This window comes from Triticum aestivum, chromosome 5B (assembly GCF_018294505.1).
Source record: "Triticum aestivum cultivar Chinese Spring chromosome 5B, IWGSC CS RefSeq v2.1, whole genome shotgun sequence".
Classification (NCBI taxonomy): domain Eukaryota; kingdom Viridiplantae; phylum Streptophyta; class Magnoliopsida; order Poales; family Poaceae; genus Triticum; species Triticum aestivum.
This window is the reverse complement of record NC_057807.1, coordinates 27,017,905-27,089,993: the sequence shown is the minus strand read 5'-3', so window position 1 is coordinate 27,089,993 and position 72,089 is coordinate 27,017,905. Positions and strand designations below refer to the sequence as shown.

Genomic DNA, 72,089 nt, shown 5'->3' with positions numbered 1-72,089 from the left:
GTCCACGTTGATGCTGCAGTACGAGCTGGCAGAGGAGGTTCAGCCTCCACGGTGTGCCGCGATCATTTGGGCAACTACTTGGGAAGTTCATCGCTGGTTATGGCAGGCTTGGAGGATCCTTTGATACTGGAAACTATAGCATGCAGAGAAGCTCTCAATCTGCAGAATTTGATGATTGCATCTGACTCAAAACAGACTATCTCTGATATTGGCAGAAGAAGCATGGGGAAGAATGGAGCAGTTGTACACGAAATAAACCATAGATCAGCTCTCTTTAATTATATTTTTACTTTTGAAGGTCGTGCATCCAATATAAAAGCACATAAATTAGCCAAGTTTTCTCTGAGTAGAGGGCCGGGGCGCCATGTTTGGTTGGGCCAATTCCATAACCCTGCTTGTATCCCACACACTGTGGTTTTTGCTGAATAAATCGGTTTTACCCCCTCAAATTTTATTTTTTCTGGCTACAAGTACAGTGTCGCTCTCTTACTCGTAGTAAACCACGCGAGAGCGACAGGGCTTTTATCAGCGACCCATCCGGCTGTTGGCACTTGTCTGTGCTAGCTTTATTGAATGGGTTTTTTCTTTGAGAATTATTGAATGGGCCAGCAACTTCCAGCGTAGCTGCCTTCCCTCGTTCGATCCCATCTTCTTCTTCCCGGGGCACCCTGCTGTCGCTACCACCCAAGTCCCAGCTTCCCTCTATATATACTAGTACTATCACTGTATACACGTACTGCGCCAACTTGATTATCCTTTGAACATCGTGAGAGCAACTAATGGTATCGTTGCTTAAGAGTTGTGAAAGCTAATGAAAAATTGGCAAGTTGGATGCAATATTTCTACTGCCGCATATTTTAAGCCCAAAGTCAGCTCACACCACAGTTATGAGTGTACGTTGGCTAGAGTAAAATAATACTGACCGTGACTTGTACTCCCTCCGTTCCTAAATATTCGTCTTTTAGAGATTTCAAATGGACTACCACATATGGATGTATATAAACATATTTTAGAGTGTAGATTCACTCATTTTATTCCGTATGTAGTCACTTGTTGAAATCTCTAGAAAGACAAATATTTAGGAACGGAGGGGGTAGTAGGAAGCAACGGCGCTGCATCTTGCGTCGAGGATGTGAGAGTGCACATCAGCATCCGTCACATGCATGCTTGCGTGAGGCACGGTGAGGCTGGCTGGCTTTCCACCCCGTCCAGAAACTGTCAACGCCCACGAGAGGCCGAACTTCTATTCCTCGGGGTTGCTTGCCAGCAAACGGTTCTTTACTAATAAGGTTCTCGGGCATCTTCATAATTTTCTAACGCACACTTGCAATCCGATGTTCCCACCACGTTCATTACAGGAGATGCGACTTTAGGTCACGAAGGTGGTTGGTTGCTTGTTTGTCGTTTTGCATGGGAAAAACTTTCGATCTATTAATGAACTTGGTAGTACAAAGAACACTAAAAGCAAAAATTACATTCAAATTTGTCGACCACCTAGCGACGACTATAAGCATTGAAGCGAGTCGAAGGTGTGCCGCCGTCATCGTTCCTCTCTTATCGGAGCCGGGCAAACCTTGTAGTAGTAAATAACTGGAAAGTCGTCGTACTAGGACCTTACAGGCCAAGCACACCAGAACAACAACCGTCACCGATGAAGAGAAGCGTAGATTGGAAGGATCCGACCAATAGACTCATGGCCACTGACGAATGAAGACTGGATCCAAGTGGATCCACCAAAAACAAGCACCAACCGAATCTTGCAAGATCCATTGGAGACAAACCTCCACGTCGCTCCAACGATGCAAGAAGCACCGCTAGAACGAGGGCTAGGAGGGGAGAGTCTTATTCCATCTATAGAGAGTCGTCGCCGCCGCCTCGTCTATCTAAATAAGACACAAACCCTAACAAAATTTAGAAAATTAGAAAACGAAGCTCTCTTATTGGCAAAGGCCATGATCCACCATGCCTCCATGGTCCTAATGCCACAGAGGGCGAGGCAGACTAACGGCGGCACTGACAGAAGGCACAGGAAACCTAGCGCTGGTGGTGGCTAGGAACGTTCCAAGCTGCGCCTAAGAGCAGCAACCATAGCATTGCAAGGTGGTTAGTTGCTACTCACCATAAAGTTGGTTACTCTTCCCTCGGTCCCGAATTACTTGTCAAGTAATTCCGGATGTAGGGAGTATTAATCTACTGTTACCAACAATAGTTGATTACTTCACGGTGATATGCTTTTCTTGCGAGAAAATTTTCAATCTATTCATTTTCACCATTGCAGTACAATTAACATCAGAAATAATAAAAATTGCATCCAGATCTGTAGACCACCTATTGACGACTACGAGCACTGAAGCGAGCCGAAGGCGCGCCGCCATCATCGCCTCTCCCTCGCCGAAGCCGGGCAAAACTTACTGTAGTAGACAGTCGAAAGTCGTCATGATAAGACCCCATGGATCAGCGCAGCAGAACGAAAATCGTCACCGATGAAGAGTAGCATAGATTGGAAGATTCAACTGAAGACACACGGACGCAGAAGAACTACGACTAGATCAAGCAAATCCACTGGAGACACACCTTGACACGCCCATCGACGATACTAGACACACCATCAGGACGGGGCTAGGCGGGGAGAATCTTATTTCATCTTCAGAGAGCCGCCACCGCCTCGTCTGCCTGAGCATGACACAAACCCTAACAAAATCAAAAAAACATCTAAAAATAGAGCCTTCCCGCCGGCAAGGACCGGGATCCACCGTATGGCCTAACGTTTCATGGTGACATGCTTGATTGGAGAGATATTCTTAAAACACAACAGTGGGCAATTCTTGGTTATGATGTCTGCCAATTGCAGCATGGTGGGAACATGTAAATATAAATTTTTCTGAGGGTGGCCTTTTTGCGAACGAAGTGGATGTCAAACTCGATGTGCTTCTATTGGCACGACGGGGATGAAAAATATTATGCGACATGTACACAACGGAAACATTGTCATAGTAGACCATGGTGGCACGAGGAATGCCGCCGTACAGGTCACGAAACAACCGGTGAAGTCAATAGTACATACTGCCGGCGTTGGCGACAACACAGTACATGTCATGGTAAATTTGCGACAATACACATTTGAGGGCAAACGTGTGAGAGACTAAGATGGCACACGAGGACAATTTACCTACGTTCAGGCCCTTGGATCAAGGCAATGCTCTATTTCCTACTCCCTCCGTCCGGAAATACTCATCGGATGAATGGATGTATCTAAATGTATTTTAGTTCTAGATACATTCGTTTTTATGCATTTTTTCGACAAGTATTTCCGGACGGAAGGAGTATTTGTCTGTATTGCTGAGCTAGTCTCGTATGAGAGCAAGGGTTTGTGTTACAAGGAGGTTGATTGTTAGATCGTCTAGGGCTGAAGCCTCAGACCGTCAGACGTCTTGCTATAATATTATGTGTATTGGGGGTACGTACCGGGCCTTATATAGGTGACCGACGCAGGGTTACAGGCCCCGAGTTGGTTGAAGTGTTGTCCTCCGTAGCGAGCCATGGTACGTAGGTTATTACATGCCTAATACATGACGATCCTTAGCCTAATTTGGCGACAATGCTACATGTACAAACAGTTTACAGGCTTTTACAGAGTGGGTTAGTCTTCATTGGCCAACATGTGAGCGGGACGGCCCATCCCCCTGAAAATAAAGGGGGGGGGGGGGGAGGTTTGTGATTGGTTGTTAGATGAAAAGAGTATGTAAAAGCATGTAAATCTTTGTATGTCTAGCATTTTTGCTAATTTGACGAGGAGTCTTCGTCTTGTCCCTCGGGCTGGTCGTTGGACATTGAGCAGCGGACTTGGGCTGCCCTACTATTGTTGGGCCTCTTCTATCCTCCGTAGCTATACCCGGCGGGGGTGGGGCACCTACACCATCAGTAGCACCCAAGTAGTTGGACATGACGATCCTTACTGCGGAGTTGGGAACTAGACCGTCACAAATTTGGCGTGTGCTATTCTGGAAGGGAGGGATTTGCTCAAGCAAGGCATTATACGGCAGGTTGGCAATGGGCAAGCAATGGATATTTGGGCTGATAATTGGATACCAAAGGAGATAACACCACGTCCGATCATGTCGCTAGTGGCCGACCCTCCAAGGTATGTGTCGGAGCTTCTAACCCTGACAACAGCATCATGAAACGAGGCTCTAGTCCGCACTGTTTTTCTCCCAATTGATGCCAACGCCATTTTAAAGATTCCTGTTTGCATTCTCAACATTCCAGACTTCTGGGCTTGGCATCCAAATAAGAAGGGTAATTCCAGTGTTAGTTCGGCATATAAATTCCTCCTGAAAACCAAGTTGCTCGGACTGCCAAGAAGTGGTTAATGATATTAACAGGGCGGGGACAGGAGGCCCCAACGCTGCTCTAGTACATGAAAAAATGAATCGTTGTAATAGTTTTAGTTCCTACTCTTTTATTCACGAACGTAGGAACCATAATTTCGAGGCTCATAATCTCGTCAAGTTTGCTTGTAACTTAGGCCTAGGTAGACATGTTTGGTTGGGCTATTCTCATGACCCAAACCTTGTACTTATGTCATTTGCTTTGAATGAATAAAGATGGCGAGATTTCTCAAAAAAAAAGTCAGTAGCACCCAAGCTCTTAAAGGTCTTGGATGGTGATATTCCTTTTACGTCTTTTTTACGGAAACACTAACGCCCACACGTGTGGGTGTTTGCATCTTGCCCATACGTGTGGATCCGCGTCCGTTTGTGGGTGCACAAATCTTGGCATGTTTGCAGTGCCACGTAGGACTGAGATGGTGTGTGGGCATTCACCCGGTCGCCCACACGCCCGTTTCATCACACAGAGGGGCTGGTGTGTGGGCATTCACCCGGTCGCCCACACGCCCGTTTCATCACACAGAGGGGCTGGTGTGTGGGCGTTTAGCAGTTTGCCCACATGCCAGTTTTCACTCACGCACAAGAGCTGGTGTGTGGGCATTTTCCATCTCGTTCACACGCCCGTCTCCTCGCCCACACCCAAGCTGCTAGTTGCCATGTGTTTTACAGTGTACATGGCAACTGCTCTAGTGTGCTTGTAAGCATATGACAATTTTTTTTACCCGAACATGTCAGTTGCCATGTGTTTTGCAGGGTACACAACAACTGCCTAGTGTGCACGTAAGCAGATGGCAACTCTCTTTTACCCGAGTTGCCATGTGTTTTTGCATGGTACATGGCAACTGCCCTAGCGTGCACGTAAGCAGATGACAATTCTTCCTTTTACATGGCAACTGCCCTAGCGTGTTTGTGAGCACATGACAACTCTCTCAACTGTCTGGTGTTAGTAGGTGGCAACTCGTAAAGTTTTGAAATCATTGCAACTGCAGTAGACCAGACCATACATGGCAACTGCGGGGACGCTGGTGACTGTCACGCGGGGCGTGCGGGACCATAAGGTAGGAGGCCTGACGTACGGCGTGTGGGCGTTATCTATTTTGCCCACACGCAGGCATGTGAGAGGAACCGCGAGGAAAAAAAGAGGCGTGTGGGCATTACTTGTTTTACCCGCACGTAGGCGTGTGGGCTGATCCTCTTAAACACCACACAAAATGTGTGAGCAGACCCCTTAATGCCCACACATGTGGGCGTTATCGGCGTCCCTTTTTTATATACGAAGTTCTGTTTTTGGGGGAGTACCTAGAACTCATTTAGATGAGATATAATTTGGTCTCATTCACTTTAGAAAAACAGATACAACCCGCATCAACACACACGCATCTTATAGCATCACATCCAATGGCTATAAAAGGTGAATGAGACCAAACTATATCTTATCTAGATGAGTTCTAGCAAAACTGCTTTTTGTGTGAATAAAATACTTTCATTATTTAAAAGGAGACCTCACAGTCAAGTTTACAAATTTCAACCACCTCCTCTGGTGCACACCGTATCCAAACAACAGTTTTTGGGAGCGTACGACCCATCTGAGCAAGTACATGGCTCGCTTTGTTCTGGTCACGTTTGATGGATGTGATTTTATGCTGCCTGCTAGCCAGTAGATGCCTGCCTTCATTCACCATTGCTGCCATCGGTAATCTGTCCAGAGAGGAACCACTAACCATATGCGCTGCAACAGCACAGTCCGTTTCCACGATGATACTCTCATAGCTCCGTTCAATAGCCAGGGAAACCCCTTCCGTGAGCGCTGCACCTTCTGCTTCGAGACCGCTTCTGCATCTCTGAATAAAGCGACATGAGGTAAAGATAATGGCACCTCTGAGGTAAAGATAATGATGACTGGATTAAGCTAGCGTGCCCAGTCAATTCGGTAGGTACGCTTGCCTTGGTAAGCTCAGAAGTACCTAAAATAAGATAGTCAGACATCATTGCATGAAAAAACCTCTGGTCTGCGTGGAAGACGATCTCAAAATTGTTCCGTTGTTTAACCTATAATTTCTGATGCCCTGGTCATGTGGGATTTTAACATGACGACTTTCTGACTGTCTACTACAAAGAGGTTTGCCCGGCGTTCGGCTTGCTCTAGTTTTGTAATTGTCGTTCGGTTGTCCATGTATTTGGTGGATCGCAACTTTTCTTACCTAATGTTTTCTGCTATTTTTGTTACCCTAGTCAGTACTGGAGTACAAATACAATGTATAAACGCAAAGCGGTGAGGAATCCAAACAGCCAGCCGCGAGTCTGATCAAAGTGAAATTTCCTTTGTTTGTCGCCACTTGATGCCAGACTGGCAATGATTTGTTAAGTTTGATCTGATCTGTTCAGAGCGCTGAAAGCATATGCGCCTTGGATGCTGAAGTTGACTACGGCAATTACTTAAACTAGCTGGTCGAACGCATCCGTTGTGAGCACATTCCATCCCCATCCTTTCGAAGGACCAAAGAGAGCGCACTCCATCACCATCCTTTGGGAAAACCAAGAGAGGCAGAACCCATGGAGAGCGGGGCACAGACCATTTTAATCAATGTTGGGCAGCTGGTCGGCCAGGAGTTCTGGCAACTCCGCGCCGTCGGCGGCGAGATAGCAGAGCTGAAGGAGGAGCTGGCCACCATGAACACCCTCCTACGCATGCAGTCTGAAACCAATGAAAGTGGCCTGTGCCACTTCGTCCGGGAGTGGATGAAGCAACTCCGGGAGCTCGCGTACGACGCCGAGGACTGCGTCGACCTCTACCTGTTTCGCATCAGGTGCCGGCAGGGCGACGGCTTCCTCGTCTGGTCCAAGCGCCTGCTTGCAACGCTTTTCCCTCGCCATCGCCTCGCCGGCGAGATCACGGCCCTCCGCCTCCGTGCTGTTTCCATCAGCGAGCGCCATGCTCGTTACGTCGTCAGCCTCGACTTGCTGGGCGGCGCTGCTTCTTCTGCCCCTGCCCCTTTGGAGGCAGTGGCAGCGTCAGCAAGTGCGCTCCACCTTAACAACAAGGACCCCAACCAGTTGGTCGGCATCAAGGCCCAGGCTGAGCAACTGGCCAACAAGGTGAAGGCCGGCGAAGGTGAGAGGCTCAAGGTGTTCTCCATCGTTGGGTTCGGAGGGCTCGGGAAGACCACCCTGGCCATGGAGGTGTGCCGGCTGCTGGAGACGGAGTTCCCACGCCAGGCCAAAGTGTCCGCGTCGCAGACATTTGGCAGTGGCAGCCAAGACATCGAAGGATTACTGAAGCGCCTGCTTCGGCAGATTATGCAGTTTCAGTCTGAGCCCGTTGCTAGCCAGCAATCCGAGCAAGCCTCGGAGGGCGCGCGCCTGCAGTGCGAGGAAACAACGGAACCGGATAAACTTAAGCGCGCGGCCGAGGCAGCCGCCAAGCTAGTGGAGCTTCTTGGTAAAATTGACCGCATGAATTTAGGCGAGCTACAAGGCATGCTCGAAAAGAGTCTCCGGAATAACAGGTACTGACAACACACCCGCGCACACACAATAATTATTACTCTGTCTGTAGTGATCTAAAACATCTTACTCGAAAGTATATCTTTTTATATAGAAAGTATTGTTTAATTCACGCGATCTAGTCAATTTATTCAAAAGTCCAACTTGATGAAGAAAGGCAGACAATACATTTCAATATTTCCTCCTCGTGCTTATACTTTTTTAGACTTTAGACGTGAGATCAATGTATGCAGCAAATTACTTTTTTATACGCGCGCGCGCACACACACTCTATTATTTCTAGCTAAATACTGATATGTGCTTACTCGAAAAAAATACATATATGTGCTATGGAATAAAATTGTCAAATAAAATAAATCAATCATGTTTAGCAAAACTCATGGCTTGGTCACGTATAGATGAGTTTATTTAAGTATTGTCCAAAACATTCATGATTTGTGACCATATTACAACATACAAGTTGTTGCTCCTGCTTACTCTAGCCACCAGGGAAAGTATTTGGTGCACCGGTGTTTGTGGTGCTACCGGTGCACCGGACGTCGTAGCGTGTTAAACAATGTTTCGAAAAATCTGAAAAGAAATAAAGCACATTGGCACAACATTGGTCTATGTTGTCGCAAAATTTCAAATCAAAATTCAAAACACTGGACGAGATAAAAAAACTGACAATTTTAGCATCAATCTGATAATGGGCCAAATTTAAAGCCCAACTTCTGTTGTGTACTATTTAATGTAGATTTTGTGATTTTTGTACCTTGAGAAATATTTCAAATTTTGAGTTGAATTTTTGCGACAACATAGACGGATGTTGTGTGAATGTGCTATATTTTCTTCCAAAAAATTTCGAACATTCGTGAATATGCTACGGGCATCCGGTGCACCGCTAGCACCACAAGCACCGGTGCACCATATACTTTCCCCTAGCCACCACTATGCACCCCTCTAGCTCTCTTTCAAAGGAAACGAACTATTCAAACAAGTCATATTTACTCAACCTTTTTACAAATAATATTTACTTAATTTATATACTTAAGTATTCGCTTTGATAGTTCCATTGTAAAACATGTCTCGAAGGAATGGATATTTGATAAAGAGATAAGTTTAATAGATTTATTTAAGAGTCATAATAAAATGATTATGTACTCCTGCGAGTCCATACTCCCACTCCTCATGTAACACATAGATGAGTCCATTATACATCCTTATCTTTTTTAATAGACTTCCCGAATAATTACTAGATTTTGTAAGTGAGTTCATGAAAAAAAAACATTCGAGTTCATGTATTTCATATTATTTGCCCATAAGCAGTTTTTCTGTAAATAAAAATATTAGATTGCATAAACTAAGGCTCCAGTGATATTTTTGGGAAAAATTTCTATCTATCCACCATCAATCATGGCAGTACAGAGTACAACGAAAGTAAAAAAAAATACATCTAAGTCTATAGATAGTAGATAGTAGTGAAATGCATGTCCACCATAACGTAATAAGTTGAAAAGTTAGATGTAGATCTAAATGATACTTTTAATGTGGCATGGAACGGAGGCACTACGAAGAAATTACGTGAGTTACGAAAGAAGCTTCAGACTCATATTGTTCATGGGTTGAGAGCGGGAGTTGAACTCTAGGAGTTCGAATACCCCCTTGTTCCTCAATAGCTCAGTTAACTGACAGGAAATTTAATGTAAGAATCCTACTTGGGGAGATTTTATTCATTCTTTAATGTAAGGATTTTAATGTAAGAAGAAAGAATTACCAGTCCAGTCCCACCCAGCCCCTACCCAACACGAATACATGAAAATTCCATTCGAAAAAATTGTTATGACTTGTATGGCTTAGAACATGTTGCCACTAATATGGCTGACACATCACCAATTTACGTTAAGTTGCTTAAACTTACTCAATATTTTTGGAAATTCCAATAATTCAAAAAAGAAGACAGAAAATGCATAATATTTTCAATATGATTTAAAAAAATAAATATTAGTAACTCATAACACTCTGGAAAACTGAAATTCTATATTTATTTTATTTTTCTGTTTTTTTTCTTTGTTGGTAAACAATCCAGGTTTCTTTTTTTATTGTCTTTACTTATGAAAAATCCAACTCATTTCTTCAAAATTTCCATTTTGCCTATGTATTTGTATTTTTATCAAGTTTTGATTGCTTGCCACATGTATGTGGTCTATATATTTGTATGATATCTGATACTTCCTGGTTCTCAATTAATTATAGAATTTAAATCTGTTGTAAAATTTGCCGCTTAGTATAAACATGACAATGACATGGCATACACATTCATGCCAAATTGGTCAACCAGTTCGAATGGTCAGTGCCCCTTCGAGGAACTAAATGTACTACACAATTGTCAAGGGCTAACTGACAAAAGTAACTTGGTCTGATAGTGAAGAGACCAAGTTTGAATATATGTTTTTTGTGGATAATGGACAGGCTTCGTTGTGTTGAAAGATGCATAGAGCTAACGTCTCTTATTTTTCATGAAGTTGAGAATATAGCAGAGAGCACACCCAATGATATGTCGCCTTACGTGATACTCCCTCCATCCCACAAGTATAAAGTTGAGTCACTTCTTTTGGGATCGAAGGAGTATGACGCAAACCACACCATTTCAAGCTGGTGGACATTTAGTTATCACTTGGTGACACAAAATTTAGGATGGATGCCACGCTGTGTATACAAAACTGGCTAACAGATGTCCACGCCACTAATAATACACCTAGTACACAATTTTCTCCTTTTGTAAAGTATATTACAACTGTTTCAGTACAACTTTTTTAGACGTACACTTAGGTTACCATGTAAAGGACTGTAACTGTTTCAAGAATTTTTTAATTGAATAAATGACTTAACTCAAATGGTATTACTCCCTCCGTACCATATTAATTGTTGTTGAAACGGATGTATCTAGACACATTTCAAAACTGGATAGATTTGTTTGAGAGACAATTAATAGAGACATAGGGAGTGGATAAAAAATGTTATATGCTAGCGAAATAAAACCAGATATAAATTAAAATTTTCTTGTAGACGGTGCTGAACAATGTTCAAAAGGAGAACAAAAGTCTTATAAAAATTCTATACATTTAATGCAATGAATTGCTATTTTATGTGGACAACACTTTCTAATCTTCCATATCTACGAGTGTAGATACCTCCTTTTGATTGATGATGTATGGAGCAAAGTAGCTTGGAATGCAATCTGGTCCATGTTACCAAGCAACGGTTTTAGCAGTAGAATCATTGTGACCACTCGGATAGATAGTGTGGCGAAAGCTTGCAGTACTACTGGTGATGATTACATCCATCATATGAAGGCCCTAGAAGAGAAAGAGTCCAATCAATTGTTCCTGAGCAAAGCATTTGGCTCAACAAATGAAGACTCTTGCCCGAATGATTTGAAAAATGCAATGAAAAAAATCTTAAAAAAATGTGGCGGCCTACCATTAGCCATTGTTAGCATTGCAAAGCTATTGGCAAGCTATACACATCCAGAAGGAAAGAAGATGTGGGAAATAGTTGGAAGATCAATTGGTTCACAGATGGAAAGCGACCCAACCCTCAAGGGGATGAGGCAGATACTCACACTTAGCTATGACCACCTACCCTATCACCTCAAGGGTTGCATGATGTACCTTAGCATTTTCCCAGAGGATTATGTGATATCCAAGGATCGGTTGTTGAAGAGATGGATCGCTGAAGGAATGATTCCTAAGAAGCGAGGGATGACCCAAATGGAGGTTGCAGAAGACTACTTCAATGAGCTACTAAGTAGAAGCATGATTGACCGAGGCACCGATATAGTCACCATGTACCATTGGAGGGAAGAGACGTGCCGAGTGCATGACATAATACTTGAGGTCCTTGTGTCTAAATCCCTAGAGTTCAACTTTGTTAGCTTAATAGGTGGGCAATATGAAGGGATGTTGTATGGTAGGATTCGCCGTCTCACCGTACATGGCGGAGAGGCACCCCAAGACTCTTCACCAAATAGAATGGCAGTGTACCCTGGTACAAGGAACGACATCAAGGAGATGACTCTGCAGCATGTCCGGTCACTGAGCATATTTGATCCAGAAGCGCACAGGCTGCTTGCTCGGCTAGGAGATTTTACCTTGCTAAGGGTACTTGATCTGGAAGACTGCAAAGGCCTAGAAGAAAAACATATGAGGCATATCTGCCAGATGTATCTTCTAAGGTTCTTGAGCTTGAAGGGTACAGCTATCAAAGTGATGCCATCGAGAATTGGTGATCTCGAGCATTTGCAGACCCTTGATGTACGTCAAACACAGCTGAAGTGTCTGCCTGCAAGAATTGGTGATCTCAAACATTTGCAGACCCTTGATGTACGTCAAACACAACTGGAGAGTCTGCCAGAAACAGTCACAAAGCTAGAGAAGCTGGAGTACCTGCTATTCTCCACCAAAGGCAATAATTGGTCTGGGTGGATGCTGCCCAAAGGGATCAGGAAAATGAAGGCACTACGCCATGTGAATAAAGCGGTTGTGATACACGACCCAAATGTTGCCAAGGAGATTGGTGAATTAGATCAATTGGAAGAGTTATGTATCTATGTTGATACAAGAGAGAATATCCACGAGGATGTTCCCATAGAGCTTGCCTGCTCCCTGAGCAAGATATACTCCCTCCAGTGGCTCGAGATTGGAAATTTTGCTTGCTATAAATGGCCTTTCCAACAGGCATTGCAATTTCTCCATGACGTACAGCAGCCACCACAGCTGCTCCGTTACCTTAGGATCTGCGGCTGCATTGAGAAATTGCCAGACTGGGTGGGGTCACTCATTAACCTTATTGAGTTGGACATATCATGGTCATACCTTCATGGTAAGCAATTATTCAGCGTCCTGTGTAAGTTGCCCAACCTACAGAGGCTGACCCTGGGGTCATACTTCATAAGAAAGAATCAAGATATGGTTGCATGCAATAGCCAGTCCTTTCCGGAGCTCAAGGAACTTACCCTGGGCTATTCTCCTGAAGTCCCCCCAAATTATATATTTGAGGAAGGGTGCATGCCAAAGCTGGAGACGCTTGTGCTGAATTTTGGTGACCAGGGGAAGACAATTGTTGGCATTGAGCACTTGACGAACCTTAGAGAGGTGCAGATCGATAATTGCATCAAAGATTCACTGGCTACTTCACTAGAAATTTTCAAGGTGGAGAATGAGAAGCGATCACATGTTCCTGGGTCTGAACAGATCAGAGTTATAGTGAGGTAGGAGTTATCACTCTGATTGAAGCATGTTCAACATAAGCTTGCAATAGAGGAGCTAAAGCTGGACTCCCATCCAACTCAGGTTAACTTGGTCCCTACATTGTTGGTGTGGTTGGTTCTTGTGGTGTAAGTCATGTAAAGCTAGTTTCGCTAGCTGTTTAATTCATGTTTATTATTTGTTCAAGCATTCGATTCCAATAAAGATGTACCAATTGGATTGCGATTGTGGTTCCTTGAAATTTCTCTGTAATTTCCAGATTCAATTCCTCTCCGGGCTCCAACCAAGTTTTTGATGTTTAATTCACATGGGAGGTTGCTTTAGTTGGTTCACAAATATTTGCAGGTAACTTTAGTTTGTATATATATGAAAATAGGTTGGTACTCCTAGGAGTACGTACTCCCATGCCATGTGTTGCTCCTAGCTTCCATGCATCATGTTTGTTGGCACGTTTAGCTGTTATAATAATTAACTAAAAATATAATAACCAGATAATATCCGCATGGGAAGACTGTTTGTTTGAAATTTTGTTAGCCCGTCCATGTTAATTAATAGGGATTCTCGCAACTCCCTTTAATTTTCTAGCATACAAATCAATTGTCGCACGTATTAGGGAAAGTTGAAGCTCTGGACAAGGCGATGGTTCCTACGGAGATCACGCCCTAGATTAACACAGGACCTTCAAGGACGACGTTGGCACCAGGCATGACGCCGGCGATGGTGCAGGCTACAATGATGGCCATGTCGATAGCAATAGCGATGGCGCGACGACAACGGCGATGAGATGCGCCTGCCTTCCCTTACTGGCGACGGCAACAAGAACGATGACTCTCAGCGTTGAGGTATCTAACTCAACGATGGCCATGTCACTCCCTGTACATATACAGCTCCCAGCGGTTTGCATACTCCCACTCCTTGGGATCCAATTGTCATGATGCACATTAATCTTGGACCCATCTCCGACTCTCCAAATCAACCCCTCCCGCAGCAGGTCACGCCCATGGAGTATACTCCTGAAAGTGAACGAGCCCCTCGAGGAGCACGTGGCCGACATGATGGAGTTATCTGGGAAGTATCTCACCTTGAGAACCCATGCACACAGTGAGAGCGGATATTGCAAGGTCCTCCATGCCTGCTTTGCTAGGAGAGCTTGATTGAAAGCTTCCGGGTCTCGAAAGCTGAGACCACCATCTCGTTTTGCTGCACACATCTTCTCCCATGATATCCAGTGCTCCTTTTTATCACCATTCGTTGCACCCCACCAGAATTTTGACGAGATCGAAGTCAGGTTCCGGCACATTTTCTTTGTGAGATGAAAACAACTCATGGTGTAAGTAGGTGTGGCTTGGAGGGTAGATTTGACTAGTACCTCTCGTGCAGCCTTAGAAAGTCCTTGACCCTTCAAACCATTTACTTTTCCTTTCAAACACTCACTAACATATTTGAATGTCCCTTCTTTGGACCTATCAACTAGTGTTGGGAGGCCCAAATATCTTTCGCTGAGTGCTTCATTATCCACGCCCAAAATATTTTTTAGTTGTACCTTTGCATTCTCTTGACTCCCTTTGCCAAAAAATATTGCCGACTTCTGCAGATTAATGCGTTGCCCGAATGCTTCCTCATATTTCCTAAGAATCTCTTTCAAGGCCAGCATGTTTTCAGTGGATCCCTCAAGGAAAACAATACTGCCGTCTGCAAACAGGAGGTGTGTAACATGGGGGCTAGTGCTCCCGAAAGAAACTCCCTTGATCCACTTTTCCTCTTGTGCCTTCCTTAACAGAGCAGAAAAGCCCTCAACACAGAACAAAAAAAGGTACGGCGATAACGGGTCCCCTGCCTTAGTCCACGGGATGGAATCAAGCCTCTAGAAAGTCCTCCATTTAGCTTTACCGAGAACCTTGCTGTAGTCACACACCGCCTGATCATGGAAATCCATTCTGTAGCGAACCCCACTCATGTCACCATCTGTTGCAGTGCTTCTTCCTCTTCCTGTTGCGAACTCCATCTCATCCTCATCTGTAGTCCACTCGACCCTATTGTAGGCCTTCATCATATCTAGCTTGACCGTGCACAAGTGCTTCTTCCTCTTCCTGTTACGAATAGCATGCACACACTCATATGCCACAAGGACATTGTCAGTGATTAAACGACTGGGTACAAAAGCACTTTGTTCCTTGGAAATAAGGACAGGAAGAAAACACTTTAACCTATTCGCCAAGACCTTCATGGCAATTTTACAAAGAACATTACATAGGCTGATCGGTCTGAATTGTGTAAGCAACTCAGGTGAGTTAACTTTAGGAATCATGACAATGACCGTCTCATTAAAAGCCTCGGGAGCTGCCTCCCCGTATAAGAAATCCTTAATAGCCCTGCACACATCATCCTTTACTAGAGACCAGTGTCTTTGGTAAAAAAAAAGTGCAGGTAATCCGTCCGGCCCCGGCGCCTTAGTAGGCCCCATCTGAAACAAAGCCCTTTCAATTTCATCATCTGTAATAGTTGTTGTTAGTCTCTCGTTCATTTGCGTTGTAACAGAAGGTACTATGTTGTCCAACAGCTCATTAACTCCAGCCGACCCCTCTGAAGTGAATAGTTGTTCATAAAAGGCCGCAGCCATTTCCCTCATTTCTTCATCCACCGTGCACTTTGTAGCATCCTCTCGCTTGAGCGCTCGGACTGTATTCTTCCTCTTCCTATGCGAGGTCCTGTTCTGAAAATACTTGGTGTTTTGATCCCTCGCCTTCAACCAGTCCACTCGTGAACGCTGCCTATATAAAATTTCTTCTCTGGTATATATTTCTCGCAGCTGTTCTTCAGTCTCTCGGGCCACCAACGAGGAACCCGTGACCACAACCCTTTTCTTCGCATCCACCAGTTGGTTATTTAACTTGGATATCTGATGCCTGATGGATTCGAAGACTTCTCTTGCCCACCGCTGCATGCTACCCGAGACACAGCCCAGCCTTTGCATGCATGCACATATTCCATGGTCTCCCACGTCTGAGGCTTGCCATGCATCAGCTACCATCTGGTTGTATTGTTCGTGTCTAGTCCATGCTTCCTCAAACCGAAAAGGGATGTCTCCCCGCTGTTTCTGGCGTGGAGACGTCTCCATCGCCCTAATCACAAGAGCCTGATGGTCAGACTCTTCGGTCATCACATGCTCAACTGTAGTCTCCGGAAAGAGATCGAGAAAAGCTTCATCGCAAGTGGCTCTATCCAAACGAACTTGTATGTTATTCTCCGCATCCCTCTTGTTGTCCCACGTGTAAGGGTAGCCTGAGAACCCCAGATCAACCAGGCCACAGTCGGCCAAGCATTCTCTAAAATCTTCCATTTGTGCAAAACTTCTTCTGTTGCCTCCTAGTTGATCGTTCTGAAACAGAACTTCATTGAAGTCGCCCGCACACAGCCACGGCAAATTGTCCTGTGCTCGCAGGTAAGGTATCGCATCCCATGATTTCTTGCGCCACTAGGTATTGGGCTCCCCATAGAAACCGGTGAATCTACAGGTTTTCCCATCCCAGACCACTTCAGCATCCACAAAATATTGGCACCAAGGCCTAACCTTTACTTGCACAGTATCCCTCCACCAAAGGGCCAAACCATCACTTTTCCCATTACAGTTTACCGCCATCCCCGATCTGAACCCCAAACTCCACTTGATTTTCTCCATCGCCCTGTCTTTCTTTTTTTGTCACTTAGGAACACCACCGTTGGGTTGTATGACCGTAACAGGCCTGCCCGTCGGTAGGTGGCACCCCCGTGTGCTGCTTTCTAATACGCGAACGATTGTGCAAGAGTGATCCGTCGCGCTAGAGAACTTAGCTTGCCTACAATCATCCGCACGGGAGAAGTTTATGGGGGAACGTTCCCCCTGATTTAAAATACAAGTAGGATGTTAGAATAAATCCGAGGCATACCGTTGATCATCCGAGGACCAAGCAATCACACGAGGCACGACACCGAGATTTGTTAACGAGGTTCACCGATATGGCTACATCCTCGGGGCTTGACTACGGGCGCTCCTCCCCGTGACACCGTCACAATACCGCACACCAGCCACCCGGGCGCCGGCACACGCCGCCGGCTCCCCCTTGTGCGCCTGTGCTATTTTGCTGGCATAGGTTACATCGTGTGTCTACCCCCACTATAAATGAGAGGCCTAGGATATAACTGTCCTACTAGGACACGACTCAACATCCTATGTAAACACAATACAACTCATAGTCCAACTGTAACCTACCTTGTACACTATATTCGACACAACTCCAACAAACTCCACCTTGGCGAATATACTCCACCACCCTGGATTTGTCCATGCGTCAAACTTCCATGTACATTGGACTTGATCTTATCCCATGAGTACCGCTGCTACTCCAAAGACTCCATGCGACTCCACCTGCAACTTGTAGTCCCTTTTTTTCTTGACCACAGTCAACACTCGAGCGAAATTAAATTCCACATCACTCTAGTCTGCGCTCCCAACTTCCAGAGTATCAGTCCAACGCCATCACACACCGATCACAGACCTGCGTGAAAGTGAACAACTCACATATTGGGTGTCACACATAAGAGTTACACGAACTCAACATCACCGCTCCTTTCTTGACCGTCTGTCTGAAACTTGAAAGAATTTCACCGTTGCTTATAGTCATCCCGAGTCAAATTCGCAGTTGTCTCACCACATGTATGACCACTAGAGCTCTGGCCCGTCTCCATGTCCCGTGCTAACCGCACGCCTCGCCGCCATTACCGCGTCGAGCCTCCGCTCTCCCGGTCGAGTCTCAAGGGTCACGAACCCACACCACTCAACCCCCACTGCAGAGTACCACCGATCATCACCGACCGATGACGAGTTTTACGCTTCCATCAGACCACTGGGCTCTAGTCTAAACTGCGTGTCCTTCGCTTTTCCCCGTTGAATAGGCTTCGATTCTCTGGATCCTTACACCGTAGCCCCTCAATCCAGCTCCACCTTCAACATGACTCCATGGTAGATGATCAGTCCACCCCGCGTCCCGTCGACTTCAAGCTCACATGCGTATGCCATCTTGAATCAACCCCACGCCATAGTCTTGTCGAAACCACACAAGCCCTCGGGGCCTGCACCACGTGTTTCCACGCCCAGAAGTCGGTCACCATCGGCATCACGCTCCTACGTCGTCTTCGCCGATCCCACCACCGTCTTCTATACCAACCGACTTGCGTCGATACGTCAGACTAGCCTTGTCCGACCAAGCCGATCTTATCCGGCTGCACGACACGCTCCAGACTCCTCAAGCCTTGACCCAACGCCATCCATACACAAAAGTGTACCAACAAAAGAAAACCAAAGCAAAATCCCTCACAGCCTTTCCGTGTGAACACCACACGTATATAGCTTCTGGACTTATCTTCTTTCTTTCTTCTTGATAGCGTCCTGGTCTTGACTAGTCTTTGTGTCAAATTTTTTCCCAAACAAATCCTGAATCAGCTTTTTCCATCAGCTCTGCACGCTCCGGCACCATGCAATCTCACACCACAGTCCACGTCCCATGCCCAACGTGACGTCCGTCACGCGACGAAGCCCACCCAGCCGTGCCCTCGAATCGTACTGCTCCATGGGCCTTAGCCTCAGCCCAGCTCGGACAGCCTAGGTCGCCTTGGGCCGTCCTACTGGACCGTGTCGCTGCTGCTGCAACTCGCGTGCGCCGCCTGACGCTCGCCCGATCGATCGCAGATCCGATCGCCGTACGTCCTGCCTGCCGCGTGCCGCCGCCGTACGTGCTGCTGCTTGACTACAGATGCTTCCGATTGCTATTCTTTCTCGGTCCCATCCAGCCGCAAACCGACAACTTCCAGAGAAAACCTCAAACCGATCCATGTAAACTTCGATAATGAATTCTCACCGCCGTCTTTGCACACTGATTTTGACACGATCCACCTCTAGATCAACGATCCACCGAATAACCTAGCTCATGATACCACTTGTTAAAATAAATCCGAGGCATACCGTTGATCATCCGAGGACCAAGCAATCACACGAGGCACGACACCGAGATTTGTTAACGAGGTTCACCGACATGGCTACATCCCCGGGGCTTGACTACGGGCGCTCCTCCCCGTGACACCGTCACAATATCGCACACCGGCCACCCGGGCGCCGGCACACGCCGCCGGCTCCCCCTTGCGCGCCTGTGCTATTTTGCTGGCATAGGTTACATCGTGTGTCTACCCCCACTATAAATAAGAGGCCTAGGATATAACTGTCCTACTAGGATACGACTCAACATCCTATGTAAACACAATACAACTCATAGACCAACTGTAACTAACTTGTACACTATATTCGATACAACTCTAACATAGGACGTGAAAAATGTGCTGGAACTTGCAGTCTGGTGAGGCGAGGATATAATATTAAACGACAATTGAGATTTCTTCTAATCCCAAAGTTTCGTGAGCGGCCGGCCATCTGCATTATTTAGCCGTGGAGTGGACACGCATTGGCAGGCCAGAGTTGTTGGCTATAACTTTGCGAACTTTGTAACATGGTGGAAGAGCTGTTGGCTATGCATGCATGCATGCATGCATTATGCTGGAAGAAAGCGATGACGGACAAGCCGCCAATCAAGAAACCAATCGTCCGGTCACATACATTCTTTTTAGAAAAAGTCTAAAACAAACCTTCAACTTGTAGACGAAAGCTAAATTAAACCCTGAACTTTGAATCCCTGAAATTAGCACATCAAATTCTCTGATCCCGGTCTATTTTAAACCTTAAGCACGTTTCCAAACAAGGATTGTTGATTAAACCCGGGATAGTTGGTTGCTGCGCTGGACGCTACTGGGCCGGCCCACCAGGCATGTGACACGCAGCTTAATAAAAATAAGCTGAAAAAAAGAGAGACAGCTAGGATTCGTACCTGTGACCTGCCGTTGCTTAATTAGTCTTGCTAACCACTCTAACAGATGGCTCCTGTTGTTAAGCTAAAAGCGCGGAATTGTTAATAACCACATAACGCAACATCCGAACATTCTATGGATATTTTGGAATTATGAACCTTTTTGAAAAACACAACTAAAATTTGAAAACGTGAACCATCTTTTTTATATCTCCAAAGATTTCTTATGTGAAACACTTACCGAAAAAGCCAAACAATTTTTTAAACCTTAGCAAAATTTAAAAGTGCAAACACTTTCTAACTTTTCAAAAAATGGGAACATATTTTCAAAAACAAATCAATTGCAATTTTTTGGCAAATATGTTCCCGTTTGTTAAAAAGTTAGAAAGTGTTCGCACTTTTAAATTTTGTTCAGGTTTCAAAAATTGTAATTTTTTCAAAAAAAATGTTCATCTTTTTCAAAGAGTGTTCGTAATTCAAAAAATGTTTGCCAAAAAATTGTCGTAATTACAAGAATTGTTCAATTTTTTGCAAAAGAATGTTTCGGCTTTTATTTTACCTTTTGCTTTTAAGAATATGTGTATGTGAAAATTGTTGACAATTTTCAGGGTAATGTTTCAAAACAAATAAAACAAAACTTCAAGTCTGCACCAAGAGCCACTGGTTAGACTGGCTAGCGGCCTGAGATCAAAATCATCAGGTCTCACGTTCGATTCCACGTGAGCCTATTTTTTTCGGGTATTTTTTTAGATGCGCGCTATAATAATAAAGAAAAACGTGATTCGCTTCCACGTGAGATCAAAACCATCAGGTCTCACGTTCGATTCCACGTGAGCCTATAGTAAGGTTTTGTAAGCACTTTTAGTCGTACAATTAGCACTAGTGTGAATCCAACACATAGTATCATTAATATCAGCATTAATAACAGAATATTTAAAACATTATTTTTGAAAGTATCATCAAAGTAAACACTAATCTTGCCGTCATCCAAACTTTAGAATTAGGTTTCGAAAGACCACTAATAATGCTAGGGCAAGGCCCATTCAAATTGGGTTTTAGGTGATCATAAATATTATCCCAGTCTTTGCACCAAGGGTCATTCTAAATGGAAGAGTTACCTTTAGCAATCTGCATTCTACAAGAACTAATTATATCAGGAAGAATTTAAGAAAAGAGGCCCAAAAAGCATATTTAGGAGTGTAAAGAGATTGGGTTTCCATATGGAAGAATTATGAACATATTTAGCCTAACAGAAGTCCAAACGTAACCCTAATCGTACACAATATTCGTCACAAACTCAACAAAACTGATGAATATTTATATTTCCATGACATGGAAATTTATGTGGGACGCCACATTAGTACTTCTATACAAAACCGCCTCACAGAAGTCCAAACGTAACCCTAATCATACACAATATTCGTCACAAACTCAACAAAACTGATGAATATTTATATTTCCATGACATGGAAATTTATGTGGGACGCCACATTAGTACTTCTATACAAAACGGCCTAACAGAAGTCCAAACGTAACCCTAATCGTACACAATATTCGTCACCAACTCAACAAAACTGATGAATATTTTTATTTCCATGACACGGAAATTTATGTGGGATGCCACATTAGTACTTCTATACAAAACCGCCTAACAGAAGTCCACGCCGCTAATGAAAGTATCATGTACATGCACTAATACAAAGCCGATCTTGGAGTCGGTTCATGTGGTTGGTTTTCATAAAAAAATAATGTAAACCGACACTTGCTAGTAGCTGCACCCAGTCGGTTAATAAAACGAAAACCATGTTCAATACTCATTCATTCAATTAAGATGTCTATACCGTCTAGGGTAAAAACTTGTTGGCTGCCTTTTTTTGGCGGATAATTGGTTTTATGGCCCTACTTGGGTCACACTCGGCTGTTTTATCCCTAGTTTCCGAAATCACTCATTTCCGCTAAAATCACATTGCTCGTCTTATGCTTTTGCCCTTTGACCGCTTGACTGTCACTTTAAAACCTTCATAAGAAATTCATACTAACTCAGAAAAGCGCAAATCAGATATCAAAATGTTTAAAAAACATCAAGTATATGTGCATGTCATTTGTATTCATGAAAAAATTGTTGGAAAATCCCATCTCAGTTTGAACTCATATGATCTCAGTGTGAACAGTAAAATATATTAAAAAATGGAAAAAAAATCTAAAAATCCTAAAACCTTTTGGTAGCAAACATTGACTGATGTTTTGAGTGCTCACTAGTAGAAAAGAGGGCTTTGGTCCAGGCCGGGTTAGCCCATTAGTCCCGATTCAGTCCAGAACCGGGACTAATGGGGGCATTAGTCCCGATTCGTGAGCCCAGGGGCCACGTGGGCCATTTGTTCCGGTTCGTCTGGACCTTTTAGTCCCGGTTGGTGCCACGAACCGGGACTAAAGGGTGCGATGCCCATTAGTATCGGTTCGTGGCACCAACCGGTACTAAAGGTTAGACCTTTAGTCCCGGTTCGAGCCACCAACCGGTACTAATGGGGTTTGAGGCATTAGTACCGGTTCATGGCACGAACCGGTACTAAAGGTCCCATTTTCAAACTCTACCCCCCCCCCTCCCGGTGGATCGCCTTTTCAGTTTTAAAAAAATAAAAGAAAATGATGAAAATGTCAAAAAAATAAAAGAAAATAAGTTTCCCATGTGATATGTGGTTTAGTTGTTGGGAAATTTGCAAATGTGAATTTCGACTTTATTTGCAAAATCTCTCTAGAATTTAGTAAAATGGGCATAACTTTTGCATACTAACTCGGATGAAAAAGTTTTTTATATGAAAAGTTACATCCAAATTTAATCGGGGGAACCCCGTTAAACATTTTCAAAATCCTCAAAAACCTAACAGAAAAAAGTTACAGGGCTTTTAAGATCTGGAGGCAAAAAAATTCATCAAATTTCAGTTTTTTTTTCAATTTTTGTTAAATCTGGTCAAACTATGGTCAAACTACTTATTCAAGAAGTATTAGTGTTACTAAATAATTATTTAAGAATATTAGTGTTACTAAATAATTATTTCAGTTTTTTTGAATTTTGGTCAAATCTGGTCAAACTATGGTCAAATTGTGGTCAAACAATGGTCAAACTAATTATTTAAGAAATATTAGTGTTACTAAATATTAGTGTTATTTTTTAGAACAATAGTTTCAAACTCAAACAATGAAATGTGTGACTTCATGCTCAAGCTAAATTCTTGAGGTTAATAGGATTGACATCTTACTATTGTCAGGAAAACAACAAGTGCATACTTGGAAACGAGGGAGAATAGAACCCGAAAGTTAAGCATGCTCAGGCTGGAGTAGTGAGAGGATGGGTGACCGTCCGGGAAGTTAGATGATTTGGAATGATGAGGGGTGATTAGAGATGAGAGGTTAAAATAAATCAGAAATTCCTTTAGTACCGGTTGGTGTTACCAACCGGGACTAAAGGTGGACCTCCAGGGAGCGGCCACGTGGAGAGCCTTTAGTCCCGGTTCGTGTAAGAATCGGGACTAAAGGGGGAGGCTTTAGTAACGACCCTTTAGTTCCGGTTCCAGAACCGGGACTAAAGGCCCTTATGAACCGGGACTAAAAGCCTTTTTTCTACTAGTGGCTTGCCAAGTTTCATAAAGGAATGACATTCGTAGAAGTCGTGGCAAAAAAAAGATGCTCCAAAACAAAAGCATTTTGGAGTGCTAATTTTGTTTTTTTAACATGACTTCCATGAATGTCATTCCCTGAGGAAACATTGCAAGCACTCAAGTAGACTGACAATGTTTGCCAGAAAAAAACAGTATTTTTTGAATTTTGTTTCAAGTTTTCCTGATTTTACTCTTCATGCCGAGATCATATGAGCTCAAACTGAGATGGGGACTTTCCAACACTTTTTTCATGAATGCAAATGACATGCACATATAGGTGAAGTTTTTCTAAAAAATTTAACATCTTATTTGCAACTTTTAAAAAGATCAAAAGGAGTTAAAATTGACAAAACTTTTGCTAAATGGGGTTATCCGCGTGAAAAGCTATTAAATGTGGTAATTAGTGTAAAAAAATATCAAGTAGAGATAAAATTGGAATTTACCGAGTAATTCATAACTACATGATGATCCTATAAAATAAATCATACTCCCTCCTTACCATCATTTAATGTGTCTAACCATTGCCCCAAAATCTTAAGAACTAAGGCGTGTCCGCTCTAATTGATAAGCTTTTCGCTAGACCTAGCCCATCTATTACGGAGGAGATCGTCGCCTCTTGTAACCATGCGGCTATGAAATGATCATAGGCAAAACAGTCGACCGTACCTGATTATTGTGCCAAAAGGTTAAACCTTCAGGAAAGATAGTATGTATTTTCGGTTTCACTTATTATATTATTACTCTCAATTTTCATGTTTCATTCAACAAAATCTCATTACAACTAATTCCAAGAGCAACATGCGGGGTATCACATAGTTGCAAAAATGTTTAAATCAAATGGTATTATTGGACAATCTTTTATTGTTATATATTAGCCAAAAGAAATTAGATATAATATATTTCGTTCTTTTGTAGATAGTGGTGGATAGTGTTCAAAACAGAGTTTAAATGAGCTTTCAATAATAATATATACATTTCGATGCAATGCATTGCTATTTTTTGCGGACAACTCTTTCTAATTCTTGCATATCTATGAGTGTAGATACCTCATTTTGATCGATGATGTATGGAGCAAAGCAGCCTGGGATGCAATACGGTCCAAGTTACCAAGCAACAAAAAGGGTAGCCGAATGATTGTGACGACTCGGATTGATTCTGTGGCCAAAGCATGCAGTAATACTTCTGACTATTGCATTCATTATATGAAGGCCCTAGGTAAGATAGAGTCCAAGCAGTTGTTCTTGAGCAAAGCATTTGGCTCAATGACTGACGACTCTTGCCCGTCGTATTTGAAAACGGAAATGGAAATCATCTTAGAAAAATGTGGTGGGCTACCATTAGCCATTGTTAGCATTGCAAGGCTTTTGGCAAGCTACAAACACCCAAATGGGAAGCAGATGTGGCAAATAGTTGGAAGATCAATTGGTTCACAGATGGACATCAACCCTACCCTAGAGGGGATGAGGAAGATACTCACACTTAGCTATGACCACCTACCCCATCACCTCAAGGCTTGCATGATGTATCTTAGCATCTTCCCGGAGGATTATGTGATTAGCAAGGATCGGCTATTGAAGAGATGGATCGCTGAAGGGTTGATTCCTGAGAAGCGAGGGATGACCCAGATGGAGCTTGCTGAAGCCTACTTCAGTGAGCTGATGAGTAGAAGCATGATTGACCGAGGTATTGATATAGTCAGCATGTACCTATGGAGGGAAGAGACGTCCCGAGTGCATGACATGATGCTTGAGGTCATTGTGTCTAAATCCCTAGAGTCCAACTTCGTTAGCCTTGTAGGTCAGCAATATGAAGGGATGTCATATGGTAAGATTCGCCGTCTCACCATACATGGTGGACTTGAGGCAGCCGGGGACACTTCATCAAAGAAATTGGCAGCCCACCATGGTACAAGGAATGGGATCAAGGGGATGACTGTGCAACATGTCCGATCACTGAGCATATTTGATCCTGAAGCGCACAAGCTGCTTGCTCGGCTAGGAGAGTTCACCTTGCTAAGGGTTCTTGACTTGGAAGACTGCGAAGGCCTAGAAGAAAAGCATATGAGGCACATCTGCCGGATGTACCTTTTAAGGTTCTTGAGCTTGAGGGGTACAGATACCAAGGTGATGCCTTCGAGAATCGGTGATCTCGAGCACTTGGAGACCCTTGATGTACGTCACACACAATTAACTTGTCTGCCAGAAGCAGTCACGAAGCTAGAGAGGCTGGAGCACATGTTGTTCACCTCCCAAACTAGTCAATGGTGTGCGTGGATGCTGCCGCAAGGGATCAAAAAAATGAAGGCAAGGAGATTGTGATGCATGACCCGGAGGTCGCCAAGGAGATTGGTGAGTTAGATCAACTGCAAGAGTTATGTATCTATGTCAACACAAGTCAGGAAATCCATCCGGATGTTCCCGAAGAGCTTGCCCGTTCCCTGAGCAAGATGTACTCGCTCCAGTGGCTCGAGATTGGAAATTTTGCTTGTCAAGTTTGGCCTTTCAGGCCAATATTGCAATTTCTGCATGAAGTTGAGTCTCCACCGCTGCTTCTCCGTTACTTTAGGATCTGCGGCTGCACTGATGGATAGCCAAAATGGGTAGAGGAACTAGTGAATCTTATTGAGTTTGACATAGCGTGGGCATACGTTGATGGTGCCGAACTATTCGACGCCCTGTGTAAGTTGCCCAACCTGCAGAGGCTGACCTTGGGGCCATACTTTATGCAAAAGTATCAAGATATGGTTGCACGCAGTAGCCAGCCCTTTCCGGAGCTCAAGGAACTTACTCTGGGCTATTCTCCTGAAGTTCCCCCAGTTTATATATTTGAGGAAGGATGCATGCCAAAGCTGGAAACACTTGTGCTGAATTATGGTGATCAGTGGAAGAAAATGGAGGGCATTGAGCACTTGACAAACCTTAAAGAGGTGCAGATGGGTGGTATTACCAAAGAAGGTGCGGTGGCTGAGACACTGGAGCTGCTGGAGGAGGAGAATGAGAGGCGACGCAATAATGGGTCCGAACAGATCAGAGTTGTAAAGGGGTAGGAGTTATCACTTTCCTTGAAGAAAGTCTAACGGAAGCTTGCACTGGAGCAACTAAAGCTGGACTCCCACCAAACTCAGTTTTACTTGGTCCTTTCATTGTCTTTTTTTTTTGCGGGTTTGGTTCTTTCATTGTTGATGTGGTTGGTTCTTGTCGTGTAAAGCTGGAAGTCCCAGCTATTTAATTTACTTTTAAATGTTGTTCAAGCATCTGATTCCAATAAAGCTGGGCCAGTTAAATTCTCATTACGGCTCCTTAAATTTCTATGTAATTTCCAAGTTCAGTTTCGATCCAAAGTATCTGCGTGAACTATGGCTCAAAAACTGCAGTCGACTTGAAACCATTGGCAATGACAAACGACCTAAAGTTAAGCACTGGCAAGGCATCCATGTACTTGCCAAACATACATGACACCGTTCAGATTCAGGCTAAGATGCTCTTTGTCCATAGTTCACCGCAGTTCATTAATTAGGTCGGATCTGTTTCCTCCCTGTGCACACAAAGTTATATGCACAGGCATATGTAGATATGCTACAACAGGTTCAGTTAGTACCCCCATCACTTTGAGTTCTCGCATACTTATATGTACTTATGTACAAATTTTTCGCCCTGTCCAACCGATTACCGGGACTGTTCCCTTTCACATTGTCTTCTTCTCCCTAATACTTGCCTCCTAGCATCATGGTCATGAGCCGCCGCTAAAGTATTTTTACCTAAATAAACAAGGGCACCCAAGCTCACTTGAACTTGGAAGCAAGGAAGAGTCTGGGATAAAAAAAGCAATGCCACAGCCAAAAGGACAAGCCAGTAGATTGGCTTTGAGGGGTAAAACTGCACCTAGCCAACGCCACCCCTTATCTCGCTTTCGCTGGACGGCTCCGACTCCGACTCCAGGGTGGATTGAGCGGGGATCGAGGCCGGAATAGTGCGGAGGTGGGCCAATAAATTTTGTTTGTTTTTATTATTTGGTTCTAATCGACTAGCTTAAATGTGTATTATGTAATGTAGTTTGAACCTAATTATGATATCTATGATTATAATCATAGTTGCAATGTAGTCATTTTAGTCAGAAAAGGTTGCTGAACAATTTACATAAGACTGGTTCCGGGTACCGGGTGAATGTATCGATTCGGTGATGGCCTCAGAGGGTGTCACATCTAGTTGTATCTAGATGTGCTTTAACAAAACCGAAATTATAGGAAGTTGAGGAGTATCCTCGCACTTAGAAAAAGGGAGTTAAATACATCTACAGTAGGAGTACACTAACTTGCTTTGCGAGAACAATTTCGCACAAAAACTTGTAAACTGACACTAATGGGTCACTAAACTTGCTTTGCGGATTCATTTGTACACAAATCAAGTCTGCACTTGCCACATTGGACGCCACGTCGGTCATAGCCCATCCACGTCCCAGCAATATTTGCAGAAAAGTCCCCGTTTGTATGTTAAAATAACTGAAACTAAAAGCTCTCTATCTGACAGTAGCCTAACTGAACTGAAAGCACCTGACTGAAACCAAAGGAGAGCTCGACACTTACCGAACAAGAACAGAGCAGAGCACGCCGACGTCTCATGGACCGCTGCCGCTTGCCTCCGCGTCATGCGACTTGACGGCCTTGCGTCCTCTGCTACCGCAACCGGTGCAGCATACGGCCGGCGAAGACACAGCGTATGGCCGGCGGGGACGCCACAAAAAAATTAACAGCAAGACATCCTCTGTTTTATAGCATTACGTCATCTAATTTTTGTATCACAGAATACAATAAAACTTCCCAACAACAACATTCCCAGGACCACAGAATTCAGGCATAATTCATATATAAATTCAGGAGCTGGGGGAAGTGGTTCAGACAAGATTCAGAACAAACACAGAATTAAGGTTCAGGCTAAATTCAGAGCTAGCCAAAAGCATGTTCAGATCAGAAACAGCTCGACACAGTGCAGGTTTTAGAGCATTACAAAACATAAAGTTGAAGCATGAACTACGACAGGTCCAGTACCAGCTAGGAAGCTCATTCTGGAACTTTGCTAACCATTTGCTAAGCATGCCCAGTAGGCGCATTCTGAGTCACAAAGGTGATGATTCAGAGGAAGATGATGTCGAGGTTGTGAAAGCGATGGGACTGGAGATTCAGGCTCTGATCAAGGAACGAGAAAACATCAAGGGTACAGTACAGTAATTCGTCTATACTGCACACCATATTAACATCAATCTGAACCCCGTGCTTAACACTTCAGGAAACAAATGTTTCTGAACATACAAAGCAGGCGACACCACAATACATTACAAACAGTCAGACACAATACATCTACGACGAATCTGATCAAAGACCGAATCTTAACCATACGCCCCCCAAAACTCCCACAAAATCTTACACTTTCATCTATGAAGCGGGCGCAAATGTTGCTGAACAAACCGGATCAAAACCCTAGCAGAAAACGACCAAACATGGGAGCAGAGAGCGGGGCAACTCGATTTCATACCATAGTCCGGAGGAAATTTGCCGATGCTGCGAGGACGTGGCTCCATCCAGCGTAGACCGCCACCTCGAGGATGATGCAGTCGCTGCGTCGTGGGTGTCGAACAGAGGAGATGAACAGGCGACGGCGAACAGGAGACGACTAGGCGATGGGGTGTGACCGTGTGAGGAGGGTTACCGGTGCCAATGAGCCATTTAGCATAAGTACATGGGGCTCCTGCAAAATAGCCAGGCAGCCGGCGCATGCTCCCCTGCCGACGTGGCGTGCCACGCGGCTATTTCGGACTATTTTGTACTACTCCCTCCGTTTAGGTGTGTAAGTCATCTTGCAAAAACCAAATAATCCTAAAACACTTAGGCGCGGTGCATTAACTTCTACCTCGTTTCTTATTTCTTGACATATCAACTAATAAGAGATTTGGGGTGTACATGCTTTTAATAACTTGAGACTATCAAACACGACATGCAGTGGTCAGTTTATTGCATGCAATGCTATTAATTAGCAAATAAGCATTAAGTTCTTTCATTTCCCCCTCCTTCTTGGTCACGGTGCACAATCTAAAATGACTTAGTCACCTAGACGGAGGAAGTAGTATGATTTTGTTCCCCAAAGCAAGTTTAGTAACTGGTTTGTCTCAATTTTTAACTTTTTGTATGAACTTATTCTGGCAGCCCAAGTTGGGGTACTTTTCTTTTCTCTTTTACACTAGCTTGCACTCTAGCTTATTTGACTTCTCTCTCTCATGTTAGAGCATCTACAACGGGGCGTCCCAAACTCGTCTTAAACGCCCGAGCGGGCTGTCCGGTCACGAAATTTTGATACAGACGGACGACTTAAACGGGTCTCAAACGCCCAAGCTGACTGTCACCCCTTAATTCTAGCCTAAATGCGGGGTGGATATGGGGCGCCCAGGTGCGTCCAGGCGCATCCTTCACTTCGGACCCGACCCATGCTGGCACTGCTCGCCGGACCAAACCCTAGCCACTTCACTTCACACCCACCCCCGGTCATCCAAGTTCTCGGGAGGACATCGTCCGGCGTACGTCAGGATCTGTCCAGCGCAATTCCATAGTGTCGGCTCGGCGGGCGCTCGAATCATCTGGGGCTGGATCATTGCGGTCCCGGAAGCCGAAAGATCTCTGCTGCCCCATCACCGGTCGAGCGAACTATGAGTCCACTGAAACTGGTGTGTCCGCTGTGAGAAGGAGAGGATAAGGGCCGCTGAGACCCATCTCGCTGCGGACATGGCAGCGACGGAGGAAGATCCCAATCAGCAGCTGCAGGATAGCACTACGACTAAATATATCCCGCTTGGGTTCTACGCTAGGTCGCAAAGGAAGATGCAGTGCGAGACAGGTGAACCCTCGAACAGAAAACGAAAATTCTCAACAGATGATGGAGGTGAGAACCACTCTTTTCCAATTTTTCGGCACCCCTTCCTTTTTTCCCCCTGCACAGCTTTATATATAACCACACTCGCGTTTGTGTTGTACAATGCTCCCTGAGCTGGACCAGGAGATTTGCATCTGGATCAACTCCGTATTTCCGACCCCGATGAAGAGGATGAACCTGGCAGCCCGAGTGAAGGAGTCTGGACCGTGCTCAGCGAGCAAGTAGCCGCGATCTGGGATCAGAGTCTTGTGTCGATCACTTCGTTCGATGAGGGTGAGGGTGATTTGCTACTTATCTTTGCTTGCTTAGTTGCTTTTACATACATCATGATTGCAAATTTTAAGGATTACCTACTTGTGTTTGTGCAGGTGGTTCCACTCATTTTGCATGCACAGGCATAGTTATTGGCTACACCAAAACGACAGCAAATCTTCTGGCTTCATTAAACTTGTTTAGGGCTAGAGATGGTCACAGAGAGATCACTGAAAAAATGCAGGTCAGTACCGCGAGATTTAAGTAATATACAACCCCTTGCTTGCTCATTTCGGATTAAGGGTAATCATTCTGCTAATATAACCATTATGTATATATTTTGTTGATGGCTTGCTGCTTCATCGTCATATTGCAGACTAAAGTGCGCCTTCCGAATAATAATGTTGTCAATGGATATTTGCTATTCCACGATTTAAGACACAATCTTGCTGTTGTCCGTGCCTGGCCAAAAGGTGGTGGCCTTCGTACACCGTGTCTAGATCATCAGCAGCAGCGTGAGCCTCACAGTCAAGTAGTTGCTGTCCGGCGCTGCTTCAGCTCAGGAAAGTTATTGATGGCCACAACTGCGATGTCGGCTGGCGATCCAATGGCTGCTTATCGCCAACAGGTTGCCATCTTGATCAACATGTGAATCTTACTTCTTACTATGTTGATTTCTCTTTTACTTCTATACATGGTGAACATAAATAATTGTGCCATGACATGAGTGACTTAATAATTTACTTAATATACACCAAAATATATATTTTTTTGGCAGGAAACGGTACTCTCCTTCAGTTATGCAAACCTTATTCAACATCACTATAGCTAATTTTTCTGCTTGACTGACCACAACTTTATTTATTTTCTAGGGTGCTTCTGGAGGAATCCTCATTGATTTTTTTGGGAACTTTGTTGGGTTGAACTATTATGACAAAGAAGGGACTGCTCTCATACTGAGGAGTACAATTCTGGAATCCATGGCTGGGTTTCCGAAAACATATGCTACAAAGTATGCCCTCGGTACTCCCTGCACTTATATGAGCTACATATATAGTCTCGAAGTGTGCTTACACATGCTTAGAAATTTTATGATGATGGGAATTTCCATATAATTGTGCATTTGTATGACATCATGCTGCGATTTGCATTTCCTCATTTTCATTATCGGCACAGTACACATCGCAATACATTTAGCATCTGACTCCAATTCCTCTTTTTGGCCTGCTTAGTCCACGTTTATCATTTCAGTATGTACAGTTTCGTACTTGTGTGCACATATTATATAGAGAAAAGTATATTTTTCGTCCCTTAATTCTGGACGAAGTCTAGATTTGGTCCCTTAACTATGAAACCAGACAACTTGCACCTTCAACTCTAAAAACTGGACAAGCTAAGTCCCTCTTCTGATTGCAAGTGGTTTCGCGATGACATGGCGTGGTTTTGACCGGGTCAGCGTCCACATGGCAATCTTGGTGGATCTTCTTCTTCCTTCTGTTTCTTCAGCTAGGCACTTGGTCGAGCAGTTGCCGTGCATCAAGCAGCAGGAGCAGGACGTGCGCATGGAAGCCTTTGGTCCTGGCGACCTCGGTGAGGCCGCTCCGCAAGGTCGCGTCTCGCTGGCGTGGGAGCTCATGGCGGTGGCCGACGACGCGCTGAAGACCACCTGCGCATCCGACGGCATCCACTCGCCCAATCCAGGCGCTCCTTCCCTGAGCTCTCGTACTCGCTCCAGCCAACAGACATGGACGAGCGGATGCGGCACCCTGCGGCTAGCTGAGTTGCAGCAACGACAGAGCTCGAGGACGGCATGGTGGCAGACATGACGGTGTCCTCTGAGTTGGGTGAGCAGTTCGGGAACATGGCATCGGGCGCTGCTTCGCGCCGTCTCTGCGTTGGGAACCCAGAATCAAGAGTCGTGTCCCTGCTTGGCTATTACGTTGTCGGACCCGACTGCGTCCTGGTCTACAAGCTCCTCGAACAAGGCAGCCTCCACACTTGGCCCACTCCCGTGGCGAGGCACACCATGGCCCCGATGGTCACGCATGCACCGCTCGAGCTGCCGCACCGTTGTCGTCTGCCCCGTGCTGCTGCGAAGTTGCTCCTCGACACTGTGCGCCTTGGCCAAGCTCGTCATGACGAACTGTCCTCGGCCCTACTGGCCGCGCCGATGCGTGTACGTGCTTGATGGCGGGTGATCCTGATGGGCGGTGGCCGGGAGAGCAGCATGGCCCATGCGAGCGGCATGCACAATGGAGTTAAACATGAGTGATGCGTGTGTGTGTTTTTCTTTCCTTTGTACCTAAAAGCTTGGCCTAGTGTCACTTTGAACTGTTCAAAACCACCGTGAGTCAGCCTGGATACCGCTCGAGGGACAAAATTAGTCCGGTTTTAATAGATGAGGGTGCAAGTTGTCCGGTTTCGCAGTTGAGGGACTAAATCTAGACTTTGCCAAGACTTGAGAGACGAAAAGTATACTTTTCTCTATTATATATGATCTACTTTGCTGGACTTACTCTTATGTACGTATAAGCGTTACCAAATTCTGCAGCAAGCTTAGGATTCGGAAAAGAACAGCTGACAGTCAGAAAACTGTCCCATGGTGGGGGGTCCAAGTCCAACGCAGAGCAATCAATATGCCAGAACGGTTCCGGCCTCATATACCAAGTTTAGAAGGTGAGAAGAGCATACTCACTCCTTAAGTGCTTCATGCTAAATTATGAACTATCTGGAAATTCATCGCCTTAGTGGTAAATTTCAACCACATTTCGGTGAGATAGTAGTATGCCACTTGTATTTTTCTTGATGCCAAAGGTCAGTATAAATATGAGTACAAAGTATAGGCGGAGATAAACAGAAAATCCCTTATTACAACGGAGAATAATACATCTTGTACATGGAACTAGTATATATCTCGAACAATATCTAATTTCCTTGCCAGTGACGCAAATTTAACTATTTTTATACATGATTGCGCCGGTCTGTGTTAGTTTATTAATACTAAATATATGGATATGCAATATGAAAATATAACCATGTCTTGTACTACTACAATGCACTTTTACAGTGATTTGAATTCTGCTCAATCCTGTTTGTCTCATCGTTTCAACTTTAGGCAGCTCAAGGATTTCCGGGTGTCATTACTGTGATCCAGAAGGTCAAACAGGTGAACTTCCAATGTTACTTATCTATCGACGGTAATATATACATAGTTATTAATTGCTTCACCTTGTGGCAGCAGCACTCGGAGGCCGTTTCAAACGTTTTGCCTGTTATCATCCTCGTTGGCCGGATATTGGTGATAGCGGTAAGTCTCTGCTCTCGGTTTTCGTGATCGCTGTTAGTAACACATACATACATATGGTTGATGAGTTAGTCCACCATGTTGCACCAGTACACAAGGAGGCTGCTAAAAATAGGCTTAGGTCCAGAGGTTATCCCTTCCCAGCTTTCGAAGATCGTGAGTTATTTCTTTTTCTTTAGCTGATTACTCTATTTCGCTGCACTTACTATCCACTGCTCTGTATATCCAGCATTTCCTCAACTGCTGTACCTTGTTTCTGCACCAGTTGGCATGCGTTTGCTTTGTAATTTTGAAGAGGAATTTGGTGAAGATATCTGGAGTAAACTGGACAAAGAAGTTGCTTCAGAGATGTCTCAAGGTGTCGTCGCACTGGCTTCATTCAGTGGTACTGACCATATAACCCCTAAACCTGTATTCTTTCTGCTGTTCCATTACTGACTATAATGATCTCAATTATTCTCTTGTAGGAGATATAAGGTTTTTTGCTTGCACAGGTGTATTTATAGGCTGCAATGAGTTCACCACAAGAATTCTGACTTCAGGGAGTTTGATTAGATATCCTGATGATGAAGCTAAGATAGCTGATGACTTAAAGGTCGGCAATGCTAATGATAGTTTAACACCGTAATTTACTGGTTTTCAGCACAGATAATTAAACTTACTAGCTTTGTCGTAGCAGATTGAAGTGTGCCTTCCAGATAATCAACATGCCACGGGCACGTTGCACCATTACGATTTACATTACAACATCGCTGTCATCAGCATCGCCGGTTCTCGCTGCACTAGGACAGTGAAAATCTATGATGAGGTACAAACTGAACCTCATGGGGAAGTAGTAGCCGTAGGGCACGTCTACGAAACAGGCAAATTAATGGCCATAGGTGGGACTTTGATTGACAAGCCAAGTAAACTTGATTGCAAAGAGCTTATGATGTCCACTTGTAAAATCACAAAGGTACGCTACATGCGTTTGTTTTCTACGTTTTGAATCCACTAAGGCTTACAATTATCATCTTTTTTTTCTTACTTGCTATTTTGTTTTTGTGCTAGGCTGGGATTGGAGGGCCTCTTGTTGATTGTGCTGGGAATTTTATTGGCATGGACTTCTACAGCTTGAAAGAAACTCCGTACCTGCCCAGAAGTATAATCCTGAAAGTCTTGAAGAATTTTGATGCAAAGTATGTTAGTCTATCTATACCCATGTAGATATGGTTTGCAGTTTCCTTTTGTGCAGTATAGTCATTTTGGCATGGATGAATTTGCCTTGGCAAGACTGAATTGTGTTTACTTTTCTAGTGTTTCTAACTGAACTTTGGGTCATTACAACCTGAATTCAGAATGGAAGAAAAACCTGGGTCAGTTTATCTTGGCTGTTCAGATTACCTTTAAGTTCAAACTTGTGCCAGTTTCTAAAGTCTTGACTTGTATGTACTTGAACCATTTGCCCCCTCTTGCTTAGATATATGATCTGTCTGTCGCATGCTTATGATCTTGTCACGGTGTATTTTCGGTAAAACCCATTTGGAACATTATTGTATTAATGAAGTTTACTTATGTTCTGTGTGTAGGCCTGTTGCTACTGATCTTATCAACGACCATAAGCCAAACAGGTACTACACCTCCAGTGAGGCAGTGACACAACTTTCATATATATGTTTACATACTATTATCATTGAACATATTGTTTCAATTGTAATTCTTAACAGATGGCCTGTCCCTAAGAGCATCTCCAATAGCTTGTCTATATGGATGTCTATACTCGTTTTTCACGACGTGAGCCCAAAACAGGCGTCCAACAGCTTGTCTATATGGTCGTCCAAATATACACATCCTCTATATCGACCTCGACAATGTCCACGCCTGGACAATGTGAAGGCGTTGTCTAAACTCAGCTGCAGTCATGATTTCTTCCTCTCCCCAGCGACGGCCCACCTGTCATGGTCCCTGTATACAGACATTCTAATGCAAAACTGGATGTGTATATGAGGGAATCCTTTTAGACCATTGTCTATATGAATATATAGACATCCAAATATACACATGCTATTGGAGATGCTCTAAGCCATGTTGGTGCTATCCGTCGTGGCACGAGTATCTCGACGAGTACCTGGGCAATGTTCCAGATATGATTCCATGCGGACCCCAGCCTATGTAACCCTGACAACATATCAAGCGCATGGGTTCTCTTATATATAGGGCACGGATGAAAATTGGCATTATGTACCATATTTTAAGTTTCATATAAATGAGAATTAGCATTCTGTACTATATTTATGTAATGCAACCAGTGTGCAATATGAATTTTTCAAGTTGTAGAAATAATAGTAATACGTGACTACCGCCATGCTTTCAAGTCGTATCACTGCACAAAAGTCAAATGTGTGTGTATAAAGATAGAAAGAAGCAAATGTGTGTGTATTATTTCATTGGTTTCAGGACGAACATGTCCCTTTGAAGAAGCACATCTGTATCACATTTTTTTTAAGGAAAAACTTTGTTTTTGCCACTTTAGTTTTTAAAGGTGCAGAACCCATTCAGGCTACATCACTACATTACGCACACGACAACCACACACCCACAGGACTTAAACAACGCCTCAGAGAAGCCGTGCAAATCGTCGCGTAGCACCCAAGCCATTGCCAAAGCCTTGCGTTTCTCAAGAACTCTTGCAAGAACATAAGCTTTGGAGTTAAAAGACATAGGCGACGAGCGTCTGCACAATCTAAATCTGAAGGACCATGCTTGAAAATTGGACACAAGGTTTTAAGCCTTTTTCAGAGCAAAAGCAACCAACATGAACAACAAAAACTTTATAGCATATGACCTCACTCAAACTGGTCCAGTTGCCAGAAGTCTACAAAGCAGCTGACTTTGCCGATGCTTTGTAAACTAATTGAACAGAGTACGAGGAGATGGGATATGAATATTGTCCGGGAACATCGATCTCCTCGACATGGACACGGAGCTACCCATGAACCGGGGAAGTAGACCTTCACATGCATGGAGAGCTAATCATTAAGGCATAATCAGTTGCCATGACATTTTCAGACGAGACCAGTTTGTGTGATCAAGGTCGGCAAATCCTTGGATGAAAGTCGGTATGATTAGGCCACAGTGAACTGCTGGCACAAATAAACTCAATGAACTGCTGGCGCAAATAAACTCATAAACTCTACCACCCAACACATTGACTATCCAGTTCTCCTGAATCTCTAACTTACTTACCTAGACTGACAAGCTAGCTGGTAGTAATAATCTCCATACAGTTGTCACTGTTGCGAGGATTTTCTCCTTCTGTTGCTAGCAGTTTCTCTTGAATACTGTCGAACTCGAGCATGAATGTGTTGCATTTCGCGCCATCGCTGCATATCTTCTTGCTGAGGTCGGCCATTTTGCTCATCAACATTTCATATCTCGCTGTGCTGTCTGCCTTCTCTAGGCATTTCTCCGTGTACTGCTTCGCCTTCTCTTCCTTGAATTTGTCGGTCCATCTGGGGACGATGTATTGCGCGGGGATTTCGTTGATTCCAAGCTGCGTGAAAAGCCTGAATATGTGGCAGCACAGTAATCTATCTCTGGCAAACTTTGCGCATTGGCATATGAATGTGTTGCTGACAGGATCAACAAACACTTCGAAGGCATTTCTATCAAACTCTGGGTTCTCGTAGTTGAAAGCCCTCTCCAGTCGGTACACAGACCCTTTCTTTACCACCTGCACGTCGAACGCCGTAGAATGGAGTAGTTCTCTCTGCACTTTCAGGAATATCTGCCTCGTGTAAATAGTAGATGCATGCTTTTCTATTGGCTGCAATGAGAAGCATGAAGGTACAGTTCTTGCTTGCCGTCTATCTTCGTCATCCGTTTTTAGTGTAGTCTTCTGTATCTCCTCGTATCTTTCGATGAACTTCTCAATTCTGTCCTTTGGAAGCACATAGTTTCTGAATAATACGATGTTCATACCTTCACCACGTCCAAGTGATTCGGCAAATGGATAGAAATCTTGTCTGAAATAAACAGGCGCCCAGATTTTCCTTATCCGCCACATGAATTGCAGGTACTCATTTTTACTTGCATCGTATCTCTCAATAAGTGAACTCCATCCTTCTTCAAATTCCATTTCCGTCAACGAGTTGTCAACTAAGCTATCCAGCTCTAGTTTTATGTTGCCTCTTGCTGCCATGAAGGCTGCTATCCTTTCATGTGCTTTACCCATTACATCACATTTCCAAAACCTGAGTCTTACCTGTGGCAGGACCTCTGCAATTGCTCTTCCTAGGGGTTCATCCTGGTTTGTAATGATTGATCCTGGTATTTTTCCTCCCATCACTTGCAAAAGTGTTTGGAACATCCATTTGAAGGTTTCAGCTCTCCCATCGCGTAGCAGGGCGCATCCTAACAAGAGAGTTCTCCCATGATTATTTATCCCAATAATGGTAGCAACAGGCAAATTATGCCTATTTGTGGTGTAAGTTGTATCAACCGAGATGAAATCTCCAAAAATATCATAATCCATCCTTGACCTCGCATCAGTCCAGAAAATACTGCGGACTACGTTGTCTTCATCTGTTTGCTTGATGTAGAAAAAACTTGGGTTCCGCAGCTCCAATTCTTTGAAGTGCTTCAATGCACTTTCAACATCTGAGTTTTCTGTTTTCCGTTGTTCTGTACACTGTAAACTGACTGGATCTTTTTTCTTGGACGGTATGTTTTCAGAACTGCTTCTCGCAGAACTGACTGGACCTTGTTTTTTGAATGATATATTTCCAAAACTACTTCTCATTCTCCTAAAAATCCTCAGAATTTTACTGGGAGGTATCTTACATTGCTGCAGAACTTTTAGAAACGACTTTTCCTCACTTGACATGTGTTTCTGGCTCAGGAAAAATCTTGCGAGGGAAGGGTTTGGACATAGCGGATGGTTGTGCTCATTCCGAACAGTTGCGAATTCCCATTGTCCCTTAGTGAGCTTCACTATCACCTTTGCTTGGCAATTTGTCCTCTCAAAGGAATTTATTTTCCTCTTCCTGTTTGGGTTCCGAGCTGGTGTTGGTTTGCCACTCCTGTTGCACTCTATGTGATACTTCTTTCTCCTGTAATTAGAATTTCGCTTTGCCACAAAACCAGTCAGGAGAGCATAAGTACTATAGAATCCGTTTGCATCTTCGAGGGTTTGAAACTTCATTCCAGGTTCTGGTTTTCTTGCAGCCTCCAATTCCTCAAATTTAGGATAAAAGTATTTCCCTAGTTCACTGTCTGAGTCGCTCCCTGAGCTGCTGTCTGAATCACTTTCACTGGGGTTCCTGTTTACCATTTCAATGTTTTCCACATTATCGTGTAGTTGGTTCTGTTCTTCGGCTTGCTGCAGTGAATGGTCGACTGAGTTGGTTTCTTTATCTGCTTCATCTGCTAATACTCCATCTGTATTCTTTTCAATACTATCTGAAGATAGTTCCTGCATGACAATGAATACTTTATGCTAAGGTACTGCAGAATATCATATTGAAATGTCGATACGTTAGTGACATAATTATGTTCTGTTTGATCTGCATACCTCATAACTATCACCTGTTGGTTCTGGTCTTTCTTCTGTCATTGATTGTTTCCCTACAGGTTCCTGCATTAGGTATTATTTGTTTCTGATTAATACCAGGCGTGAAGTCATTCTAAGAAATGGTAAAGCTGTTAACTTAAAGTACCTTGCTTAATTCACTTGCAGACGACATTGTTTCCGCAGCATTTTTACTGGCCTGCAAAACAGTGTGAAGTACAGTCACCGTGTAGTTGTGATAACCGTCGTTACCAATTTCTCCATATTTTATTTATATAGTAATTACAGCCTCCCAAGAAAAACACGTACTAATTGGAGAAAAAGGAAAATATCGACGTTATATCTGTGAGATGGGACCAGTTAGAAGAGTATCTGCAGCTGGGCTCCTCAAAGGGCCCCTATACTGGACATCAGCATGCTGATGCCAAGTCCGAGGGAGAGGATGGTGAGGAGACAGGACACGAGCGCGCTGATGTGCACCCCAAAGCTTTTGGTCACTGGTCACGGGGACGTATTCGGGCGGGTGCGTCGGCCAAAGGGCGTGGTCCGCAGCCAGAGCCGGTATCCCGCAGCTCATCGACGAGGCCCGCCAGGATGCCATGGCTGGCCACATGCATGACGCTCCAGTCGTCCGTGCCGCGGGGACGGCGGCCATGTAGGCGGCGCTAGCGAAGGAGTTTGGATCGGACATTGCAGGCGTCGAAACGGCCACGTTGACTCCGGGAATCTACGGAGAGCCGGAGGACTATCTTGCAGCCACCTAGTCGTAGGCATCACCCAGGCCTTGGCGCAGCTGGCGCTCCTCCTCAGGCCACATGTACTCTGCCGGGATCGCTGCCAGGCCTAAACGCGTGCCATTGTAGTTCTTCTTGGTCCACGGAGCGAGCTTGATGAATGGAATGGATTAATAAGCTGTGTATGTATGTGTATTCATACATGTGGAGCCCAACGAACTCCATGGAAGCTGGCCGTCGCGTACACTTTGGTCGAGAGACTGGATTCTGTCCACAGATTGAAACGGTTTGAGACCGATTTGTTTGTGTCCAGACCAAACCAGTCCGATCCAATAGTTTATAAATCCAAACCACACCAGATTGCTTTACATTCTCAGCCCATTTAAACCGACCAAACACAATCCAATAGGAAAAGCAACCTGAAACTAAAGCTTCAACCCAAACTATTCCCAGGTTTAATACCTGCACACACTGAAGACTAACTAGGTGCCTACTGGAAACTAGGGTAGTGGTGAGATTACATTTTTGGCTCTATGCACGTCGCTGTGAGACGTAAGTGTGTTGCTGCTACCGGAAGAAAAACCTTGTGAATAGGTAATACCAACTACTTCAAATATGTACTGAACGCATTAAAATTTCTGCAGAACAAAACCTTTTTGGGGTTCAAATAAACAAGGATATATATAACATTGGGTTAATTAGATAAACTAGGCTGTGCGCTTACGGGTTGGCCACTAGTGTCGTTAACCAACTGGCCCGCAGAAACACTAAACAGATATGTTCAAGTGGTACCTTTTTCCTATGCAACTCTGGTACAGGGGAACCTTGATCGTCAGCTACACGGCATGTCCTTCTCTTTTTTGTGGAGTTGTCTGCGGTTTCTGCTCCTGGCTTGTCCAATTCTGTAACCATTCCTGTCATGATAAACTGTAATAATTCCATCAATTGTACTATACTAGCAAAACACCCATGGGTTGTTATGTAATAATAGTATAGATATTTCTACTGTCGTTGACCCACTAAAACTAGTTCTTTTTACAAACACAGATGCCAAAAAGCTTCATGTGCGTTCTAGGAATTAGAACTACACCGTGGCAAACATAAATGTCTTTCTCCCTAGCCCCCCTTTCCACAACACCTGTGCATCCTACTCCTTCCTACCTGCCATGCATCTCCTTCTTCGCCCTCATCTCGCCAGAAGACAAGTACTGCCATACATGTGCGATTTAAGATGCAACTTTCTCATTTCCACGCCGCTACAAACTTTCAGCATGTTGTCTGTCTTGATTTATAAAGAAATTCATCTCTGCCTTCTTGGTCATGCCATTCATGAGCCAAAAATACATAATATAGGTCCCAGCTAATTAAAGTGAGGCTCTGATTTCAGAAACGAAAGAACAAGGAATAGCTGCTACAAGAGTTCATCTTCTTGATCTAACAAACAAGGAGAAATGTTGCATCGGAGCATCGTCTGAATTAGTAGTCAGGATAAGCAACAAACAGGGCACTTTCAGTGAGTAGAATAAAATTTCCCGCTTGAAATGACATCTAATGCGTTCTTGCTGAACTTCAGCCAGCTATTTAGCAAATCTAGTAATGTTAGAATGCCACTTTCATGAAATTCAAAAGGTTACCAGACAAAAATCCGGATACAAATCACATATTCACATGTCAATTTAAGGGTTCAAACCAGCACACACAAAAGGGTTCGATCGAGAGGTAAATTGAAGATTACTACGTACTGGAGGCAGGGCCGCATGAGCCAAGAGGAGCCGCGCGCCTGTGCAGCGGGCTCGACCAGCTCCTCCGCGGCGGTGGGGCAGGAGGGGGGAGGGGGGGGGGGGGCAGCGCGGTCGCGCGGAGGCCGGGTACGACGGCCCGAGGGAGCAGCTGCCGGCGGCGGGGGAGGGCGGGAGGAAGAGGCGAAGGGTAGCGCCGCGCCGGCGGCGGGGGCGGCGGCGGGGATGCAGATGGGAGGTGTGTTTTTGGCACAATGTCTGGTCGAGGCGACGCCTCTCTCAGTCTAGCTTCTTTTTTTTTCTCCCTTTCAGATAGGTAACCGCTCTGCCGGGTAGTGGGCCTTTGGTGGATTTCTACTGGGCTGGACTACGATTGATAATTTGTCCTCCCAGGGGATCGGCTAAAATTTGCTCAAAAAAAGGGGGGATCGGCTAAAAGAAAGTCTGCGAGTAAAATGCATGGGTAGCCACCGAACTTGTCGGAACAGCGCAGATCGGTCCTCGGGTTCCAAAGGTGTGGACCAAGGTCCTCGAATCTTTGCAAAGGGGTCTGAATACACTTTTTTGTTATTTCTTCCTCCTTCTCAACATCCCTTCCAGAGATTCGCGTTTGTTTAGGTAATTGGTGGGAGCCTTTTATTCATACATAAGTTTGTTCATTACAGATAATGGTCTTGATAACATTAGAAGTCTCGTTAAACCAACATGATCTGCTGACTAGCAAGAGTGTGAGCTGCCAAATTACATGACTGATTAACATGGATAAAATTACCCCTCGCAAAAAAAACATGGATAAAATACGAGATATAAACTTTATAGCCTAGTTCTTGATATCATGAACTATTGCTCATGTAGGGGATCTATCCAATTTTGGTTCTTTCATCTTGTTGATCAACAACAAACAGTCAGAAGCCATCACGATTTTCCGCATACTACTCTCCTGAGCAACAAATAAAGCTTGACAAACTGCCATGGCTTCTACAACTTCAAGATTTTGGATTCGAGCAAAGTAGCCTCCGCTTGCCGCCTACACCATCCCTCGATGATCATGAATCACCACACCAAAACCATCTCTTGTAGACTAAGAAAATATTGTTGCATCCGCGTTGACAAGCATCGACCCTTCCGGTGGGCAATTTTGGTTCGAGTCTAAGGACTCACGCTTGATGGAATTGGTCTAGGAGGATGGGGTCCAACCAGGCGGTGGCCACGTGCTCGATCTATGCATTGCTAGTGGTGCACTCGTCATTGGTTCGCGTATGATGGCGCTGCTCCATGAGTCTATACCATATCTGGACGATCACACGTCGTGTGTGCTGAAGTTTCCCACGGCCAGCTTGAGCTCATCGACAAGCTCACGCACAAACTACACAGTCATGGACATGTTTGTGTCCCTCATTTTCTCATGAGACCGTAGGTGTGGACACACGCATCTGCCCAGCCCTGCCCGATGGCATGATTGCTTCGCGATCCGCAAAGCCACTGGATTCCGCACGAAGGCATGCCAAGTTTTAGATTTTTCCTGTGTGAAACTAATTGATTTTATCATTTGTTCATACTAAGTTTCAGCATTTAAACTAGATGAAAGTTTAAAAACTCGTCAAAACATAATCAAAAGTGTTCTTGTTTGAAAGCCCTCGTCACAAGCAACACGAATATGCAAGTGAAACTAGACTTTTGATCCACAAAATAAAAATATTCAAAATTGAAAGCCCAAAGAAAAATAGGGTCGATGCATCTGCCCTTGCATGCCACAAATCCTCCAAGTAGCAACAAGCATGTAGTCTCGAGGGAGCTCATTGTACCGTCCGCCGACGACCAACACGTGTGCACACCCCATCTGCAGGGGACGTAAAACATGACATCCAATTCCTACACTTTCACTCCTAAGGCCTTCTTTGGTTCATAGGATAGGAATTTTATAGGAATAGGAAAATCATAGGAAGTGAGATGACATGCATGTCAATTCCTATAGAGAAAGAGATGTCATTTGGTGCATAGGATAGGATTTTTTCCATTGAGTCTAGGCTAATGTTTCTTTTCCTCCAAAACGTGAAGGATTGATTCCTATCCTACATAGCAATAGGAATCCATTCCTACAAACCAAAGGGCTTCAAAGGAATTTTTCCTTTGCAAATCCTATCCTATAGAATTCCTACAAAAATCCTACAAACCAAAGGAGGCCTAAGTTTTTCGTATCCTACATTCCAAATGGACCCAAGATGTTACAAGTTGATATTTGTTTTGCATTTTTTCCTCTTTTTCCAAAAAGGAGGTTAAATCTCCGACCTCTGCATCATTATGATGCACACAACCATTATTTAGGGTTCTATCTGCTTGCATGGTGTCTCATCTTTGGAACACTTAAGTTTTGTTTTCGTTCCAAAACAATGTCTTCATTACATCCATATAGTGTTCAGTCTAAAAGATTTCATATCACAATCAATCAGTCAAGTACCGGGTGGACACATTTCTCGAGAAGTGATATTGGACGAGAGGGTGCTTAATTTCCATCTATAACCACACACCACCTTGAACATGTACCATTGAAGGATAAAAGCATTCCCAGTTTTCCAATATATAGTCCCATGCAACGATGATTGCTGACATGAATCAAAACTCTCGCCTTCTATTAACTCAGATGACAACCACCAATCACTTCTTGGTAACTTCGAACTCAAGCTGCATGATACACCCACACCCACGTAAGAGAATGGATCTCAGAGTAAAACTTAGCTGCTAAACAAAAATGTGAAAGCCCAGTTTACGCAGCCATGTCAGCTAGCTAAATAGTTCATAATTTTCTCAAAAAATGCTAAGAGCATCTCCAATAGATGGTCTAAATTTTGGCGGTCCAAAACCAGAGATGTAAAATATGGACTGCCAAAAAGTGCATTTTGGAGCTCCGAAAAATGCTCAACTCCAACAGATAGTCCAAATCGGGGATGTAAAAGAGCAACTCCAATAAATGGTCCAAAATGAAGATGTAAAATCGCCTTGATCGTCTTCTTCAACCTCGGGACGTCGGCCGCCTTCGTCAAATCCATCACCATCAAGCTCTCCCCGACCTCCCCGAGCGCGACATTCTCCTTGTGATGAGCTCCTCTCCAAATCCCCCTATTTTTTTTCCCTTCAATCGGTGTCATTTGCCACCGCTCTCGTGCTCGTCCGTGGTCGCCATGGCCGGAGCCCGAGCTCCCCTGTACGTGCTCCTTTGCCGGCCAACAGCGACGGAGGCGGCCAGCAGCCGAAGCGAACACCACGAGCAGAGGCACGGCGCGCGCTGGACGGGCCAACGGCAACAGCAGCTCGACCGAATGGGGTCAGTGCGGGGCGGCGGCGGGGCCGGGAGGTGGTGGCAACGGGGCAGGCCAGCGAACAGCGGCGGGCGGCGGAGGTGGGCGGCGGACTAAGGACCCGACGGAGGCCTACAGGGGCAGCAGGACCGCCGGAGGCGCCGAATCCCACCATGGCTGCCTCCCGATTCGGCGGCGCCCGGGCGGCTGCGAGACGGCTTTTGGCGACGGGGGCAAGGGCGGCGGCGGCGATTTGGGGCGGTGGCGGCGACAACTGCGGGGATTTGGGCGGTGGCGGCGGCAGATTTCGGCCGACTGGTGTCCGGGTGGGCGGACGAACGCGGCTGTGAAATGAAATGAAGAGCGGTTGGGCGTTGGCGGGCAGTCATCGAATTTGGACCAGTTGTATCTCGTGATGTAAATTTGCACGTGAGGTGTTGTATTTTACATCACTGAAAGGCCGCTGTCTATTTTTTTTTCCATATGAACCGTCTGTTGGAGCAGCATTTTTTGTCCCGGACGGTCCAAAAGTTAGGTAGTTTTACATTTGGACCGTCTATTGGAGATGCTCTAAATCATTCATAAATGTATTGGCAAGCTGGGTTTATAAAAATAGTTCATCATAACAATAGAAATAATTTAGTAAATCAGGATAATTAATGACAACTACGTCAAGGTTCAGTGGTCAAAAAAATCAAATTTAAGCGATGACCATTGCAAAGGAAGCAAGCAAGAATCAAACACTAAATAAAATATACTCCGGACGGAGGTTGTACTAGTCAAAATTATAAGCCTCAGATTTTCCATTCAAGGAAGCACACCCTAGTAGAATAGAACAAGAATCTAAGAAAAATGAACTTACTGAATCATGTTGACTCACTGTAGCATCCCTGAATCTCATAGGTAACACAGTACACACACTTTCTCTGTCATAGAGATTGTGGACTTGAATCTAAGAGGAACAAAGCAAAATATTTCTAAATAAAAATAAGGTTATGTTAAATAATAAATCCCATAGTGTATATCCGGTTGCTGTATACAAGTTAGACATACCTCCAGGTCAAGAATCGGATCAAGTTCCTTTTCCAGAAACTGCCAACTGATTTCAAGAAGATTATCGCCGCTCGCCCCCTCGCCGCCGATAGATCCCTCGCCGCAGTGCGTTCCTTCGCCGCAGGTCGCGCCATCGCCGCCGCTCGTACCCTCGCTGCTGCGGAGTCAGCCTTCCCCGCCGCTCCCTAGCGGATTGCGGAGGGTGGTATGCCGATCTGGTGCGACCTCCCGATCTGTGAGCAAGGCGGCTGAGGGGCTGGGGTGGGTAATCCAGGCCTCTCCCCGACGCGCGGGTGTGCTGCGAGAAGATGAGCGCGACTGGTGCAGGCGCATCAGATCTGGAGATAGCAGGATTGATAGCGGAGCTCGGCCGTTTGGAGAGGGAGGCGGCGAGAGCAGCAAGGGCCGTCACCGATGCTCGACGCAGTTTGGCGATTCGTGCGACGTCGCGCGTCAACGAGGAGGAGCAGGAGAGGATCTATGCGCTCGGGAGCTTGACGACGAAGCTAATTCTCAATTGGGCTGCCCGCGAGGCGGAATCCTGCTCCCGCATCCAACGCAGAAGGTGGGCGCTGTTCAGGGATGTAGCGTGAGATCTCCGCCCTTAAACGGTGAGTCTGAGCCCCTGCTTGATTCGTTTTGCGATGGATCCATGGAGATTCTGACATCCAAAGAGGGCTGGCTGATTGGTGTTGCGCCTCGACGGAGCCGACCACCCTCCCCGTCGCCATTGCTGCGCTCTCCAAACAGAGGCGTGAGGAGGAGGACCCCACTGATCAGTGACCCTCGCGTGAGAGGCCCATCTGGCAGAGATGGGGTAACCGGAAAGCTGGATCAAAAGGAGAAGACGTATTTTCAGAATCCGCCTGCACGGTGGGCAGCGAGAGAGGATAAATACAACGCAGCTAGGGCTCGCCGCCGCCGGAGGGATTTCTCCAATCTGATCTGGGTGCGAAGGATTTGTTCCAGTCTGGAGAGTTCTCGGCAGATGACTGTCATCCTGTAGGGAGATCCGATTGGCTCCCTGCTCCGAAGATCTTCAAGTTCTCGGGGGATTTTTGGGGGAAGCGTGAAGGAAGAGTGCCCTACGCATCGATTGTGAGAAGGATGGCAGGACCGGGAGGGCAACAGGGATCCAGAGGAGGGAGATACAGCGCGGGGCGTGGGAGGAACGAAGGTGGGCGAGTGATCCCCCCCCCCCCCCCCCCCCCCCCCCCCCCCCCCCCCCCACAGTGCTAGAGGCTGTACCGGTTGTTCGTCCGCCTCCTCCAGTCCGCCAGGTGACTCTCGTCCGATCTAGTCCTCCTGTGTCTATCTATGCCAAGCCCCCAATTGTTCCTTGCCGCGGCTCCACCTATGATGAGTCAAGGAGCCCAGATGTACCCCCAGTTCTGGGGGGTGGAACCCGCACTTTGCTCCAGTTGGCCCATGGAAGCCACAACCACAGTTCCCATATCAGTTTATTCCCCCGACTGCAGGACATCCTACAGCTTACAACAATGCTCCAATGCAAAGTAGTGGAAGTCAGGCAGGTAGCAGTGGGCAGGCTGGCGCTGGCAAAAACAAGAAGCAGAGGAAGCCCGCTGGTAAGTCTGAGCAGAAAAAGGCTGAAGACACAGATCAAAGCGCAGACTCTGGGGAGTTTCATATTGATCCCAAGTTTGCTGGTGCTATATGCTACAACTGCGGTTTGCCTGGCCATTTCGTGGGGATGTGTTCTATCCCAAAGATCTATTTCATATGCAGGAACCCTGGCCACCATATGGATGTTTGCCCTACTTGGTACAAAACCTATCCTTTTAGCCAGTACTTGGGCAGTGCAAACAGTGGACTGGGGTTTTACCATATTGAGACTGGAGAGAAAAGTGATGCAGATTGGCTTAATTTTGATAATGTTGGGTTGGTGTATGTTCAAGAGGGTGAGATAAGTGCCCAAGAACTAGAGAAATGCTTTGCTGATATGTGGATGACAAATTGGCCATGGCAGATTAGAGCATATGATGAAAAGCAATATCTGGTCAGATTTCCACCCAACAAAAAGATTCAGGAACTGGTTGAGTATCCATCTATTAATCTTAAGAAGAAGGGAGTAACCATTCTATTTAGAGACTGGAATGGAGAGCTTCCAGCCTATGACAGTTTACAGGAAATCTGGATTGAGATTGGAGGGCTGTCACCAAAGTGGTGTTCTTGGAATGTAATTGCTCAGATCACATCCTCTCTGGGTTTCTTAATGAATGTAGACTGGCATGGCATTTTCAGAAGCTTTTATGAAAAAATTAGGGTCCAAGTTGCTGTGAGAGACCCTACAAGGATTCCCGAGGACAGAATGTTTGAATTTTGTCAAGAGCTTTTCCTGTTGACTTTCAAAGTGGAGGATGACACTCTCATGGCCTCCCCACATGACCCTAGTGATCCTGGTGAAGATGATTAAACTGAACAGGACAAAGAGGAGGAGGAAGAAATTGAGGATGATGATCTTCTGGGTGAAGAAATGAGGGGAGAACAAGAGAAAGGGAAGACACCTGCAACTGCTGCTAGACCCACACCTACACCAAGAGGAGCAAGGACTGCTGCGGCCCTTGTTACTCCTGCTCCTACATTTGAGTTGGAGAAAATTTCTCTCAACAAAGAACAAGGTGCTCCACCTGCCAAAAGCTACTTGGATGTAGCTAAGAAGAGGCCTGCTGAGAATATCTCTGGTCCTTTGCTGGCTCAATTTGAAGAGGCAGTAGATGGTGGAGAGAAGGAGAAGGACAAGATCTTGGAGCTTCCACCAAATGGCAAGAGCAAGTGGGGCCCTGTTATTGCTACAAGAGTTAGTGCCTGGATTCAGAGAAGTGGGGTACACAGCCTAAAGAAAGCTCAAGAGATGAAGCAAATCCAAAATCTGGAAGTGCCTAGAGGTAAAAAAAATCCTGGTTTTAAGAATTCTTTTAGTTGCTTAGATAATGATGTGCTTGCTGATGGAGCTGATAAAGCTGGGGTAGTCCTTGGTGAGGACACTACCCAAATCACCTGCAACATTGATATCATAAAACAGCAAGAAAATGTTAGGTTGGATAGATTCCATCAGGATAACCCTGACATGTTCCTTCCCCCTAACATTGATGTCAGTGGGGAAGAATTTGCTCAAGGTGACAAACCTGATTTAAATTTTGATATTCCCTCTTCTAGTACTCACATTAGTGAGGTACAGGAGGCTGCTCACTCGTGGATTGAGGTGAGTAGTAAGAAAGGGAGTAGACCTAGGAGGAAGATATATTTCCCTGATAAATGATAGGTCTATTCTGGAATGCTAGGGGTCTAAATGGACCTCATAAGAGCTTGAGGGTGCAAGAGCTTATTAAAGCACATTGCCCTGATTTTATCTGTATTTCTGAAACAAAAAAAAATGATTTCTCTTTGCCACAACTGGAAGCTTTAGATTCCAGAAATGGTTACTTTTGGAAGTGGTTGTCTACAGTTGATATAGCTGGAGGCATCCTAATAGGCCTTAAAGATGACACATTTGAGATTTTATCCTGTGACATCTATAGTTTCTGTGTTTCCTGTCTTCTTAGATGCAGAAATAACAGTAAAACATGGAGGCTTATCTCTGTATATGGCTCTGCTTATGATGAGGGCAAGGTTGACTTTATTAATGAATTACACAGTGTAGCAGCTGGATGGGATGGCCCTACCATTATGGGGGGGGGGGGATTTTAATCTCATTAGAATAGCTGCTGAGAAATCCACTGGTGCTATTAATCACCACTGGGCTGATTTGTATAATGACTAGATAAATAAATTTAGCCTGATAGAGATTAGTAATATTGGTAGAAGATTTACCTGGGGCAACAACCAGGAAGATATGATCATGGCAACCCTGGACAGAGTTTTTGTAACTACTGACTAGGAAGCTATGTTCCCTGCAGTACATCTTAAGGCTTTGCCTAGGGTTGCTAGTGATCATACTCCTTTGTTGCTTGATTCTGGGGGTATCCCTGTTGCTAAGCATAAGTTATTTAGATTTGAAAAATGGTGGATTGGTGTGGAAGGCTTTGATGAACTTGTTCATAAAACTTGGAATACCAAGTGTTTGCATACCAAAGCCATTGATGTGTGGCAGTTTAAAATTAGATTAATGAGGAAAGCCCTTAAGGGATGGAGTATCAATATAGAAGCTGCCAAGAATAGGCAGAAACAATCCTTGGTTGCTGAATATAATTGTTTGGATATTATGGCTGAAACTCAACCTTTATCCCCTGCTTCTAAAAATAGAATGAAAAATATTTCAGGTGAGCTGCAGGACATATGGAGGAGGGAAGAAATTAAAGCCAGACAGAGATCTAGGGAAAGAGAAGTGCTGGAGGAGGAGCTTAATACAGGTTACTTCCAAGCTATTGCAAATCAAAAAAGAAGAAAAAAACAGATTGCAATGCTGGAAGGAGAGAATGGACCTATGGAAGACCCCAAAGGTATACTTGACCTTACTGTTCAGTTCTATAAAAAATTATTTGGCTTTACCCCCAAACTTAATATACACCTTAAAGAAGGTTTTTGGGGAGAGGATGGGGTAGTTTCTAGGGATCACAATGATAAACTTGATGCTCCTTTTTCTGAGGAGGAAATCAAGGCTGCTGTCTTTGGCTCTTATGCTGAAGGGGCCCCAGGCCCAGATGGCTTTTCTTTTTTATTTTATCAGCATTTTTGGAACTTGATTAAGCCAGACTTGCTTGCTCTATTTGCTGATTGAGAAAAAGGGGAGTTAGATTTATTTAGGCTTAATTTTTCCCTTCTAACTTTGGTTCCTAAAGAACCAAATGCTGTTAGATTGGAAATATTTAGACCACTTGCTATGACTAATTGTAGCTTTAAGATTTTCTCTAAATGCTGTACAAATAGGTTTGGTCCAGTTTGTGATGATATTATACTACAAAACCAAACAGCCTTTATGAAAGGGAGATTTATCATGGAAAGCATTGTTACTGCACATGAGATTGTGCATTCTCTGGCTTCCTCTAAACTATCTGGTTTTGTTTTCAAACTTGACTATGAGAAAGCTTATGACATGATAAATAGAGATTTTATCTTTGAAGTTCTATCTAGTAGAGGCTTTAGCCCTAAATGGATTGGTAGAATTAAATCTCTGATAGTAAATGGATCTGTTGGTGTCAGAGTTAATGACACCAATAGTGATTTCTTTATTACAGGTAAAGGGGTGAAACAGGGTGATCCTATATCCCCTTTACTTTTTAATGTGGTTGCTGATGCATAAGTTAGAGCATCCAAACATAATATGATTTCTGGTGTTTTTCCAAGCACCAACCCAGCTGGGACCATCAGCATGCAGTATGCAGATGACACGCTCCTTTTCATGAGTAAGAACTTAGATCATGCCAAAAATCTAAAATGGCTTTTGTCATGCTTTGAGCAATTATCTGGCATGAGAATCAATTTTCACAAATGTGACCTGGTTCCTATCAATGTGGATAGGGATGAGGCTCAACTATTTGCTCAAACGCTGGGCTGCAGGTTAGGTATTTTCCCCATTAAATATCTAGGTGCCCCTCTTCATTATGCTAAATTGAAGAGAGAAGACCTGCAACCCCTGGTAGATAAGATCCTAAAGAAAGCTTCAGGATGGAGGGGGCGTCTCTTATCCATAGGTAAGAGACGTGTGCTAGTCCAATCTAATTTGGCTAGCATCCCTGCTTATCTGATGTGTGTGATAAAACTTCCAAAATGGGCAATCACCCTCATTAACTCGCAGCTAGCTAATTGCTTGTGGGATGACTATGAAGGGCATCATAAGTATCACCTTGCTTCCTGGGGGACTATTGCCCTTAAAAAGGAATTTGGTGGTCTGGGTGTCACTAATATTGCTGATATGAATTTATGTCTCCTTGCTTCTTGGGCTAAGAGGTACTTTTCTGGAGATAATAAAATCTGGAAACTTATAATTGATGACAAGTACAACACTGATAAACTGAATATTTTTGCTTGCTCCAATAATGGGGCTTCCCCTCTCTGGAAAGGGATTTTATGGGCCATTAAAGCCTCTAAGATGGGGTACTCCTGGATTGTGGGTAATGGCAAGAAAATTCGCTTTTGGGAGGGCCAGTGGTTTGGCAATGCACCACTATCCGCTCAATTTTGGGGGTTGTATTCTTTGGCTAATGAGCATAATATATCTATTTTTAAAATTTGGAATGGGGTTTACCTTAAGATCACCTTTAGGAGATGCTTGTCAGGTGATCAAGTGGCTGACTGGGTGGACCTGGTCTCTATTGCCAGTACTATCACTTTTAGAAATTGTGAGGATACTCCGGTCTGAAAGTATAGTGCCAATGGTCAATATTCAGTTAATTCTTTTTACAACATTATTAACTTTAGAGGGATCCTTCCTGCCCACACACAATATGTGTGGAAGCTCAAGACTGTCCCTAGAGTTCAAATTTTCTTTGGCTGGTCTGTAATAACAAGATTTTAACTAGAGATAATCTTGTTAAAAGACAACATGTCCCTGATATGACTTGTCTGTTCTGCTCTGAACTAGAATCTTGCCAGCATCTACTTTTTGACTGTGTAGTATCGATTGAACTCTGGAGAGTTATTGGGGGACTATCAGGAGTTGGCAAGGTCTCTAGCATTGTGGACCTTGCGGCCTGGTGGGTTTCCAATAAGAAACATGCAGTGGCAAATGCTCTGCATGCTGCTGTGATTTGGTCTCTCTGGAAAATCAGGAATAACCTATGCTTCAATCGTGCTATATGGTCTAGAATGCAGGTGATATGGAGACAGGTGGCCGTGGAGCTAGCAGCGTGGGAGATTTTGTTCTCAGGCGATGCAAAGACTCAGATTGCTACCATGGTGAGAAGCCTCGAGAAGCTTGCCAGAGATCCTCCTATGCTGATGTGGCCAGACCCCGGTTGATCCTTTCAAGATGCGCATGGGGCATGAACTAAAAAAAGATGATGTTGCTGCTCTCTCCCCTGGCGGTAGAGGAAAGCACTAAAAAAGCAAACCCATGTTTTCTTCCATTTTTGTCTCAATTTAGACTTGGTATGTTCTGTTAAGGTAGGATGAGTATTCTGCTGAGGCAGCGTAATGAGCTGTGCTCCGAGGGCTGTATTCGAAGACTTGACTGTGGTTTCGTTGTTTATCAATGGAACCGGGGCTGCGTGCCCTTTTGCTCTAAAAAACTGCTCCCAAATTGACCGTATTAGCTATGATAAATTGAACGAACTGATCTTATAAAGTTAAAGGGTGTACACCTCAGATAAAGTTGTACCAAGCTCCAATGACATCACATCTATGACATCTCCTCTTCTAATGCCCATCTTTTGGGCAGTAGAGTTAGGAAGCACCTACAGAGATTAGAGTTAAGTATTACTATGTAAGAACATAATTTATTTAAAAAAATTTGAGGAGCAGAAAATTGGTGAAAAAGCTTGATCACTTAATTAAGAACCGAACAAGAAATGAAGAAATGAAGAAGGGGGAGGGGGTATATACATATTGAGCAATCAAACCTTATCTACAATGAAACCACTTCTGATATTGTGGCGGATAGATAGCTCATCTCGGCGATAAGTATTGAGCATCCTTACTGCCTTCAACTGCAGATCGTGCACTGGATGAATAATGTGTCTGCAATAATGCAGCTAAGGCACTTGTCATTGCTGTGCGACCAGTGGTAAATAATCTCTACAAACTAAATCCAGTCAAACCAGACTGTACACATGTGGTCACCAATTTTTAAAGTGACAAATTCTAATGGTAAAATTTAAAATTTGAAAACTTAGTTAGGCCGGCAAACTTAAGTTAGTGTTCATCATTTGAGATCTTTCACCCAGTTTTTATAGAGATATCAGCCTAATAATCTTTTTACAATAATCCTCAACAAACCGACCTGCTACCATCTAGCACCTTCATGTGCAAACACTAATTACCAAGTTTATCCAACTAAAATCTTTCAATAATGACATGATTGTAGTACAAAGAAAAGTGAACTTACCCAAATCGATACCACATTTTAATACACTTCATCACTCTAGAGATAGAAACAATGGCAGTTCCAGTGAAATGGTTATCGTCTATCATTCCTACGACCTGGCCATTTTTGTTGATTACAGGCCCACCAGTGCAAGCCTACAACACAAACATAATATAGAATTAATCATATGGAGATACTATATATGTAGTTACATATGAAGACAAAACAAAAACATCGGGCATTAAAACATTATTAGTTTACCACAGGGCTGTCAGTTCTGGAGAAGAGATAATGATTCTGCCCTACAAATGGTTGATCCAGCCCTAAAATTGAGCCACTCCTCACATTCAGATGATAATCTTTGTCTCTGCCCAAGATAAATATTTGTTCGTCATAATTTGGTCGAGATCCAAACGAGGCTGGCATCAAAGTATGCTCAGTTACGATTTGTAACAAAGCAACTTCATAATGTTTGTCGAGGAACAGGAATCGTGCCTGCACTTTGGTATCATTGGACAGATGAACAAACACCTGAAATACAAAATGCGCAACGTTACAGTACGTAATACTATACGAGAAGCACTAACGATTGATGTTTTAAAAAATACCTGTGCACTGGAAAAGTACTGCCCCATCTGATCACGAACCGTAAGCTGCTATGCTATACTAGAACGAATCAATGATGGAGAAACGAACTTTCTGATGATCACAAACATAATAATTACCAGATGGGTCTACAGATGAAATCGCGAGAACGGAGCGTGATCTATCCATCACCATGTCGCTGTCCTCTAAGCTGTTTATGGATTTCTCAGTGTTGGGATCCTTGACCTCGCTTGTAATGGTCGGAAGATCAACACGAAAAACTTGAGAAAAACAAACAAGAAAGAAGAAGTTAGCGCGGAGGCATAATTAAACAGGAACACCAAAGAGAAGAGAAGTGAAGAGAAGAGAAGAGAAAAGGGGATGCAGCAGGCAGCAGGTAGGACGTGACCTCCACTACCTGGGATCTTGTAGAGCCTCCCTTGCTCATCTTTATGAACCATCCAGTCTTTCACTTTGCCGGTGTTAGGGTTTGGCGGCCGGGCGGCTAACTTGAGCTCCCCCTTGGACAGGAACCTGCTTGTCGGCGCCGCCGTCTTGTGCTTCTTCTGCTTCCCCATACTCACATCCTCTACCCTCGGCCGCTTGGGATCTTTAGGGTCAGTCTTTGCCGACACCGCCGCCGCCTGCAATCTTGCACGAGAGCGAGTCAGCCTTCCCTCCACCGCCCCTCCGGTGGCATCCCCTGGTTTGGTGAGGGGCCTCATCCTTGTGAGGGGCCGGGAAGGGGATTAGGGTTTGGTGGGCGGCTGGTGCATCGATCGTCGTATACGCCTGGTGAGAGCGCGATGGATACGCAGCGCACGGCCTTGACCGCAGCGAGAACGATTCAGTTCGGCTCGCCGAGCAGTGCACGTTGCGACAGAACGAAACAAAACATGCGCGCGCGTGTACTCGCATTCCTTCAAGAAAAAAAAAAACACGCATGGCATGCATGCCTCCACACGAGTGCGCGTCGCATAGTTTCATTCGAGACCCATGCATGCGTATGTGCCACCGGCCTCTCGCCTCGTTTTCACACCCGCTAACAAAAAGCTCCATCGCCGGCCGGCATGGGAGAGCAACCTCCCAAGCTCAGCTCTCGCCGGCCGGCCAAAACAGTGCTGGTAATCGTACGTATGTACATGTACCTATGTCGCCGCCGTGCTCCTTCAACCAACCACCAAAGGAATCGTCGGCGGCGGCATAGCCAGCCCATGGTCCTGACGACTTCATCGGAGAGCCATCGACAATGCCATCGAGTTCACGCTCGCGGTCCTCCCCTGAGCACGTTCGTGTGCTCTACAAGGCTTCAGCTTGCCGGTAGTCCTCTGATCATCCCCAACATTTTGGCAATTTCAGCCGTCCGCCGGTGACAGAGACGCCCGAGCTCCCAAGCACGCTCACCGGCCAAAACGGTGCCGCCCGGGAGGGAATACTATCCCTACGTACTGGCGTGCTCCTTCACCCAGCCACCCAAGGAGTCGTTGTCGGATGTCTTCCCCGGCTCCGGCATGGCTAAGCCACGAGCCCACGACCCAATCACCTCAAGCTCCGTATGATCATGCAGCCGCTCCGCCGATCGATGACGTCCGACCGTCAAGCTGTCTTATTTTCTCTTTGCACAAAACAAGACGAGGACACCCATGCATACATGTGCATGCATGTCCACAGGAACACAAAGTTTCTTTGTAGCTCAGGCTGCATGGAACCTCTTATCCTCAACCGTCCAACCTTGCTTTGAGATCCGTACTCTCCAACTAACTTACAACAAGCAGATTTCTCTTTTTTGTTTCTCTAAAATGAAACAATATATGAACTTCAAACTTTGTAGATCGAACAAACATTAGAACATCAATGTGTGAAAAAACTTTCAGATTTTTTGGACTGATATAAATATAGAAAATGAGATTTTTGTTTGACTAAAAATATTATTTTAAGCATTTGAAATGCATGAAAAAAATCTGAAAGTTTTCCCCCAGATTGTAGTTAGAATGTATTGTTGTTCTGCAAAATTTGAAGTTTATATGTTGTGTCGTTTGAGAGAAACAAAAAAGACAAATGCGTCTGCACGGATCGCAATGCAGAAGTGGATGGCAAAGATAAAGGGTACCGTGTAGCCTGAGCTACAGAAAACCACACTCCCACAGGAAACCGACCGAGGGAGCTTTCCTTCTTCCCCAATTCCAGTTGTCTACCTCGTTGCTTTCGTTTCCGCCGTAAGCCTCAACATTATTTATTTTCAAGATGTCCACGGCTCCAGCATCCTTCCCTCAAAGGATCCGACTGAGTCTGCTGAGGCGGCGTCCAGTTTGGAAGCAAGGTCTTTTCCTTTCTCCATAGACAAGTAGTCCTTCAGGTATTTTTTAGAACAATCTCCCCTTCACCTGTAGGGTACTCAACCTCCAGCCCCTCAAATCCGTCCATTATTTCATTCACCCTGACAATAGCAAAGCCAGGTGGAACTGGAGCGAAAGGGAAAGTTGCATCAGGTTGAGGAGGTAAGACATAGCCGACCGCCACCTTCAAGGTCAGGTTATGGCATTTTTTCATTAGCACACAATATTTATTACCCGTGATACCATCCACGGGGTAGCGACGAGCCATGATATCAGGCTGAACGTGCTCTGTGTAATCCATGCTGCTTCTCCGCTGAGATGGCGGGGTAGCATCGTGGGCAGTATCCAATGAAGGATCTTCGTGCCGCTAAGATGGTGGGCCGGTAGCTCGCTGGCTCTCAAGTGCCTCTAGATTTGCTAATCTTTCATTGATCTTTCTGCATTTCGCTTGCTCCTCTTTCTTATTTCTCTCTCGGCTTCTATAACTAGTGCTACCGGGAAACCCATGCACCCACGCAACGGATCCTGATGTTCCTCGTGTTCGTCCGGGGTGTTCAGGATTCCCGAGGGCCTTGGACAACTCGTCCGTCTCTCTTTCGGGATGGAACCTCCCTTCCTGCGCTTCCTTGATTGCTTCCTCAAGCTTTTTGAAGGGTATTTCAAGTTAAGATTTCGTGAAAACACATTTCCCTGATTCTGGGTCCAAAGTTCCCCCAACCCCGAAGAACCAAGTCCTTGCCCGATCTGGCCAGTGCAATGTCGCTGGTTGGACCCCTTTAGCAAGTAGGTCTTGTTCAACTCTGTCCCACGTAGGCCGGGCTTTGCTGTAGCCACCTGACCTCGTAACATGGTGACACTTCTTCTTTGCAACATTCTGCTTATTTATCTATGACCTTTGCGTAGCCTTCTTTGATTTCTTGTAGGCCACGAATGCGGGCCGGTGATATTTTATCTTCTCATATTGACCAGTGAATTCTGAAGTCTTGTCTTTGTCGACAAACTTTTCTTCAATAGTTTCTTCTAGTTTTTTAATAGTTCTGCCATCTTAAGAGCAAACACCATAACCTTTGGGAGAATAACTGGCTTATTCGGATCCTCGTCTGGCGGTAGGCTGAAATTGGTCATCAGCGAGTTCCAAAGATCATCTTATTGTCTATTGTGGACTTAAGAAACTTTAGGGTCCTTCTTATTTCATTCATGGATGCTGATCGGGACGCTGTCCCTAACAATAAGTTTGCACTGATGTATAAATTTGTCCTTCATCTGCTTGGGAGCAATCGGTTGGCCATCTCGAGAGACTTGTTCGATCATGAACATTTCATTCTGACCCAACCTTTTCTTCAGGCATCGTCTCCTTACCGAAGTTTGGCTCGCTCCGGAGGGGTAAAAGAAGAAAGAAGTGTCAATATATGTACATACAAAACAATTAATGCATCTAGTTAGCAGAGGCTTAATTTATATATATATACCTCCGAACTTTGCAACAGTTAAGGCTCCTTCCTCCTCCATTGGATGACCGGAGTCGTCATCCTCTCTTTCCTCACCATCGATGCCGTTGAGAAATGACAAGGTGATATCACCTTCGTCGCGGCTTATATCCCCCAACAACTCTTCTTTTTCTAAGTCTCTGTCCATAGTTTCTGCAAATATTACAACATGGCAATATACAATCATGAGAGATGGATTAGTGGCAAACATAGACCTAGCTAATCACTACAATGAATCATATGCATATATGAGCAACGGATTAGTCGCAAACATCATGCAAAGTTATCGGGGGTTATACTTTCCAGAGAGGATACTTTGTGGACCGCCACTCTCATGCATGTCCGATGTCCCCCCTCATGTCGAGAGTTACGAACAATCGCTATGCAGAAGATCGAACTATCCATTCTACCCCGTTGACCTATGCCGCCTACAGAATAAATAAAGTCCCTTCGGTTCACTGAGGTAAGACCGGTGAATTAGAGGTCAATAGTGAAGGAAATATGCCCTAGAGGCAATAATAAAGTTATGATTTATTTCCTTATTTCATGATAAATGTTTATTATTCATGCTAGAATTGTATTAACCGGAAACTTAGTATATGTGTGAATACATAGACAAAATATATTGTCCCTAGTATGCCTCTATTTGACTAGCTCGTTAATCAAAGATGGTTATGTTTCCTAACCATAGACATGTGTTGTCATTTGCTGAACGGGATCACATCATTAGGAGAATGATGTGATGGACATGATCCATCAGTTAGCTTAGCATTATGATCGTTACAATTTCATTGCTACTGCTTTCTTCATGACTTATACATGTTCCTCAGACTATGAGATTATGCAACTCCCAAATACCGGAGGAACACTTTGTGTGCTACCAAACGTCACAACGTAAAAGGGTGATTATTGATACGTCTCTAATGACCCACAAGTGTAGGGGATCTATCGTAGTCCTTTCGATAAGTAAGAGTGTCGAACCCAATGAGGAGCAGAAGGAAATGATAAGCGGTTTTCAGTAAGGTTTTCTTTGCAAGCACTGAAATAGTAGGTGATAGATAGTTTTGTGAAAGGATAAATAGTAATGAGTAACAAGTAAACAAAGTAAATAAGGTGCAGCAAGGTGGCCCAATCCTTTATGTAGCAAAGGATAAGCCTGGACAAATTCTAATAATAATAAAAGAGCTCCCGAGGACACATTGGGAATTATCGTCAAGCTAGTTTTCATCACGCTCATATGATTCACGTTCGGTACTTTGATAATTTGATATGTGGGTGGACCGGCACTTGGGTACTGCCCTAACTTGGACAAGCATCCCACTTATGATTAACCCCTATTGCAAGCATCCGCAACTACAAAAAGGAGTATTAAGGTAAACCTAACCACAACATTAAACATATGGACCCATATGAACCCCTAACGAAGCAACACATAAACTAGGGTTTAAGCTTCTGTCACTCTAGCAACCCATCATCTACTTATTACTTCCCTATGCCTTCCTCTAGGCCCAAATAATGGTGAAGTGTCATGTAGTCGACGTTCACATTACACCACTAGAGGAAAGACAACGTACATCTCATCAAAATATCGAACGAATACCAAATTCACATGACTACTAATAACAAGACTTCACCCATGTCCTCAGGAACTAAAGTAACTACCCACAAAGTATAATCATGTTCATAATCAGAGGTGTAATAATATGCATTAAGGATCTGAACATATGATATTCCACCAAGTAAACCAATAAGTATCAACTACAAGGAGTAATCAACACTACTAGCAACCCACAGGTACCAATTTGTGGTTTTGGATACAAGATTGGATACAAGAGATGAACTAGGGTTTGAGAGGAGATGGTGCTGGTGAAGATGTTGATGGAGATTGACCCCCTCCCGATGAGAGGATCGTTGGTGATGACGTTGGTGGTGATTTCCCCCTCCCGGAGGGAAGTGTCCCCGGCAGAACAGCTTCGCCAAAGTCCTAGATTGATTCCGCCAAGGTTCCGCCTCGTGGCGGCGGAGTTTCGTCCCGTAAGCTTGCCCACGATTTTTTCCAGGGTAAAAGTGATGATATAGCAGAAGATGGACACCGGAGGCCCAGGAGATAGGGGGCGTGCCCTCTAGGGGGGGGGGGGGTGCCCCCTGTCTCTTGGACAGGGTGTGGCCCCCCTGGCCTATTTGTTTCGCTCATAAATTCTTAATAAATCCAGAAAGTTGTTTCGTGGAGTTTCAGGACTTTTGGAGTTGTGCAGAATAGGTTTCCAACGTTTGCTCCTTTTCCAGCCAGAATTCCATCTGCCGGCATTCCCCCTCTTCATGGTAAACCTTGTAAAATAAGAGAGAATAGCCATAAATATTTAGATATAAAGTGTAATGACAGCCCATAATGCAATAAATATTGATATAAAAGCATGATGCAAAATGGACGTATCAACTCCCCCAAGCTTAGACCTCACTTGTCCTCAAGCGGAAACCGAGATCGAGAAATATGTCCACATGTTTAGAGATAGAGGTGTCGATAAAAATAAAATACGGACATGAGGGCATCATGATCATTCTAATAACAGCAAAATATATAGATTTTGTCATATGATTTCCTATGCTCAAGTAATAAGCAATTCACAATGTCAAGTATGGTTCATAAACTTCATTAGGAACTAACAAACTATAATCTCAGTCATTGAAGCAATTGCAATTTATCGTAACATCATAAAGAGTCAATAATAGAGATTTTCAGCAAGCTCACATACTCAACTATCTCGTAGTCTCCTATAATTGCTAACACTCACGCAATACTTGTGGTTATAGAGTTTCAGCTGGACACTGAGAAAGATAGGGGCTTATTGTGTTGCCTCCCAACGTATTCACCTTTAGGTGATGTCAACAATAATAACCTATGCCAACTTACATCCAATTGGATATATGTATCATGATCTTTCCAACACGAGGAGCTTGCCAAAGGATAAAATGAACAAGTGGAAAGGTGAGGATTACCTTGACTCAAGCATAAAGTAAAAACATAAAGTAAAAGATAGGCCCTTCGCAGAGGGAAGCAGAGGTTGTCATGCGCGTTTAGGGTTGATGCACAAAATCTTAATGCAAAAGAACGTCACTTTATATTGCCCCTTGTATGTGGACCTTTATTATACAATCCGTCACTTTTATTACTTCCACAACAAGTTCGTACAAAGCTTATTTTCTCTGCACTAATAAGTCATACATAATAGGGAGCAATTTTTATTGCTTGCACCGATGACAACTTACTTGAAGGATCTTACTCAATCCATAGGTAGGTATGGTGGACTCTCATGGCAAAACTGGGTTTGAGGATGTTCAGAAGCACAAGTAGTATTTCTACTTGGTGCAAGGAATTTTGGCTAGCAAGAGGGGGAAAGGCAAGCTCAACATGTTTGGAAGGTCAATGACAATATACTTTAACTGAAATGTCGGAAAACATAAACCATTACGTTGTCTTCCTTGTCCAACATCAACTCTTTTAGCATGTCATGCTTAATGAGTGCTTCACAATCATAAAAGATGTCCAAGATAATATATCTATATGTGAACCCCTCTTTCCTTATCACTTCCTATTAATTACAATGATGACCAAGGCTACGTTCATCAACTCTCAATAATTTTTATGCCTCATACTTTCTATGTGTGAAGTTATCACTATCCATAAGATCAATATGAACTCTGTTGTTCTTTCTACTTTCTCAAGATCATAGCAAGATAGCAAAGCCCTTCACTCAACACTAATCTTTATTATAGATAGCACACAGACTCGCTTACATAAAGAGATCACAAAGAAGAACTCAAAACTACTTGATATCAGAACTTCAATCTACTAGATCAAGATACTACTGAAAGGATCGAACTAAATAAAGCGGTAAAGATAGGAGTGTGATGGTGATACGATACCGGGGCACCTCCCCCAAGCTTCGCGGTTGCCAAGGGGAGTGCCCATACCCATGTAATTATTTCTTCGGAGGTGGTGAAGTGGGAATTGTTGATGATGTAGGCTTGTAATCCATCTTCCAAGGCATAGGCTCTCCATCATAAAAGGATGATCGAGTCTCCAGGATCCTTAAATCTGCAGCCAAACTCATTCGCTTGAATCTATATTCATACTCATAGTTCTAGTTCTGCAGGTCATAGATCTGGGCTTGGAGGTGCTCAATTTTCTCTTGAAGCTTGAAGATGGTATCCCCAATGACTTTGGCATCCAGCTTGTGGTTGTTGGTGAACTCCGTGATCATCATCTGGTTGGCATTGAGTACACGTTCCACCATCCCTTGACACTTGAATACTTCTTGCTCCATGGCTTCGAGCTTTGTCTCCATGCTCCCGGTACGCCTTGGTCCCTCCACATCGCGGATGTGCAGCACCCCCTCATGCATCTCAATGGTTTGAGGGTGATGCAACACCTCCGCGAGATAGGGGTTGATAACCCTCTCGAAAAACTTGTCCTTGGAAGCGCTTGGAGATGACATGTGGCTCTAGATCTGAAACAGAAACAGCTCTAAATGAAAACGGAAGATATTTGTGTGATACAGTGATCAAAACCTTCGGAAGTATATATAATGAATTTTTACCGACAAAAATACGTAACATACAAGAAAACGGAGTCCGAGAGGCGCACAGGTGCCCACGAGACAGGGGGGCGCGCCCTACAGGGGGGGGGGCGCCCTCCTCTATCATGGGAGCCTCGTGTCCCTTTCAAACTACTTCTTTCTTCCTAAAATTCTTAAAAAATCCAAAAGTGATAAAAAATGCCATTAGAGTTGTTTTGGAGTCAGTGTACTTACCGTACCACGTACCTATGCCTTTTCAGAGTCTGGAACGTTCTGGAAAGTGTATCTTATGTATTCCTCTGGGGTTATGGTTTCAATAACATTAGTTTCAACATTGATAGGATTACCTGAAATATAATGCTTGATTCTTTGACCGTTAACCACCCTCGGATTTATGCCTTCGAAGTTGTTAATTTTTATAGCACCGGAACGATAGACCTCCTCGATAACGTAGGGACCTTCCCATTTTGAGAGAAGTTTTCCTGCAAAAAATCTTAAGTGAGAGTTGAATAATAACACATAATCTCCTACGTTAAACTCACGCTTTTGTATCCTCTTATCATGCGAGCGTTTGACCTTTTCTTTGAAGAGCTTGGCATTCTCATATGCTTGGGTTCTCCATTCATCAAGTGAGCTAATATCAAACAACCTCTTCTCACCAGCAAGTTTGAAGTCATAATTGAGCTCTTTAATAGCCCAATATGCTTTATGTTCAAGTTCAAGAGGTAAATGACATGCTTTTCCATAAACCATCTTATATGGAGACATACCCATAGGATTTTTGTATGCAGTCCTATAGGCCCATAATGCGTCATCAAGTTTTTTGGACCAGTTCTTTCTAGATCTATTCACAGTCTTTTGCAAAATTAATTTGAGCTCTCTATTGCTCAACTCTACTTGACCACTAGACTGCGGGTGATAAGCAGATGCGATTCTATGATTGACATCATACTTAGCAAGCTTCTTACGAAAAGCACCATGAATAAAGTGTGAACCACCATCGGTCATAAGATATCTAGGGACTCCAAACCTCGGAAAAATAACTTCTTTAAGCATTTTAATAGAAGTGTTATGATCAGCACTTCTAGTTGGAATAGCTTCTACCCATTTAGTAACGTAATCAACAACAACTAAAATATGTGTATAACCATTGGAGGCAGGAAAAGGTCCCATATAATCAAAGCCCCAAACATCAAATAGTTCAATAACAAGAGAATAATTCATAGGCATTTCTTGACGTCTACTAATGTTACCTATTCTTTGACATTCATCACAAGATAAGACAAACTTACGAGCATCTTTGAAGAGAGTAGGCCAATAAAAACCAGATTGTAGTACCTTGTGTGCAGTTCTATATCCAGCATGGTGTCCTCCATAAGATTCAGAGTGACACTTGCATAGGATTTGTTCCTGTTCATGCTCAGGTGTGACGCCCCCGATTCAATCGTACACTAATCATGCACGCAAATGTGTACGATCAAGATCAGGGACTCACGGGAAGATATCACAACACAACTCTAAAACATAAATAAGTCATACAAGCATCATAATACAAGCCAGGGGCCGCGAGGGCTCGAATACAAGTGCTCGATCATAGACGAGTCAGCGGAAGCAACAATATCTGAGTACAGACTTAAGTTAGACAAGTTGCCATAAGATGGCTAGCACAAACTTGGATACATATCGAAAGAGGCGCAGACCTCCTGCCTGGGATCCTCCTAAACTACTCCTGGTCGTCGTCAGCGGCCTGCATGTAGTAGTAGGCACCTCTAGTGTAGTAGGAATCATCGTCGACGGTGGCGTATGGCTCCAGGGATCCAACATCTGGTTGCGACAACCAGGTAGAAGGGAAAGGGGGAAAAGAGGAAGAAAAGCAACCGTGAGTACTCATCCAAAGTACTCGCAAGCAAGGATCTACACTACATATGCATGGGTATATGTGTAAAGAGGCAATATCGATGGACTGAACTGCAGAATGCCAGAATAAGAGGGGGATAGCTAGTCCTATCGAAGACTACGCTTCTGGCAGCCTCCGTCTTGCAGCATGTAGAAGAGAGTAGATTGAAGTCCTCCAAGTAGCATCGCATAGCATAATCCTACCCGGCGATCCTCCCCTCGTCACCCTGTGGGAAAGCGATCACTGGGTTGTCTGTGGAACTTGGAAGGGTGTGTTTTATTAAGTATCCGGTTCTAGTTGTCATAAGGTCAAGGTACAACTCCAAGTCGTCCTGTTACCGAAGATCACGGCTATTCGAATAGATTAACTTCCCTGCAGGGGTGCACCACATAACCCAACACGCTCGATCCCATTTGGCCGGATACACTTTCCTGGGTCATGCCCGGCCTTGGAAGATCAACATGTCGCAGCCCCACCTAGGCACAACAGAGAGGTCAGCACGCCGGTCTAAATCCTATGCACGCAGGGGTCTGGGCCCATCGCCCATTGCACACCTGCACGTTGCGTACGCGGCCGGTGAGCAGACCTAGCAACCTCCATTACAAAGGAAGTTGCGTTAACGCAGTCCAACCCAGCGCGCGCTGCTCAGTCGCTGACGTCACGAAGGCTTCGGCTGATACCACGACGTCGAGTGCCCATATCTTTCCCGCGTAGTTGGTTAGTGCGTATAGGCCAGTGGCCAGACTCAGATCAAATACCAAGATCTCGTTAAGCGTGTTAAGTATCGGCGAACGCCGAATAGGGCCAGACCCACCTGTCTCCTAGGTGGTCTCAACCTGCCCTGTCGCTCCACCACAAACTAATAGTCGGGGGCCGTTGGGAACCCACGCGCACCTCTACCGGGATGGAGCCACCTGTCCTTTCAGCCCCCTCATCAGAATCACTTGCGGGTACTCATCGAGCTGACCCGACTTTAGTCACCATCTGTACAGTATGTATGTATGTATAGTATATACCCGTGATCACCTCCCGAGTGATCACGGCCCAATTGTATAGCAAGGCAGACTGACAAGAATGTAGGGCCAATGATGATAAACTAGCATCCTATACTAAGTATTTAGGATTGCAGGTAAGGTATCAACAGATGTAGCAACAATGTCAGGCTATGCATCAGAATAGGATTAACGGAAAGTAGTAACATGCTACACTACTCTAATGCAAGCAGTATAGAGGAGAATAGGCGATATCTGGTGATCAAGGGGGGGGGGGCTTGCCTCGTTGCTCTGGCAAGAGAGAGGGGTCATCAACTCCGTAGTCGTACTGGGTAGCAGCGGCGTCGGTCTCGGTGTCTAGCGGAAGAAGAGGGGGAAGAAACAATGAATACAATGCAAACAGATGCATGATGATGCATGACAAAGCAAAACGTGATGCTAGGCGTGCCCTAACGCGGTATGAGGTGATGCCGGTGAAGGGGGGAAACATCCGGGAAGTATCCTTGGTGTTTCGTGCTTCCGGGTAGAGGAGCCGGAGGGGGAAAGTTGCGAGTTCGATAGGTTAGGGATGTGTGGCGGACGAACGGGCTGCGGTACTGGATTCGTCTCGTCGTTCTGAGCAACTTTCATGTACAAAGTTTTTTCAACGGAGCTACGGTTTATTTTATATTAATTTTCAAAGTTTTAAATTATATTTAGAAATAACAGAATTATTTAATTCAAAAATGTTTATTGCATCATCATGACGTCAGCGTGACACCAGCAGTCAGCGTTGACCGTTGACCGGTCAAACAGGGAAGTGGGGCCCGTCTGTCATTGACTGTGACTAACTAAAACAGATCAATTAGTTTAAATAGTGATTAGGTTAGTCTAATCAGGATTAAATAAGTTAATTTATTTAGATAATTAATTAATTTATTATTATTATTTTTATTCTCTCTTTTTTATAATTCCTTTTTTAAAACAAGGGCATGGGGGCCCCACTGGACAGTGGCCCATAGGGCCAAACGGGTGCCCGGGCGAGCGGTTACCAGGCGTGAGCGCCCATCAAGGGCGAGGCCATGGCCTCGGCTGGGATTCCCCCCGACCGGCACGCACAGCACAACAGGCCCCGACTGCCGGAGCCAGGGAGGCGGCGGAGGGGTGGCTGGAGCAGCAGCGGAAGGCGCCGCCGGCGAGGGGCCACGCGGACGGGCAGCATGTGTCGCGGGTCGCGACGGGCGTGGCCGGCGCTGTTGTCGGCACGCGTGGGATGAGCACCGGCGCCCTGCGGCGTCGCGCGAGCAGGGAGGCGACTGGGGGCGCGGCCACACGCTTAGGGGGGTGAGCATGGGGGAGGAGGCGTGCGGGCAAGGGAGGTCTCCGGCAGGTGCAGTGAGGCGCGCGGGCAGACGTCGTCGGCAATGGTAGGGTGACTGGGCCGAGCACGAGGCAGTAGCAGCAGCACACACACACACGGGAGGGAGGTGAGGTGCGGGCGGCGCATGCACAGGGCATCGGCAGCGCTAGCAGCGGCGGGTTGGCCGGAGGTGGCTGGTGGCAACAGCAGCGACACGCAGAGCGGGGGTCGGGGCTCGGATGTGTGCGAGTGTGGTGCTGCGACTCGAATTCGAGCAAGCTAAGCAGCTAGGTGGCGAGGCGGTCGCGCGCTGGGGTGAGCGGGGAAACGAGCGTGGTCAGGGCCGCGGGCGAGCACGCGCGGAGCAAGCTCCGGCCATGGTGGCCGAGCGCGGGGACGACAACGACGAGCACGGCGGTCAGAGGATGCAGATCAAGGGGAAGGCAGATGGGAAAAGCGCGTCGGCTCACATCGTTGACGGGGAGACGCTCGGGGAGGCACGGGATGCAGTGAAGCCGTCGGAAGAAACGACGAACGGCGGCGGAGATGAGCTCGATGGCGAGCGTACGGGCTGTCCTGGCTCGATTCAGAGCACGTAGGCGAACGAGAGGACGATGGCGAAGCTCCTGGACGCCCTGGCGCGAGGAGGGGAGGCTGGTGGCTACCAGATCGACGAGGTGGCGGCGATGGTGGCGGCGGGCGGCTTTTGTAACGGGAGAGGGAGAGCGGGGTAAGGAGTGGATAGGCTAGGGTTCGAGAAAGGGCGTCGGGGTACCTATAGGACGTCGGGGCGTCACCGGATGGCCGGCGCGTGGCCATCCCGGCCACGGACGCGCCCCCTCTGTCCACGAGGCTTCTGTGAACAGGAAGGAGATGGGGAGGTGAGCTGGGCCGCGTGGCCACTTATGGCCCAGTGGCAAAGTAGTTTGTAGGCCCTTTTTCCTTTTTTTCTTTTCTCTTTAATTCTTTGTTTTAAATCTTAGCTCATGTTTTGCATTTAAGTTGAGCCACCAAAAGAATTTTGTAAGAAGTGCCACTTGTCAAAACAAATACTAGCCATTATTTAGTACCACCACAAAAAGTTTGGTGACTAGATAAACTAGTACAATATTTGTTTATTATTTTAAAGCATTCAAATAATTGTTTTTGCTACTACTTTATTCATTTTAGAGTACTTAGGCATTTTATAAAAGCGTGGTTTCTTCACCATAATTACCTATGCATTATTTGGCACAACCCGAACTATTTTAGTTTTGATATTTGAAAATTTTACTGTTTGCCTATATTTTATATTTTAATTTGAATCATTTTTGAACTAACTCGAGTTTATCAACAGTAACCGAGGTGACGTGGCACCACTAGCAGAGGCTTACGGTAGCGTAACTATCCGGGAATCTCATCCCGAGATTTACGAGGTGGAATAAGGGGGAAAGGTTTGGTTACGAAATCCTAACGAATCTTCTCGACCTTGGTTGCTCTTCTCGAGGTGGTCGATCCATAGCGCTGTTGTCTTCATTCCTCTGCTTCAGGTCATTATGATGAAGTTGCCGTCCTTCCTTCAGGATCTTCACCGTACTTACGAAAGGGTAAGCAGGGAAAACTCTATATGGATGGATTCTAACAAGATCAAGAAGCATAAGTGTCTCTCGATTTGAAACTTAAAAAGATATCGAGAGCCAAGTAAGAAGGTACCATGAGAAGTTTTAAACGGATAGGCAATTGTTCGCTGCCTAATCAGAAGGTGAAAGGGTGTCAGGGCAACGAGAATAGGTATTGTGCCTCATACCTGAATAGATCACTAGACAGGTGGTCCGTGAATTACATACGAAGTCAAGCGCGAGGAACAACCTTGGGAACAGGTGGTATACAGGAGATTCAGGTTTTGATCCTGTGGAACTGTGGGTTATGGGCCCACCATGTGGGATAAAAGTAGGAGGAGTGGTGACATCTGGCCTGGTCATGATAGCAAGGCATGTCAGCGGGTAGCCTGTCAGTTATATGTCAGCAACAACGTCGGTACCAAGGGCGAGGGACGAAGAGAACCATTTTCCTGCTCGTTGAACGAGGCGGACCAATAGGCAAAGTTCTCATCCATCGGTGGTTACCGGAATGCTATCGACAAATGGAACAGGGTCTTACTGACCCGGTTGTACACCAAGGTGTTTACAAAAGCAGAAGAACATTACTGCTTAGATCATATGGATCACAAGGAAGGTTAAATAATTTAATGGAAAGGAAAATGTGTTTAAACACATATTTCAGGGGTATATCCTTCCCAAGGACAAGTAGAGCATGATATCCATGACATGATATAATGTAGAAAACCCTTTAGGTAAGGGGAGAGAAATTTTATGAAATTACCCATGCAACGGTGTTTGGATAATTGAGCAAGAAACATTTAGCATTGGGCTTCAAATGTTCTTGTTGAAAATTGGAGTACCATATACATGCTTCGAGATAGCATTAACATGGTCATCAGGTGAAGATCAAACTTTGGAAACACAAAGGATTCATCGGAAACAACTTATAGGGAAGTCTTACAATTTCCTCCTGGAAGAATGGATAGCCTTTCTGAAAAGGACTCTATAACAATAGGGCCTCGGGCCAGGTGTGCTAGGCATGACATCACCTTACCGAGTCATATAAAGGCCAATGTTATATCTCATGGAAATATGTTCCAACCGTCATATTTGGCCGAGATTCAGATCTGATTGGTGTCAGGATAACTCAGACTCAGGATGCTTGAGAAGAAAGGTGCAACACAAATTGTTGAATGACATTGTAAGATTCTCGGGAATTGTACTATGGAAGCGAGTTTCGAAACAAGAGTTCATCAGTAAACCAATGAGAGGATGAGGAGGTGGCTGATGGACTCAGTGACCATTCATTGAGATTTCCAAAAAGATGGATTGCTACAATTATGAGAACAAGGACATAACATTTGTCAGATCAAGTGATATAATGAGGTATGCTCGAGGAAAACACACACAATTAAATATTGGTTGAAAGGTGCACCCGAGATATGGGCTTAGGTAGGAACGATGTCAGAATGATGTTTCAATAACCGATGGTCTAAGAATGAACTTTCGACCATTAACTTCAAGCAATAGGGTTGCTAGAAGTTTGGAATTACACCACACATTTCATTTGTTGGTATTCCGGTTAGCAACAATACAGGGACCAAGAATTGAACGGAGATTGCGAGAAGTATCACTTGAATCAAGAATTCTTAAGAGGTGGTGAAATTCTCATGACATTCTTGACATGAAAGATGGTAATACTCCAAGGTAAAGAAGAACAAATGCTGGATAGCAAGGATCTCAAGGTATAACACAAAACACGAACAAGTTTGTGTTGAACGGAAGGCAATAAAGTGGTCGATGATAAAACAAATCATCGAGGGCAAGGATGGTATTTCTCATCATGAATTCAATTGATATCCTGGAAGAAGTCAAATTGTTGAAAATGATCACGACAAATTTGAGGTTTCAAGAAGATGTAATCGATCAGCGATGACATCAAGCCAGGGGAATGGTGAAGCAAAAGGTTATTATAACCACAGATAAGATGCCACCTCAGAATTCAGAGTTGTCTCTCAAGACGAACAAAATGATGCTGAAAGTTGATGTAATCTTAGAGCACTATTGGAATTGTGTCCCGGAGATAAAGGACATAGGTAGAATGGTCAAGTAGTCAACCTGGCGACAATGATGTAGTCAATCAACTGGGAATGACAAGATCGAGTACAACTCGTAAGCAATGAAGATTATTAAGAGTTGTTGAATCGCAGTGCGGACCCGGTTCAGTTATCGGTGTCTTTGAGTGTTTAATGACTCAGAGCCCATCAAAAATTGTAATCGGTGAGAATGTAGTACTTGATGAAGAACTCATAAGAAGTTATGCAGTTCCAAGATAATCTCAAGATACCAGGGGGTAATACTCGACGACAGATCAAAATAGAGGTTGGGCTAGGGTATTGCTCTGCAGAAGACAAGTGCTAAAACTTGCACGAGAAATGGTATTTAATGGAGAACATGATCGGAACCATGATTGAAAAAGGCCAGATCCCAGATATAAGATGAACTTATACCAAGGGAATAATTAATTTAAGGGAAGCTTTAATGACAAGATCTACATCGTGTACATGGGCATGAACACAAAGTTCAAGGTCGACTCCCACTTCTTTAATGCATATCATTTCATTCACTGCTCTAGTAAAAAATGATTTGAGTGTGAAGAGCTACCTGGTGAACTACCAGAGGAGCATGAACCGTGAAAACTTTTCAGGTTCACACAAATTAAGGAAGGCATATATACAACCCATCGGGGTATCTTAGAAACATATACCACAAGATTCAAAATTAA

General features: G+C 44.6%; 1 protein-coding gene and 2 pseudogenes across 1 annotated transcript; 2 read left to right on the top strand and 1 right to left on the bottom strand.

Moving 5' to 3' along the window:
* Window positions 1-6,941: 6,941 nt before the first annotated feature.
* On the top strand, window positions 6,942-13,410 carry LOC123114587 (disease resistance protein Pik-2-like; annotated as a pseudogene).
* Window positions 13,411-24,973: 11,563 nt separating this feature from the next.
* Window positions 24,974-26,733, top strand: LOC123114586 (disease resistance protein Pik-2-like; annotated as a pseudogene).
* Window positions 26,734-37,145: 10,412 nt separating this feature from the next.
* Window positions 37,146-42,478, bottom strand: LOC123110219 (protein FAR1-RELATED SEQUENCE 9). The gene is made up of 5 exons (XM_044530695.1): window positions 42,185-42,478; window positions 41,235-41,356; window positions 39,857-39,907; window positions 39,712-39,774; window positions 37,146-39,612 (listed from the first exon to the last, which is right to left on the bottom strand). The coding sequence occupies exons 2-5, from the start codon at window positions 41,352-41,354 to the stop codon at window positions 37,399-37,401; spliced, it is 2,448 nt and encodes an 815-aa protein (XP_044386630.1). The 5' UTR covers window positions 41,355-41,356; window positions 42,185-42,478; the 3' UTR covers window positions 37,146-37,398.
* Window positions 42,479-72,089: the final 29,611 nt, after the last annotated feature.

Coding starts and splice junctions, on each gene's coding strand:
- LOC123110219 (XM_044530695.1), bottom strand. CDS start 41,354: ATGGTTACAGAATTGGACAAGCCAGGAGCAGAAACCGCAGACAACTCC. Junction 39,908..41,234: donor CAGAGTTGCATAGGAAAAAG/GTACCACTTGAA, acceptor ACTGTTTTGCAG/GCCAGTAAAAATGCTGCGGA. Junction 39,613..39,711: donor CAACAGGTGATAGTTATGAG/GTATGCAGATCA, acceptor ATTGTCATGCAG/GAACTATCTTCAGATAGTAT.